Source organism: Gopherus evgoodei, unplaced genomic scaffold, assembly GCF_007399415.2.
Source record: "Gopherus evgoodei ecotype Sinaloan lineage unplaced genomic scaffold, rGopEvg1_v1.p scaffold_49_arrow_ctg1, whole genome shotgun sequence".
Classification (NCBI taxonomy): Eukaryota; Metazoa; Chordata; order Testudines; family Testudinidae; genus Gopherus; species Gopherus evgoodei.
In genome coordinates this window covers 1168271-1237677 of record NW_022060070.1, presented here as the reverse complement: position 1 = coordinate 1237677, position 69407 = coordinate 1168271, and the positions used below count along the sequence as shown (strand labels likewise).

At 47.5% G+C, this 69407-nt stretch overlaps 1 protein-coding gene and 1 pseudogene across 1 annotated transcript; one reads left to right on the top strand and one right to left on the bottom strand.

Annotated features, from left to right (window-relative positions):
- The first annotated feature begins 22086 nt into the window (after positions 1-22086).
- LOC115643018 (olfactory receptor 52E4-like) lies at positions 22087-23034 on the top strand. Its single transcript, XM_030546773.1, has one exon. It carries the CDS (start codon positions 22087-22089, stop codon positions 23032-23034), a length of 948 nt encoding a protein of 315 aa, XP_030402633.1.
- An 11478-nt stretch (positions 23035-34512) lies between these two features.
- LOC115643005 lies at positions 34513-35450 on the bottom strand (annotated as a pseudogene).
- Positions 35451-69407: the final 33957 nt, after the last annotated feature.

Below are 69407 nucleotides of genomic sequence, written 5' to 3'. Positions count from 1 at the left end.
GATTCCTAGGGAGGACACTTCCGTCTCAGGATTCCAGGTACCCATCTCTTGCTGAGAAGCTCACCTGATTGGCAAACCCTCTGAAACATGGGTGTGTTGGGATAAAGAGGATGTCTGTGGTCTTATCCACTCTGCACAACCATGACGCATGCCAAGGCCCTTGCCATAAGTAATAAGTTTGCTAAAGAATCACTGGCCAAAATGTCTCTCTTTTCTGTACATCCCTGCTCATTCCACCTTCTAGACTCCAGCCCGAGCCTGGTGCATTTCAGTGGCACAGTGAGTCCTTCAGAATGAAAAATGTTAGTAGATGTGTAGTAAAAGGCCAAATTCTGAGACTACGGCCCATGCTTTTCTCAGGCCCCAGTGAGGAAAGGGACTGTTATCTGACTTTTATCTGCTGCAAATCTTGGTGGTGCTGGGGTCCTCACTAGAACAATAATGAGAATTTTTCAACATGGGTAACATATACTTTCTTCTAGCTTAATTTGAGAACTCAGCTGATTTGTTAGGCCTGAAACTTTCAAATATAACAACTCTGCTTCATGCAGACACTCAGCATAAGAAAGTTCAGTCCAAACATCAACAATCTGGCAAATTTATAAGCAACTGGAAATGAGGTCTTCTAATGGAAGGTGTCAGCCTTAACTACAGGTTATGCCACCAGCACCACCTGCAATGGCCAATCCATTTGTCAATCCCATTCTTCTATGCTCTTCGCTCCAATAATGTTGGTAGCAAGGAGTTCTACAGGCCAAATAGGAATTATGGCAGCACTTACCTTTTCTCAAGGTTATATGTTCAGACTTTCAATTTAACTAAATGTTCCCTTGTTCATATTATGAGACACATTAAATATAAATGCCTGATCTACTTTCTTTAACAAAGCAGCAAAGAATCCTGTCAAGTATCAGAGGGTAGCCGTGTTAGTCTGGATCTGTAAAAGCAGCAAAGAATCCTGTGGCACCTTATAGACTAACAGACGTTTTGGAGCATGAGCTTTCGTGGGTGAATACCCACTTTCTTTGCTGCTTTTAAAGAATCCTGTGGCACCTTATAGACTAACAGACGTTTTGGAGCATGAGCTTTCGTGGGTGAATACCCACTTCGTCAGATGCATGTAGTCTACATGCATCTGACGAAGTGGATATTCACCCAAGAAAGCTCATGCTCCAAAACGTCTGTTAGTCTATAAGGTGCCACAGGATTCTTTGCTGCTTTTACAGATTCAGACGAACACGGCTACCCCTCTGATACTTTCTTTATCAATAGATCCATAGGGTTTAAGGTCAGAAGGGACCTTTTGATCATCCAGTCTGACCTCCTGTAAAACACAAGCCCATTCAATTTCAAGCAGTTACCTCTGGATTGGGCCAAAAGACGTGTGTATGACTAAGGCCGGGTCTACACTAGGATTTTACATCATAGAATGATAAAGCCACAGAGTTAATAAGGAATCGCAAAGGACGCTAGTCTATCCTCTGACAAGATACAGGATTCTTTTGTCTTAGTCATCTAAGACTGATGGCTATTCACACCTAGCCCACACTAGTAGAGACATACTATCATGTTGCATGTTATAATTCTGCTAATATAACAAAACATAGTATTTGCATTTTTTGAAACATTTTCCTAATGTCAAACCTAAACCACACTTGCTGCAATTTAAGTCCATTGTTTCTTGTCTTCTCTTCAGAGGCTAAGAAGAACATTTTTTCTCTCTCCTTGTAACAACCTTTTAGGTATTTGAAAACCGTTATCCTTTCCCCTGGCACTCTCTTATTCAGACTAAACAAACCTAGATCTTCCAGTCGTCCCTTATAGGTGGTATTTTCAAGACTCCTAATCATCCTTTTCTCCACTTTTTCCAGATCCGTTTGAATGTTTATCTGATTCTCCAAAGACTTGCCCCCTCCCAACTTAGAATCATCTGCAAATTTAACAAGTTTACACTCTATGCCATGATCTAAATCGTTAATGAAAATATTGAAAAGAACCGGACCCAGAACTGATCCCTGCAAAACCTCACTTGTTATGCCCTTTGAGCCTGACTGGGAGCATTCCTTTTCAACCAGTTATGCACACAACCTTATTGTAGCTCCATCTAGGTTGTATTCCCTAGTTTGTTAATGAGAAGTTCATGCGAGACTATATCGAAAGCTGTACTAATGTCTGGATATACCACAACTACTGTTTCCCTACATCCACAGGGCCTGTTACCCTGTCAGAGAAAGCTATCAGGTTGGTTTGACATGATTTGTTCTTGATGAATCATGCTGACTGTCACTCATCAGTTCATTATCTTCTATTTGTTTGCAAATTGATTCCATGATTATTTGTTCCATTATCTTACCTGGTACAGAAGTGAAGCTGACTGGTCTGTAATAGCCTGGATTTCCCTTATTTCTCTCTTTATAGACAGGCACTATATGTGCTCTTTTCCAGTCTTCCGGAATCTCCCCTGTCTTCCATCACTTTCAAAGACAGTAACTAATGGCTCAGATATCTCCTCAGTCAGTTCCCTCACAGTATTCTAGGATGCATTTTGTCAGGCTCTGGTGACTTGAAAACATCTAACTTGTCCAAGTGACTTTTAACTTGTTCTTTCCCTATTTTAGCAGATGAATCTACCCCATTTCACTGGCATTCTCTATTCCAGGTGTCCAAACATCACCCACCATCCTGGTGAAAACCGAAACAAACAATGGTTAACCACCCTCACTGCTAAATATTTGGCCCTAATTTTGAGCTGGAATTTGCCTGGCTTCAGCTTCCAGCCCTTTGGTCTTACTCAGCCTTTCTCTGGCAGATTACAGAGCACATTATTGCCCATGATTTTCTCCGAATTAAAGTCTCTGCTTGATCATCTTTTCGATAAGTTAAAGAGATATACACGTTCAAGTCTAATGATCCAGCCTTTTCTCTATCCTCCAATCATTTTTGTGGCTCTTTTCTGCACTGTCTCCAAGTTTTCAATTTCTTTTTTCAAATGTGGACCCCAGAACTGGATGCAGTTTATTTCTCCAATCCCATGTGCAGAGATAAAATCCTTCCCCTTCTCCAACTCACCAACTTAGTATTCTCCACTACTAAATCAAAGGCCTCTGAGAAACCAAGGTTCGTTGCACCAGCCTTGTTCCCTTGATCAAGCAATGTGTACTCTCATAAAGATTGAAATCAGGTTTATTTGACAAAATCTGTTTAAGTTGGTGACTGGCAGTACTTATATTTCTAGACTTTTTTTTTTGAACTAATCTCATACCAGCTTTTCCATTGTTTCTTAACCTTGTCAATTCTTTAATAAAAAAAACCCCTTTTTAATACTTTATATATAGCACAGGAAATGACATAAATCTTTTCTAGGATTTCATTTGTTCTTAATATAATTAATAACTTCCTTTTGTGATTCATAGCACTGCCACACATGGAGTTTCCCAGACATGTTAACATTCTTTATCAATTTTCTTAACTTCCGATTTCTATCTTGGCCAGCTATTTTCCCCTTTTCTTCCTCTTTGTTCATAGATTCATAGATTCATAGGACTCTAGGACTGGAAGGGACCTCGAGAGGTCATCGAGTCCAGTCCCCTGCCCTCATGGCAGGACTAAATATTGTCTAGACCATCCCTAATAGACATTTATCTAACCTACTCTTAAATATCTCCAGAGATGGAGATTCACAACTTCCTTAGGCAATCTATTTCCAGTGTTTAACTACCCTGACAGTTAGGAACTTTTTCCTAATGTCCACCTAATCTCCCTTGCTGCAGTTTAAGCCCATTGCTTCTTGTTCTATCATTGGAGGCTAAGGTGAACAAGTTTTCCTCCCTCCTCCTGATGACACCTTTTAGATACCTGAAAACTGCTATCATGTTCCCCTCTCAGTCTTCTCTTTTCCAAACTAAACAAACCCAATTCCTTCAGCCTTCCTTCATAGGTCATGTTCTCAAGACCTTTCATCATTCTTGTTGCTCTTCTCTGGACCCTCTCCAATTTCTCCACATCTTTCTTGAAATGCGGTGCCAAGAACTGGACACAACACTCCAGCTGAGGCCTGACCAGCACAGAGTAAAGCGGAAGAATGACTTCTCGTGTCTTGTTTACAACACACCTGTTAATGCATCCCAGAATCACGTTTACTTTTTTTGCAACAGTATCACACTGTTGACTCATATTAACTTGTGGTCTACTATGACCCCTAGATCTCTTTCTGCCATACTCCTTCCTAGACAGTCTCTTCCCATTCTGTATGTGTGAAACTGATTGTTCCTTCCTAAGTGGAGCACTTTGCATTATCTTTATTGATCATATTGCTTCCCTCCCCCTAATTACTGAATTCACTTTACCACTAAACTGAGTTTTTACCCAAAGTTGTTCACTTTGTTGACTGTGGAATCATGAGTTTTCCATTATTTAATGAGCTGTTATCAAAGAAATACCAATATCCATTCATATTTTTCTGTCTAAATTTTTTCTCCTAATTAATTTTGCTGACAATTTCCCTCATCTTTAGGGAATTAGTCCTCTTGGAGCACTAAGTGTCTATCGACAGTACTGGTTGAGAACTGTCCATTTGAATGTAAATCAGTTTCATTTTTTTTATTTTCCTCTCCTATAAAATATGTCCTCATCTTTGTCTCATAGTATCAGTTGGGCACTGTCCTATCTGAATATAAATCAGTTTCTTTTTTATTTCCTCTCCTATATCATGTGCGCTAATCTTTGTCCTTTATATAAACTAAAGAGTCCCAGACTTTTCTATCCTTAATAGAGACTGGGTGACCAAAACTGAGCACATTCCCAAACACGTTATGCTTCATCCCATATCTTGCGGATCTGAACATTGTTTTGTCTTGTCCACTGCTGCGAATGAGCAGGTGTTTCTCTTGAGCTGCTGTCAATGGCATCCAGGTCTTTCCCCTGAGGTATGTGCTAGCTGGGATGTTTCTCCTCAGCACATGCCCTTGTAAAAGTTCATTTTTTCCCCCTCTCAGATTTCGAGCAACTGGATGAATGGGGAATTCCCTTCAGTAAGGACTCCCCTATCCTGGCTCTCATTGCATTAAGCCACAAACGGTGGATAGCCACTGTCCAGACTTGTCCTTCCTGCTGGTGCCTCTTAAGGTTCCCCCTGCAAAAAACTGTAGGAATTATTAATTCAGGGAACACAAGAAAATATGGAATTGGATTTAGTAGGGTCATTGTTCACAGTTATTTTCTCTAAATAATGAAATGTCATTTTTCAGTGTGGGAAGAGAGTTCAATCTTCTTCTCCCATGAGAACAGCCTCCACTACTGCATGCAGTGTCTCATATTAACGTTATCTCTCCATTCAGGCATTTCTACTGCAACCATCATCCAAGGTCCTTGGAACATACAGAAATTCAGGAGACCATATGGTAAATGCAGGACACATCCTTATTCCTCAGAGTTGGGCACTTTCTCCCCTACACCATGTCAGATTCTAACACAACCGACTTCAGCAACCCCTCCACCTTCATCCTACTTGGCATTCCTGGCCTAGAGGCAGCCCATGTCTGGATCTCCATTCCCTTCTGTGCTATGTACGCCATAGCTGTGTTGGGGAACTTCACCATCCTGTTCATCGTGAAGAAGGAGCCGAGCCTCCATGGGCCCATGTTCTATTTCCTCTGCATGCTGGCCATCACCGACCTGGTCTTGTGCACATGCACCATTCCGAAAACACTGAGCATCTTCTGGTTCAATTCCAGGGAGGTAGATTTCAGTGCCTGCCTCATCCAGATGTACTTCGTTCACTGCTTCTCATCGATGGAGTCTGGAGTCCTCGTGGCCATGGCTTTTGATCGCTACGTGGCCATCTGCCATCCCCTGAGACATTCCACCATCCTGACAAACTCTGTTGTGGCCAAGATAGGCCTGGCTGTGGTGATGCGCAGTGGCATACTCGCATTGCCCTATCCCTTATTGGTCAGGTGGTGGCCAAATTGCAGAACCAACATAATCCCCCACTATTATTGTGGGCACATAGCTGTGGTGAAGCTGGCCTGCGCTGACATCCGCATCAGTAGTTACTATGGGCTGTTTCATCTTCTCTCTGTGATCGGAATGGATGTGTTTTTTATCACCGTGTCCTATGCTCAGATCCTCCGGGCCATCTTCCTGCCTCCCCACAAAGGATGCTCAGCTCAAAACTTTTGGGACCTGCATCTCTCATCTTTGTGCCATCTCAGCTTTACATCCCAGATTTATTCTCTTCTTTTATTCAGCGGTTTGGTCACAATGTGCCACTACATTTCCTCATTCTTATTACCAGTGTGTACCAGCTGGTGCCCCCCATTATACACCCCATCATTTATGGAGTGAGGACCAAGCATATCCGGGCAGGCTGCTCCAGCTCTTTACTCATAAAGAGACCTAAATTTTTCCTCCTTGTGCTCTGGCTTTCAGACTGAGCTCCATGTAGAGCTGGCTGGTGTATAATGCTGGGTCTTCTTCCCTGAATCATTTCCTGGACAGACAGAGAGACGTTAAGCCCTGTCCTGTCCTTACTGTGCCATGTTAATGTGATGAGCTGGGGCGTCAGTCTATGCACACTACACTGAGTTGCCACCTTTCTAATTGCTGGCAGATGGATCTCTGGAATTACAGTCTTGCCCCATCTCTTCTGTCAAGCCTCGACCCCGCTGTGTGTCTTCTCCCCAAGGTCCTGCCCCTGTCACTTGCTCCTGTCTTCCCCTCCCCTTCTCAGCTGCGACCCAGTCATCTCTAAAACCAATATATGCTCACATCTTGTGGCAACTCACTTAAGAGGGACTGGTTAGTTTTAACATTTCAATGTTTATTATTACTTTGTTACTAACTCTATGCAGAGATAGACTCCTGGGATCTATCTGAGATCTGGGAGGAGGGTGAGGTATTGTGGATTCCAACAGGAGGCAGATACATCTGAGCTCTAAAGAAGAAGATCAGAATTGCCATACTGAGTAAACCAATCATCCATGTAGCCCAGTAGCCTGTTCCTAACAGTGCCCAGTGCCAGGTGCTTCAGAGCAAATGAACAGAACACGGGAATCAGCCTGTGATTCATGTGGAGCAGCTTGGCAGAAGCAGGCAGAAGCCCTGAGCCAAGACTGCCTCAGCTTCATCTAGCAGGGTTCAAGCCTCCAACCATAGCAGAAGTCATCAGGGGGAAGGGAAGGGCCCTGGCTGCAGCAGCAGAAGAGCCCCAGTTCAGGCTGCCCCAAGCCCTAGACACAGTCACAGAGTGGAGGCAGGAGCTGTTGGGGGAATGTGGAGAGAAGCGCTACTCATTTTTGTCTTCTCCATCTTCCATACTGCTGCCGTCCAGGGGCTGATTCCTTTTTCCCTATCTTTGGACGAACCTCAGGGGGAGGTTTTTTTTGTGTCCCCTCCCTGACCCTTTAGGGGCTGCTCTCTTCCCTCCAGCTCCCTTTCCCTTTCTGCAGCACCACGGGTATCGTCGCCAAACCGGTGGTCTAATCTCTCTTTGCCCATCTCCATGGGCTGCAGGGTCATAACAGGGACCCAGCCAGAAAATCATCAGAAGTCCACAACACTGTCTCCCACTGTGCAGTGGATGTGCATGACAGTTTCTGGTGGACACGTGTGATTTCACGAGTAAGGTGAAATTCCTTCTACAGCACTGGGGAGACTTCTATCTCCTCTTTTCGGCCACAAGGTCTGTTTTGGAGGAGTGGAGGGGAACCGGAAGCTGGACGTCCTGGTCTACCAGTGGGCCCTCAACTTCTGTAACAAACTTTTCAGGTTGGTCAGCGATTGTTTCAAGGCCGGCTGGGGATTCTCCTGCCCACAAGGAGCTCCTCAGCCCTCAGAATGAAGCCAACCATCTTTCAACATTGAACCCCAGAGGCTCTAGGGTGGTTCTCCATGTTGCAAGGTGCTCTCCTTCCTTTGTGATGTAGGGTATTGTCAGGGTTCCCTCCTCACTCTGAACTCTGGGGTACAGATGTTGGGACCCACATGAAAGACCCCCTGAGCTTATATTCCACCATATTAGGTTAAAACTTCCCAAAGTGCAAATTCCTTTCCTTGACCTTGGATGGTATTGCTGCCACCACTAAGTGATTTAAACAAACATTCAGGGAGAGGCCACTTGCGGAACTACCAACTATGGTTTGTAACCTATCCTTTAAATCAGCTTCTGTATCCAATGACAAGAAGATAGGTAATGTGACACCAATATTTAAAAAGGCTCTAGAGGTGATCCCAGCAATTACAGATGTGTAAGTTTAACATCAGTACTAGGCAAATTAGTTGAAACAATAGTAAAAAATAACATTGTCAGACACATAGAAGAACATAAATTGTTCGGCAAAGGTCAACATGGTTTCTGTAAATGGAAATTGTGTCTTACTAATATATTAGAATTCTATCTATCATTAGCCTGAAAGATTGGCTGCCCTGCCAGGGTAGTTCCTAGTCTTATATCTTCCCAACAAACATTGTCATGAACCAGGACAACTCTCCTTGTTTCAATTTTTGTTCACACTGAAGCTGTGGGGGGTTCTAGTGATCAGAGTGTCTATTGGCTTCCTATCCCTATCCAAATATCGGGTGTTATTCCAGGAGCACCGAGTATAAATCGGCTAGGCTCACCAGGGGTGTTTAATTTCCCAAACATCGCGGTGAATTGCCCAATCTCACATGCATCCTCCCACGGACCCAGCAGGATTCGGTATGTCGGAACCCACATCCCTCCAACCAGCCCGTGCGCTTTGAAGCAGCACTGCGAGTGTCTGCATTTCTACCCTGAACCCTCCAATTATGTCTCCAAGGCCACAATTCAGATGGCATCCCTGAGGCATTTGTAAGGGCACTGGGCCAAGTCTGTTGCTCAAGATCACTCCGAATGGCCATCAGCTGGTCATTCAGGAAATCCTGAATCTCTGAGCAGGCCAAATCCCACTTCAATATCTTCCCTGCCTCAGTGATGTTAAATACAATCCTTGTTAGCAAATCCTGGGTTATGGAGCTGAGGGTGGAGATAATATGCAGTTTGCCAATTCCAGCCTGTACGTGTGCTCCAGTAATAATTCCCGTGTCTCTCTCCAGCTGCCCTAGTTTTTCCTCGTGCTGTTGGCCTTTGTAAAGAGTCCAAATTGCTGCTGCACTATTGGCATTCAAATCTCTTTTCCTTCTTGAGACAATCCATGCCCTTTGCTCTGCTAACCAAATGGCAGCCCCCTTGGAGCAATTTGGGTATACAGAGGTGACCTGAAAACTGGATAATGGCAGTGTGAATGTTACAATCCCTAGTGTGGCATTAACTAGTGTCCATCGATACCCTAGCACATCTCTCTTTGGTACAGTGTCATACCACCTTTCTTGGTTAACAATTCTCATATAGCTCTGAGAAGCTTCACCATTAAGGGCATCAGCAGGGGAATACTGCAGTATGGTGCAGGTTAAGTTACTGGTTATCGGGATTACTTCAGTACAGGTAAAATTGCCATCAGTGGAACACACTTTCTGAGTGTGAGTTTGATCATTTACTACTTGGGTAAGCAAATAACAATGAGGACCCCTTCCTTCCAGTATATTGCAGGCTCTGGGAACGGCCATCATGGCAACCCAGTTATAAAACCCACTAATCTCAATGATGGATTCTTGAAGCTGTTTGTAGTGATCTCATACACTTCTGTCTCTACTGACCCATCTGTTTTCCACTCAATCTTTCGCTTGTATGAGATATTCTGAATCTTAAAAAAATAAATTTTCCAAACAATATTTAAATAAATCACTAAGGTGAGAAGGCCTTGGCCTTTGAGTCCCATTTGAATATATGGGATTGCTGATATTTGGGTAAGTTACAGGGGTGGTAGTGGTTGTGGAGGAGCTGGTGGGGGCAGTGTCCATGGCAACAAGGTGGTTTTGGTAATCATCATCCGGAAGCCAGTTAGGCAGGGCAGTGCAGCCTGATGGTACTTGTCCATAAGTGCAGAGCCTAGTCCAGCCCACCACTCAACCCACACTCCCAATCACGGTCCCTCCAAATTCCTCCCTGCCAATCTATAATACTCCATCTCCTCCACCAGGGCCAATTCTTAATGTCTTTTGTAGTCAGGAATCCCTAGATCTCGGTAGTTTTGGCGGAGTGAGTGTTCCTTCTTCTTTCCTGGTTTAGTTGTAGTGTAGGATCATGCAGGGGAGAGGTTACTAGCATGTCAGCCTGTAGTGGTTTGGTACCTTTAACAGATACTGGCTATATGATGGTTCTGTTAGTGGACAAAGGAGAGGTTACTAGCACTTCACCTTGACTTTGTTTCTCACTGTCCAGGAGGGAAAGAGGTATCAGAAAGAGAGAGAGGTTGATTAGTAGTTAGAGCTGCATCGTCTTGAGGTGGTGGGTCCTTATTTCAGTGAGATGCGAGGGTCCAGGCAGTCAGGCCTTGACACTTCACAGCGGTGTTGGTAGTCAGCAAAATTTGAAAAGGGCCTTTCCAGTGCGGGGTTAGAGCGATCTTTCGTTGATGGACCCCCTGGTTCCAATGAATGGCAGGGCTGTCAGGAGGCTTAGGCAGTGTCTCTTTCACCTGTGAATAAGGAGACCAAACACATTTCATTAATGCCTGACAGTTAAGCATTGTCTCATCCATCAAATGAACATCCATTTGGGCAAAGGTCAGAGGAGGCACTGCTGGAAGTCGCATCGGCCTCCCTGTCAGGATTTCATGAGGACTAAGTCCAGTCTTTAGGTTGAGGGTGGCCCTCATGCTCATTAATGCTAACAGAAGGGCATCTGGCCATTTTAAGTTTGTTTCCAGACAGATCTTGGCAAGTTTATTTTTCAAAATCCCATTCTGACATTCTACTGTCCCCAGGGGCGGCTCTAGGCACCACATAAACAAGCAGGTTCCTAGGGCGACAAAATATACGAGACGGGACAATGCTGGGGCCCCAGCTCATACCTCAAGCAGCGTCCTGGGCTGGATATTGACCACCCTGGGGGGCAGTATCCAGCCTTTTTTTCTGCCGCCGGGTGTGACAGGGCAGGGAGCCAGCTAATAGGGGAGTGTGGCCCTGCCACTGTCCCGCGGTCAGTGTCCAGCCCCAACCCCTCAGGCGGGAGACCATAGCGCAGCCCTGCTCTGGCTGTGGAGGACGGGCCCCTCTTCCTTGGCTTGTCCCCCCCGCTGCAAGCCAAGGAGCAGCCTGTCCTCTGCAGCTGTAGCAGGGCCACGCTACCGGCTCCCGCCTCGGGGGTGGGGAGGTGGCCGCTGACCGCGAGAGAGCAACAGGAGCCGGTAGCACGGCCCTTCCCTGGCTGCAGAGGATGGGCCGCTCCTCCTTTGCTTGTCCCTGCCACTCTCCCATGGCCACCCCCCATCCCCCAGCAGCAGCCCCAACCCCTGGCCCTGGGAGCGGCGGTGACGGGAGCTGAATCCACCTCAAGCCAAGGGGTATGTGTTTGGGGGAGGGGGGCAGAGGGGGAATCTGGGAAAGGAATAGTGGGAGTACAGGAATGTCTCCTGACTGGTCACTTGGGAGAGGATGCCCAGGACAGAATGGCTGATTCAGCATCTGTGCATCCAGGCACTCGACCTGTGACTCAAGTTTGAGAGGGGATGTGTCTCTGGCCTCCTGAAGGGGAGCAGTCACACAACTGACCTTGGGGACAGAGAGAGGGGTGACAGAGGGTAACTCAATCCAGCTCCATGGGGTGCTTGTGAAAATGAGCTGTCTCTTTAGAAGCATAGAATCACAGAAAATTAGGATTCAAAGTGATCTCAGGAGGTCATCTAGTCCAATCCCCTGCTCAGAGCAGGACCAAACCAACTAAATCATCCCAGCCAGGAGTTTGTCAAGCCTGACCTTAAAAACCTCAAAGGATGGAAATTCTACCACCTCCCTAGGTAACCCATTCCAGTGCTTCACCACCCTTTTAGTGAAAGAGTGTTTCCTAATATCCACCCTAGCCCTCCCTCACTGCAACTTGAGACCATTACTCCTTGTTCTGTCATCTGCTACCACTGAGAACCAAGCTCCATCCTCTTTGGAACCCCCCTCCAAGTAATTGAAGGATGTTATCAAATCTCCCCTCAGTCTTCTCTTCTGCAGACTAAACAATCCCAGTTCCCTCAGCCTCTCCTCATAAGTCATGTGCCCCAGCCCCCTAATCATTTTTTGCTATCTGCTGGATTCTCTCCTATTTGTTTATATCCTTTCTGTAGAGGGGAGGCCCGAAACTGGACGCAATGCTCCAGATGTGGTCTCATCAGTGCCAATTAGAGGGGAATAATCACTCCCTTGATCACCGAGCAATGCTTCTAATAATGCAGCCCAATATGGCAGTTGCCTTCTTGCTACCAAGGGCACAGTGCTGACTCATATCTAGCTCCTCATTCACTGTAGTCCCCTGGTCCTTTTCTGCAGAAATACTGCTTAGTCAGCCTGTCCCCAGCCTGTAGCGGTGCATGGGAGTCTTCCATCCTAATTTCAGGACTCTGTTACCTTGTTGAACCACATCATATTTCTTTTGGCCCAATCTTCCAATTAGTCTAGGTCACTCTGGACCCTACCCCTACCCTCCTCCATATCTGCCTCTCCCCTCAGCTTTAAGACAGGATGTACAGCCCACTGAATAAACGGTTGTCTGTGAAAATGCTAATGATCCACCTTACAGAGAGAAGGAGGAAATTCTGGTAAGACACAGACAGCAGCGGTGAAAGAGGTGCTGGGAGAAGGCACAACACTTTGCTCAGAGAGCACAGATCACCATCAGAACCATCTAGGAAAAGTGTTTGGAGTGGGGATCACAAAGAAAGCCCAAGTGCTGGGTGAACTTATTCTATGGGCATAACCCTGGGTTGGGAAGCAGCTTCAGTGAACTCCAGCCAACATGCAAAGTGCTCTTACATCCTTACCTCATCGGAGCCTTGAATACCAAGTATCTCAGTAATGACCTTGAACTGAGATGCCCACTGAAAGGGACACTGAGGGGAAAGGAAAATCAGTAGCTAAATATATGTTAAGGTTCAAGATGTAGTTGAAAGCCAAAATGTATTTTCAATAACCAAACTGTCCAAGCAGAAGGTGTGGTGGAATAAATATATGTGAAAATGCCTTGATATTAATTTGGTATTAATGGTAAATCCTATGGAAACTTGTACCATTCATTAATTTTGGGAAAGGCTTTTGGACATAATGTGTGCTTGACATGAATACTTGTATTTCAAGTTGGCAGCCAAACCAAAAACTTAAGGTCGAAAACTACTAGAACTATATGTGCAAAAACAATCTTGTTATGTTGCAAGAAAAATATAGAGAATCAGTAGAAAAGGAAACAACACCAGCTGAACTGATATAAAATTATGTAAGAATTGGAGGAAATGACACACCTTGGCTCATGGCAGCCTGCCCTGGATTGTCTCATTGCAATTGTGTGTGTAAAAGTCGTAGGAAACAAAGGCAAAGAACCGATGACAAGACAGAATGGACTATAAATGGTTGCCTATGATTTCCACAAATCAGAGATGTTTATTGATCCACAGCCCCGTTTGGATATAGATGTGGTTTTTGCCAGCTCCTCACATCTAATTATCTTATGATCGAAAGGAATCTTGACTGACCCTCAGGATCATTCTGAACTATTGACTCTGGTATAATTTGGAGTGTGAATGTAAAGTGAGTAAAGTTTGTTTTGTAATCAATAAAGAGCACTTAGAGTATTATACACCAAGACTGTGTCCGGAATCTCCCTGCTCCCCATCCCATAAGGAGACCTCTATTGTGAGTCTAACACTAGGAGTAGTAAACAAGAAGCCCTATGGGATACTGCATCTCAGCTAATACCTGTAAACAGGCTCAAAGCTTATCACAGCAGGGAAACTATGATAAACCTGGTCATCTATATGCAATTGGAAACTGAGGCACATTGTCTCATGACTTGATAAATATCTCTATTGACATATCCCCATAACAATGTGCAAAGATACAAAGAGAGGTTTTTCTAGCAACCCAGAGAAGACACATTTTCAGACTTTTGAACACAGGGCTGATCTACAAAGTCTTAAAAGGTACACAGAACTTTACAAGAACACCTATAGGAAACACTACAATTATAATGTTTTGCAACACTCGGGACTCAAATGTTCAGAATCTAAAGATGGTCTTCAGTACTCTGCCTCCACATTAGTCAGTGACCAAAGTGAAGAAGGGGTAGATTATTTGCATGGCCATACCCTGGGGTTGGGAGGGAGCGCCACACGGGGCTAGTCAACACAGGAAGTCCCCTTACATCTTTATCTCTCCGGACCCTGGCATACCAAGACCTCAAGGACAATCTGAGACTGAGATCCCTATTGAAGGCCACACTGAGGGAAAGGAAAGGAAACCCAGTAGTTAAACACATGTTAAGGTTTAGGAAGCAGTTGAAAAACACAATGAGAATTGAACAAACCAAACTGTCCAAACACAAGACTTGGTACAATAAAAATAGTTGGAAATGCCTACCTGTGATAAAAGGTTTGGTGTTATTGTTAAATCTCAGAATGCAAAGTAAGTTCCTAATGGTAAATCTTAGGATAAAAAAATTGGTACTGATGGTAAACTTATGGAAAGATGTAGCATGCATGATTTTGGGGAAAACCGTTTGGACGTACATCTCTACCCCAATATAATGTTGTCCTCAGGAGCTAAAAAATCTTACCGCAGTATAGATGAAACCGCATTAGATAGAACTTGCTTTGATCTGCTGGAGTGCGCAGCCCAACTCCCCTGGAGCACTGCTTTACCATGTTATATCCGAATTCGTGTTATATCAGGTCGTGTTATATCAGGATAGAGGTGTACTAGGAGTAATCAACAACATGTCGCAGGTGGCTATTGCTTCTCAGCTAACACCTGTTCAAAGGCCCAAAGTTTATCACAGAAAGGAAATGGTAATAAATCTGGTCTGCAGTCTGGAGGGGGAAACTGAGGCACGGCACCTCATGGCATTGATGAATCCATGTATTGAGTTACCACTAGTTGGAAAAGCACAATGGCTAACAATGCTGCAGAGAAAGCACACTAGCTGACTTTTGAGATCACTAGGCTGATCTATAAAGTGTTGAAAGGTACACAGACGGTTGCAAGACCACCTGTGGATAACAATGTTTGCAACACTTGGGAGTTTTATGATCAAAGGGTAAAGGGAACCTTGAGCACACTGCTTCTGCATCAGTCAGTGACTAACACTCCTGCAGTGACCTCAGGAGGAAGGTGTGATTCTCTGTTCCCCAAAGCAACACCCCGGCAGCCTCATATTTACCATGGTGATATGATTATGATGTGATTTTTACAATGCATATAAAATATGTCATGTAAGACATCAGCGGAAAATTATGATTTGATGAATATGATTAACCTATTAGAATGCATATGTTATTTTTGTACATAATGTTCTGAAAGCATGGAAGGGCATGTGACCAGCTCCTGTGACTCTGGACTCCATGTGGTGCCTGTACTTTTCCACTAATTGTGCTGGGGGCTTTTGCTTGTAATAATGAAGCTCCCTCTACCTGGCAGAAGCTATAAAATGTGGAAGCGACATCATCACTTGGCCTCAGTCCCCAAACAACTCAACACGAAAGACATTAGAACCTGGGATTGAACTGAGGACGTGGTCCCAAGCTGAAGGGATTTCTAGCCTGTGTGTGGAAAATTGGTGGATTGTTTGTACCATCAGTGCGACACATTGATTCAAAGCCTGTCTAGTGTATAGAACTTAGTGTGTGATGTTGTTTATTTCCCAGATTTCAGCTTTGCTCTTTACATTATTAGTTACAATCACTTAAACAATTGATCTTTCTTTAACTAATAGATCTGGTTTATATTGTTTTCCTTAATACAGGATGTTGTTTGAAATGTAAAAGGGAAATCTGCTCAGGCTGGTGTATTGTCCTCTCCACATTGAGGGAGGGGCAGTCTGGGAAAGAAACTTATACTGGACAGGCTTTTGGCCAGGGCAAGATGGTACAGCTCTTGGGTCCTAGGCTGGGGAACTGGCTGGAGCCTCTCTATTGTAGTTTCATGGCTGACTAGTGAAATCATTCATGTAACTGCAGCTGGGTGTGTCCTTGTCTGTGTGTGGCTGTGTAAGTGCAAGACCTGCAGATGTTTACAGCTTGTCACAGCCTCACAGTGTGAGAGCAGCAGAGAGTCCTGTGGCACCTTATAGACTAACAGATGTATTGAAGCATGAGCTTTCGTGGGTGAATACCCACTTCGTCGGATGCTGTACATTCACCCATGAAAGCTCATGCTCCAATACACCTGTTAGTCTATAACAGGGGTCGGCAACCTACGATACGCGTGCGAAGGTGACGTGCGAGCCCATTTTTCATGGCACGTGGGGCAGGCTGAGCTCTGTGTTTTCCACCGCCAGCTCCTGCCAGCCGGGGTCCTGCCGCCGGTCCCACTCAGTGCCAGCTGCTGGCCTGGGGGAAGGAACCCCAGGTCGGCAGAGGGCTGAGACCCCAGCTGGCAAGGAGCTGGTGGTGGAAACCCCAGATCGGTGGTGGTCAGCCTGCCGCCGCTCTGGGGTTCCTGCTGCTGGCCCCTTGCCAGCCAGGGTCCCCCCTGCCACAGCCTCACTCAGTACCCGCTGCTGGCCTGGGGGAAGGAACCCCAGGCTGGCAGTGGGCTGAGACCCCAGCTGGAGGTAGTTTGGTTATATAGTATAGACTTATAGAGAGACCTTCTAAAAAACATTACAATGTATTACCGGCACATGAAGCCTTAAATTAGAGTGTATACGTGAAGGCTCGGCACACCACTGCTGAAAGGTTGCCGGCCCCTGGTCTATAAGGTGCCACAGGAGTGTTTGCTGCTTTTACAGATCCAGGCTAGCACAGCTACTCCTCTGATACTTGACAGTGTGAGAGGGGGCCCAGATTGGTTTGCCAGAGGGTTCGGCGGTCCCAAGCTCCATGTTGCAATCCATGGAATTCCTTTCACCCCGTCCCAGTGAACAGGCCCTGCAAGACCGTAAGGCCATTTCCCTGTTGTCATGTGATCACTTACTGAGAGAGGGACCATGGTTATGGAGGGGAAGTCAGGACACTTGGATTCTGTTAGCCCGTGTCTGTGTGAATTTGGAAAGTCATGTCTCCCTGTGCCTCAGTTTACTGCTCAGTGAAATGGGGATGGTTCATAGTGACTTTTCTTTGCTAGGTTTTTGAAGATTCGTCCATGAAAGGTGCTGCACGGTATAATGATAGTTACTAATGAGAAGTACTGATCTCTGATCCCTTAGCGACAGCCCCATCTGTTTGCTGTAAGTGCTTGTATCAGAGGGGTAGCCGTGTTAGTCTGGATCTGTAAAAGCAGCAAAGAATCCTGTGGCACCTCATGGACTAACAATCGTTTTGGAGCATGAGCGCCAAAAAGTCTGTTAGTCTATAAGGTGCCACAGGATTCCTTGCTGCTGTAAGTGCTTGTGTCTCTTCTTAGTCAACTTTCTCCAGATCTCTCTGTCTACTATCTACGCATCTATCCTGAGAGTTTACAGGACATCAGATCCTCTGGAGAGTTGAGCATTATCCCTAGTTTTTTTTTACTCATCAACTATAAGTTTTAAATATATGCACACAAACATACAGAGCAGCCAATTCCTCTCTGACTCAGCACAGAGCCCAGGAGTTCTCAACTCCCTTTGGGAAGGTTCCTTAATTACTGTTTACTTCTAAAGCTGGATAATTAGCACAGAAGCAGAGACAGGCTTGTCCACAGTCTGTTTACATTCAGATGCTCCCTTGTCCTTTAGAGTCTGATCAAACCCCCCCGGGATTACATAGAGCTATATTATAAACTGTGCAGACTGTGTGTTGGCTCTCGGCATCGGATGCTGCTGCAGATGCTGGATTTAGAGAGATGTCCGTCACAGATACCTGAGGGGGATTCCCAGGGAGGCCATTTCCATCTCGTAATTCACAGGTACCCATCTCTTGCTGAGGCACTCACCCAATCAACAATCCTTCTGCAAGGTGGGTGTGGTGGGATAGAGAGTAAGTCTGTGATCCTTTCCACTCTGCACAACCATGGACCATCCCAGGGCCCTTGCCATAAATGATGAATTTGCTAAAGAATCACTGGCCAAAATGTCACTCTTTTCTGTGCACCCCTGTTCATCCTCCCTGACAGACTCCAGCCCCAAGGTGGTGCATTTCAGTGGCACAGTGAATCCTTCAGGATGAAAGATGTTAGTAAATGTGCAATACAAGGCCAAATTCTGAGACCACGGCTCGTACTTTGCTCAGGCCTCAGGGAGGCAAAACTCCCCTTGGAGCAAGAACTGAGTACAGATGTCAGAGCCAACTGTGTGTTAATGCACAGACGCTGTCATCCCCTCCACTTGCATTTCATGAGTCTGTCTATTAATATGGCAGAGGGACAGGGGCTATTACCTGACTTTTATCTGCTGCAAATCTTGGCGGTGCTAGGGCTCCTCAGTAGAACAATAATGAAAAATTTTCAATATGAATAACACATATTTCTCCTAGCTTCATTCAAGAAGTCTGCTGAAATGTTATGCCTGAAACGAAAAAAAAGAAAAATGTCTTGAAGTAGACACCCAATGTGTGATATTTCAGAACAAACTCCAAAAATTTGGCAAATTTATAAGCAACTGAAAATGAGGTCTTCTAATGGAAGCTGTCAGGCAGCCTTAACTACAGGTTATGCCACCGACACCACCTGCAATGGCCAATACATTCGTGAATCCCATTCTTTTATGCTCTTCGCTCCAATAATGTTGGTAGCAAGAAGTTCTATAGACCAAATAGGAATTATGGTGGCAATTTTCTTTTCTCAATCTTATATGTTCAGACTTTCAATTTAACTAAATGTTCCCTTGTTCATGTTATGAAACATTAAATATAAATGCCAGATCTATTTTCTTTAACAATAGATCCATAGGGTTTAATATCAGAAGAGACCAGTTGACAATCCAGTCTGACCACCTGTAAAACACAGGCCCATTAAATTTCACTCAGTTACCTCTAAATTGAGCCGAAAGACGTGTGTGTGACTAAGGCCGGATCTACACTAGGATTTCACATCATAGAATGATAGAGCCATAGAGTTATAAGGGATCGCATAGGACAGCTAGTCTATCCCATGACAAGATACAGGATCGGTTTTGTGTTAGTCATCTAAGACTGTTAGCCATTCACACAACTTTGGAAAACCTCCACAGAAGGAGCTTCCATGACTTCCCTGGGAGTCTGTTCCATTGGCCTCCTGTACTTAAAGTTAGGAATATTTTCCTGAAATTTAATTTAAATCTGCTAGACTGGAATTTTAACCCATTGCCTCTTGTCCTGCCCCTCTGTGGTAAGACAGAATAACTTTCCTCCACCTTTTTATGGCAGCCTTTCTAGTATTTGAAGACCACTATGATGTCCCCCATTAATCTCCTCTTTTCCAAATAAACATACTGGTTCCTTTGGCTTGCTCATACAGCTTGCATTCCATCCCTTGTGTAACATTTGTTACTTGCCTGTGGATCCTTTCCAGGTTCTCTACAACCTTTCTGTTAATTGGACACATAACTCCAGCTGAGACCTAACCCACACCGACTTCTGCTAATATAACCCAACGTTGCATTTGCATTTTTTGAAACATTTTTCCTAATGTCCAACCTAAACCTCCCTTGCTGTAATGTAACTTCGCTGCTTCTTGTCTTCTCTCAGAGGTTAAGGTGAACACTTTTTCTCCCTCTTGTAAAAACTTTTTAGGTATTTGAAAACTGTTATTATTTCCCTCTCAGTCTTCTCCTTTCATGATCACTTTCCCCCAAGTTGCCTTCCACTTTCAAATTCTCAACCAGTTCCTCCTTATATGTCACAATCAAGTTTAGAACAACCTCTCTCTAAGTAGGTTTCTCCGGCATCTGGAACAAAAAAATCTCTCCAATACATTCCAAGAACTTACTGGATAATCTGTGTGCTGGTGTAGACAACATGAGATAAATTCTTCCATTGACCTAGCTACCACCTCTCCGGGATTACCTCTGCTGAGGGGAGAATCCTTCCATCTGTGTAAGTAATGTCTATATTGAAGCATTATGGCAGCACGACTGTTGCATTTTAAGTGTAAACAGCCCTTCAAGGAGATCTTCCAAAAAACAACATCCAGTCTGGATCTGCCAACATGGGGAATTGGAGAATCCAACACTTCCCTTCTCAGTGTGTCCCAATGGTTAATCACTATCAGTGCTAAATATTTGCCCCTAATTTCAAGCTGGAATTTACCTGGCTTCAGCTTCCAGCCCTTTGGTCTCGCTCAGCCTTTATCTGGTGATTACAGAGCCTGTTATTACCCATGATTTTCTCCCCATGAAAGTCTCTGCTTGATAATCTTTTTGATAAGTTAAGAGATCTATACCTTCAAGTCTAACAATCCATCATTTTCTCTATCCTCCAATCATTTTTGTGGCTCTTTTCTGCACCGTCTCCAAGTTTTCAACATCTTTTTTCAAATGTGGGCCCCAGAACTGGATGCAGTTTATTCCCCCAATCCCATGTGCAGAGGTTAAATCCTTTCCCTGCTCCAACTCACCAACTCAGTATTATCCACTATTAAATCAAAGGCCTCTGAGAAATCAAGGTTCGTTCAATCAGGGCTGTTTGCTTGATCCACCAAATGTGTACCCTTGATCAACCAATGTGTACTCTCATGAAAGGATGAAAACAGGTTTCTTTAACAAGATCTGTTCTGCATAAACCCTGTTAGCGACTGGCATTACTTACAGTTCTAGACTTTTTTTACCTAATCTTATACCCATTTTTCCATTGTTTCTTAACCTTGTCAATCTTTTTACATATAAAAAACCCCTATCCTTTCATATTTCAATATCTTACATTTAACATAATGTAAATTGACATAAACCCTTTCGAGAATTTCTCTTGTTCTCAATATACTTAGCAAACTCCGTTTTGTGATCCATAGCCCTGCAAACATGGAGTTTTCCCTGACGTCTTAACGTTCCTTATCAATTTTCCTAACTTCTGATTTCTATTGCTGGCCAGCTATTTTCCTTTTTTCCTCTTTCTTACATATTGCTTCCCTCCCTCTAATTGTTGCCTTCACTTTACCAAAAGTTGTTCACTTTGTTGATTCTGGAATTGTGATTTTTCTCATCTCTAATAAAATGTTATCAAAGAATTACCAATATTCATTCATATTTTTCTGTCTAAATTTTTCCTCCCAATCAGTTTTGCTGACAATTTTCTTCATCTTTAGGGAATTAGTCCTCTTGGAGCACTAAGTGTCTATCGACAGTACTGGTTGGGAACTGTCCATCTGAATATAAATCAGTTTCTTTTTCTATTTTCCTCTCCTATATCATATGCTCTCTTCTTTGTCCCCTGTATGAACTAAAGTGTCCCAGATTTTTCTATCCTTAATAGAGACTGGGTGACCAAAACTGAGCACATTCCCGAACATCTTATGCTTCATCCCATATCTTGGGGATCTGAACAGTTTTTTATTTTGTCCACTGCTGTGAATGAGCAGGTGTTTCTCTTGAGCTGCTGTCACTGGGGCCCAGGTCCTTCCCCTGAGGGATGTTCTAGCTGGGATGTTTCTCCCAGCACGTCTTCCTAAAAGGTTGTTTTTCCCCCCTCTCTGATTTCAAGCAACTGGTTGAATGAGGAACTCCCTTCAGTATGGACTCCCTATCCTGGCTTTCCTTGCATTAAGAAGCAATGATAGATAACCACTATCCACACTTGTGTTTCCTGCTGGTGCCTCTGAGGGTTCCCCCACCACAAAGTGTAGGAATTATTAATGCAGGGAGCACAGTACAAACATGGAATTGTATTTAGTAGGGTCATTGTACACAGTTATTCTCTCTGAATAATGAAAATGTCATTTTTCAGTGTGTGAAGAGCGATCAGTTTGCTTCTCCTATGAGAACAGCCTGTACTACTGCATGCAGTGTCTCATATTAACTTTGTCTCTCCATGCAGCATTTCTACTGTGACCATCTACTGGGAACAAACAGAAAGTCAGGGGAATGTATGGCAAATGCAGGAGACACCCTTATGCCTCAAAGCTGGACACAATCTCCCCTACGCCATGTCAGAATCTAACAAAACCGACTTCACCAACCCCTCCACCTTCATCCTACTTGGCATTCCTGGCCTAGAGGCAGCCCATATCTGGATCTCCATCCCATTCTGTGCCATGTACATCGTAGCCATGTTGGGGAACTTCACCATCCTGTTCATTGTGAAGAGGGAGCCGAGCCTCCATGTGCCCATGTTCTATTTTCTCTGCATGCTGGCTGTCATCGACCTGGTCATGTCCGCATTCACCCTACCAAAAATGCTGAGCATTTTCTGGTTCAATTCCAGGGAGATCAGTTTCAATGCCTGCCTCACCCAGATGTATTTTGTTCACTCCCTCTCAGGGATGGAGTCTGGAATGCTCGTGGCCATGGCTTTTGATCGCTACATGGCCATCTGCCATCCCCTGAGACATTCCACCATCCTGACAAACTCTGTTGTGGCCAAAATAGGCCTGGGCGTGGTGCTACGTAGTGGCATACTCGCATTGCCCTATCCCTTCCTGGTCAGGTGGTTGCCATATTGCAGAACCAACGTCATCCCACACTTTTATTGTCAGCATATAGCAGTGGTGAAACTGGCCTGTGCTGACATCCGCATCAGTAGTTACTATGGCCTGTTTGATCTTCTCTTTGTGATCGGAATGGACGGATGTTTTATCGCAATGTCCTATATTCAGATCCTCCGGGCCATCTTCCGCCTCCCCACAAAGGATACCTGGCTCAAAACTTTTGGGACCTGCATCTCTCATCTTTGTGCCATCTCAGCTTTGTACGTCACAGATTTATTCTCCTCCCTCATGTTCCGATTTGGCCACAATGTGCCACTGCATTTCCTCGTTCTCATTAGTGGTGTGTACCACATTGTGCCTCCTGTGCTACACCCCATCATTTACGGTCTGAGGTCCGAACAGTTCTGGGACAGGTTGCTCCAGCTCTTTACTCATAAAGAGACCTAAATGTTTTCTCCCTGTGCTCTGGCTCTCAGATTGAGCTCTGTGCAGAGCTGGCTGGTCCATGATGCTGGGTCCTCTTCCCTGAATCACTTCCTGGACAGACAGAAAGACATTAAACCCTGTCCTGTCCTTACTGTGCTGTGTCAATGTGATGAACTGAGGAATCAGTCTATGTACAATACACTGGGTGGCCACCTTTCTAATTGCTGGTAGATGGATCCCTGAAATTGCAATCTTGCCTCAGCTCTTCTGTCAATCCTGAACACTGCTGCGTGTCTTCTCCCCAAGGCCCTGCCCCATCTCTTGTTCCTCTCTTCCCCTCTCCTTGTCAGCTGCGATCCAGTCACTTCTAAAACCAATATGTTCTCATATCTTATGGCAAGTCATAAGAACATAAGAACGGACATAATGGGTCAGATCAAAGGTCCATCTAGCCCAGTATCCTGTCCATGTACAGTGGCCAATGCCAGGTGCCCCAGAGCGAGTGAACCTAACAGGTAATTGTTATGTAAAGCCTCTGCTCAAATGCAATTGTAAGATCTGTAATTTGTATCATTAAGTTCTGCAACCTTTTTCAGACTTGTAACTTCAGTTATTGCTAAGAGAGCCTTTGAAGTTTTGTAACCTTTGCAAGCTCCGTAACCTTTTCAAGTTACTACTTGTGTGAACTTACTAGCTTTGTCATATCCCATCTGGGAGGAGAGGAACTGCAAGGAGAAAGGAGCCCAGAGACAGGAGCCAGGTGTGTCTGATATAATCTGCCCTGGGAAGGAAATCACAAAATGCTGTAAAGAAAAGAAGAACTCATCTGGGAATGCTTCTCTGTGATGGACACAGAAGGCAAACTCAGTGTATGTTCCAGCAAAAGGAAGCAGCCATGGACACAAGCAGCTGCTGCTCCTTGACCTGCTCAGCAGCCTGGATTTGTGACCGCAGGCGGACACACCCTAGATCTAGCGCACTTCAGCTTGTCAGCCTCCATGCTGTCTCCAGTAACTCTCAGCCTGTGTAAGTGTGTGGGTACATGAGGGTACGAATGTGTGCATGTCTGAATAAGCTCCATCTCTTTTCTGTATGATCTAACAGCAGCATTGTAATAAAACTAACTACGAGTGTGACCCTGGGTTGGTTTTTAGGGAACCAGAGGTAACAGTAATGATCAAGTGACCTCTCTCCTGCCATCCCTCTCCATCCTCTGACAAACAGAGGCTGGAGACACCATTTCTTACCCATCCTGGCTAATAGCCATTAATGGACTTCACCACCATGAATTTATCTAGTTCTCTTTTAAACACTGTTAGAGTCCCAGCCTTCACAACCTCCTCGGGCAAAGAGTTCCACACGCTGACTGTGCGCTGTGTGAAGAAGAACTTCCTTTCGTTTGTTTTAAAGCTGCTGCCAATTAATTTCATTTGGTGGCCCCTAGTTCTTGTATTATGGGAACAAGTAAATAATGTTTCCTTATCCACTTTCTCCACATCACTCATAATTTTATATACCTCTATCATATCCCCCCTTAGTCTCCTCTTTTCCAAGCTGAAGAGTCCTAGCCTCTTTCATCTTTCCTCATATGGGATCCATTCCAAACCCCTAATCATTTTAGTTGCCCTTCTCTAAACCTTTTCTAGTGCTAGAATATCATTTTTGAGGTGAGGAGACCACATCTGTACACTGTATTCGAGATGTGGGCGAACCATGGATTTATACAGAGGCAATAATATATTCTCTGTCTTTTTCTCTATCCCCTTAAGTCACTTAAGAGAAACAAGTTAGTGTTAAATTTTAATGTTTATTCTTAATTTGTTACTAACTCTGTGGAGAGAGAGACCCCATCAGGACTCCTGGCTGACAAAGCCCTGGCTGGGATCATTTAGTTGGGGATTGGTTCTGCTTTGAGCAGGGGGTTGGACTAGATACCTCCGGCGGTCCCTTCTAGCCTTGATATTCTGTGATTCTATCATATCTGGGATCTACGTGAATTCTGGGAGGGGGGTGGGTATAGTGGGTTGCAACAGGCGGCAGAAACATCTGGGGTCCAAATGAGAAGATCAGAAGGGCCATTCCGGGCTCAGCAGAAGGGGTCAGAAGTCCTGAGTCTGGGCTGTCTCAGATTCATCTGGCAGGAGTTCAAGCCTCCAGCCCCAGTAGGAGCTGCCAGAGGAGGGGAGGAGCCCAGGCTGCCCTGGCTGGAACGGTAGAAGAATCTGTCAGTTCTGGTTTCCCTGAGCCCTAACCGCTGGCACAGAGTGGAGGAGGAGGATAGGAGAGATGCCCTACTCATTTCTGTCCCCTCCATCTTCCATACTGCTGCCAGCCAGGGGTTGTCTCATTTCCCCTGTCCTTAGACGAACCTCAGGGGGTGGGTTTTTTGTGTCCCCTCTCTGACCCTTTAGGGGCTGCTCACTTCCCTCCTCTCCCTCACCCGTTCTGGAGATATAGGCAGGTTCACGGCACCACTGGTACAGTCGCTGCACTGGTGGTCTGCTCCCTCTATGCTCATTTCTGTGGGCTATAGGATCATAACAGGGGCCCCACCAGAGGATCATCATAGGTCCACAACATCGTCCTACACTGTTCTGTAGGATGAACTTCACCGTTTTCTGGTGGACATATGCGTTTTCAAGGGTAGGGTGGGATCCCTCTCAAGCATTGGGGAGACGTCCATCTCATCTTCTGGGCCATGAAGGCTGTTTTGGAGGAGTGGAGGGGGATGGTGTAGAGAGGAGGGCTTTAGATTTATTAGGAACTGGGAAAACTTTTGAGATGGGGGAGCCTGTACAGGAAGGATGGACTCCACCTAAAATGAATCCACAAGTTCCATAGAATCTCTATGGATACAAATTCCATACTCTAATAAGAATATAACAGTAGGGATCTATTATCGACCACCAGACCAGGACAGTGCTAGTGACGATGAAATGCTGAGGGAGATTAGAGAGGCTGTCAAAATTAAGAACTCAGTAAGAGGGGGATTTCAATTATCCCCATATTGACTGGGTTCATGTCACCTCAGGGTGAAATGCAGAGACAAAATTTCTGGATACTTTAAATGACTGCTCCATGGAGCAGCTGGTACAGGAACCCACAAGGGAAGAGGCGTGTCTCAGTTTAGTCCTGAGTGGAGCGCAGGATTTGGTCCAACAGGTAACTATAACGGGACTGCTTGGAAATAGTGACCATAACATAATAACATTTAATATTGCTGTGTTGGGAAGAACATCTCAACAGGCCAACACTGTGGCGTTTAATTTCAAAAAGGGGATCTATGCAAAAATGAGGAGGTTAGTTAAGCAAAAATTAATAAGTACAGTACTAGAGTTAAATCCCTGCAAGCTGCATGGACACTTTTCAAAGACACCATAATAGAGGCCCAACTTAACTGTATATCCCAAATTAAAAAACACAGTAAAAAACTCTAAGAAGAGCCATCGTGGCCTAACAACCATATGAAAGAAGCAGTGAGAGATGAAAAGACATCTTTTAAAAAGTGGAAGTCAAATCCTAGTGAGGTAAATAGAAAGGAGCATAAACATTGTCAAATTAAGTGTAAAAAATTAATAAGAAAAGCCAACAAGGAGTTTGAAGAACAGCTAGCCAAAAACTCCAAAGGTAATAACAACATGTTTTTAAAGTATATCAGAACCAGTGAGGCCCGTGGACAATAAGGATACAAAAGGAGCACTTAAAGAGTGGAGAAACTAAATAAACTCTTTGCTTCAGTCTTTACAGCTGAGAATGTTAGGGAGATTCCCAAATCTGAGCCGTCCTTTATAGGTGACAAATCTGTCACAGATTGAAGTGTCACTAAAGGAGGTTTGGAATTAATTGATAAACATAATAGTAACAAGCCACTGGGACCAGATGGCATTCACCCAAGAGTTCTGAAAGAACTCAAATGTGAAGTTGCGGAGCTATTAACTAACGTTTGTAACCTGTCCTTTAAATCGGCTTCGGTACCCAATGACTGGAGGTTAGCTAATGTAATGCCAATATTTAAAAAGGGCTCTAGAGGTGATCCCAGCAATTACAGAACACTAAGTCTAACATCAGTACTGGGCAAATTAGTTGAAACAATAATAAAGAAAGCAGCAAAGAATCCTGTGGCACCTTATAGACTAACATGTTTTGGAGCATGAGCTTTCGTGAGTGAATACCCTCTTCATCAGATAATAAAGAAAAAAATTGTCAGACACATAGAAAAACATAAACTGTTGAGCAATAGTCAACATGGTTTCTGTAAAGGGAAATCATGTCTTACTAATCTATTAGAGTTCTTTGGAGGGGTCAACAAACAACAAGGGGGATTCAGTGGACATAGTGTACTTAGATTCCCAGAAAGCCTTTGACAAGCTCCCTCACCAAGGGCTCTTATGTAAATTATGTTGTCATGGTATAAGAGGGAAAATCCTTTCATGACTTGAGAACTAGATCAAAAACAGGGAACAAAGGGTAGGAATAAATGGTACATTTTCAGATTATCCAAAACTGCTCAAGATAGTTAAGACCAAAGCAGACTGTGAAGCACTTCAAAAAGATCTCACAAAACTAAGTGACTGGGCAACAAACTGGCAAATGAAATTTCATGTGGATAAATGTAAAGTAATGCACATTGGGAAAAGAATAACCCCAACTATACATACAATATAATAGGGCCTACTTTAGTTACTACTAATCTGGATAGAGATCTTGAAGTCATCGAGGATAGTTCTCTGAAGACGCCCAGACAGTGTGCAGCGTCAGTCAAAAAAGCAAACAGGATGTTAGGAATCATTTAAAAAGGAATAGAGAATAAGATGGAGAGTAGCTTATTGCCCTTATATAAATCCATGGTACGCCCACATATTGAATACTGCGTACAGATGTGGTCTCCTCTTCTCAAAAAAGATATACTGGCACTAGAAAAGGTTCAGAGAATGTCCCATATGAGGAAAGATTAAAGAGGCTAGGGCTTTTCAGCTTGGAAAAGAGGAGACTAAGGGTGGGATATGATAGAGGTATATAAAATCATGAGTGATGTGGAAAAATTAGATAAAGAAAAGTTATTTACTTATTCCCATAATACAAGAACTTGGGGTCACCAAATGAAATTAATGGGCAGCAATTTAAAAACAAATAAAAGGAAGTTCTTCTTCACACAGCACACAGTCAGCCTTGCCGGAAGAGGTTGCGAAGGCTAGAAATATAATAGGGTTTAAAAGAGGACTAGGTACATTCATGGAGGTTAAGTCCATTAATGGCTGTTAGTCAGGATGGGTAAGGAATGGTGTCCCTAGTCTCTGTTTGTCAAAGGGTGGAGATGGACGGCAGGAGATAGATCACTTGATTATTATCTGTTAGGTTTATTCCTTCTGTGGCACCTGGCATTGGCCACTGCCGGTTGACAGGATACTAGGCTGGATGGACCTTTGGTTTGACCCTGTATGGTCATTCTTATGTTCTTACGTTCTTATTAACCGGGAGGCAGGACATCGTAGTCTGCAGGTGGGCCAACAACTCTGTGAAAAGCCTTTCAGATTGGTCATTTGTTGTTGCAAAATGTTGGATGGGGATTTCCTGCCCACGAGGAGCCTCCTCAGCCCTCAGAATGAACCCAACCACCGTGCTTTGGGTGGCAAGCCACGGGGGGCGCTGCTTGCTCCACAGGGGTGGCAGGCAGGGTGCCTTCAGTGTGCCTGTGGGAGGTCAGCTGGTCCTGCAGCTTCGGTGGACCTCCCGCAGGCATGCCTGCAGAGGGTCCACTGGTCCCACAGCTTCTGGACCTCCCGCAGGCACAGCCTGCCTACCGTGCTTAGGGCGGCGAAATGCCTAGAACTGCCCCTGGCTGGAGTAGGGGGACCAGGTATATTTTAGACACCTCAGCACTCATTCTGCTTGAGTGACCCCTCTATTCTCCCCCAACCTACAGTTTGAGATGCTGGGAGTTGTGAGGTCATGCCAGGTCGTCTGCTGGCACACACCTGTCTACAATGCACAAGGTTGCAGCCCCTATTCCAACTCCTCCACAACTTTAACAGGAGGTTCTGGCTGCATTTTTCCCCAAACCTTTTCATATCTGCTACCTGCTTTAGCTCAACGTACAGGATGTGGCCTGCAGGTCCCTTGTGTTACAGGGGAAATATACTCTAATATTACTCTGTAAACTTATTAATAAAACAAATAATCCAACCCTAAGAAAATAAGAAATGTATAAGAAAAGATATATAGGGAAGCAAGTAGGCTACACTATAGGTTACCACAGCTGCAGGCTGCTAGTTTGTAAAGGCCAGGGACTTAGAAGTGACAGAGATGGAAAGACAGGTGTCTCCTTTTTGGGTCACATGGTCGCTAAACCAAACAGCCACAGGCCTTGCGAAAGGGGTTGTGTACACATGGCCAGAAAGAGTTAAGCAACTTGCAGGCTATTGACCCAGATTCACCCTTTAGAGACAGGTTAGAAAAGTATGTAAATGGTCCTTAGGTCCATTCCACCTTAAGTAGGCCAGAACTTTGATATGTAGACTTGTATTATTAAAGAACTGGAAGAAGTTAGTGACTCTAGTAGTCTACATTTACAGACAGCTTCTTAGAGATTAACACTGCAACCAAATGCTGCTTTTGATGTAATTTATAAAAAATCCTGTTAATTGCTGTGTCTTTTGCTGCTTGCTGTTCAGATCTTTTGAACTAAGTGCACAGGATTGTCAAGCCCCATTCAACTAGTATGAGTCGCACCCCGAAAAAATAATGAGATTGGATTAAAAATAATGGGATTTAAAAATACACTAATGTGAGGTTCGTTTTCATGTGTCTTTGGTTTCTCAGCCTTTTGGGGTGCAATTGATTCAGGGTTTCTAGCAACTCATTTTAAAAAAAAATCTTTGAAAAACTGAAAGCTGAGATTCCTGCACAGTGACTAGATTCCAGAAGTTGGGGCTCTAAGAAGAGAGGAACTAGTGTGAGAATCCCAGTAAAATCCCAGTTGCTGGCACTGATAGCTGTATCTCAAGCACAGCACCCACAGAAGGCCGGCACTGAGGTTTAGTTAGTGGATATTTCTCATCACACACTGACAGAGATGTACCGGGCTACAGAGTCCCATGCTGTAAGGAACCAGGTTATGCCACAGACAGCCAGACATAAGTCGAAGAGTCACTGGATCCTGAGGCACAGCTCATATGTTCTCTCCCATTATTCAGGCATGACACATGCACACACCCAGTAATCAAAGCCATGCACATTCCTAACAGAAAGGGGAGCGACCCAAGCCCAGCTCCAAGTGCTTGCTGCTAACTGCCTATTGGACCCCCAAAAACCACCCAGCTCCAGCGAACCCAAACTTTGTGGTGATGGAAATTGGGATGCCGGATTTGAGGTCTATCTCCAGAGCTAGAGCGGCTCTCATTGCTCATGGAGAGGGTGGGCCAGGATCAGCCCTAGGGGCATCGCAGCAGAGCTGTGTTGGGCCAGGCACTGCTCTCCAGATCCTTCACTCTCTGAGAGAACATCCTGACGCCCCCTCTTACTGCTGAGCTGCAGGAGGGGCCCAGAACTCCCTCGTCAAAGGGGATTGTGCTAATGACAGGTCTTATCACCAAGGGGTGTTGGGTAGAGTTCAGGTTCTCCACCCAGTGACCCAAATCATCCTTATGAGGCACACAGAGCTGAAATCTCTCTAAAGCTCTGAGCTCTGGCCCAATTATTGTAGTGTCCAAGCGCCTCACAATCAGTAACATATTGATCAGTACAACGCCCCATGCGGCAGGGCCATGCTACTAACTCCACTGGGCAGATCCCAAGGCCAGAAGGCACCACTGTGATCACCTAGTCTGACCCCCTGCACAGACAGACCAGAGACCTGCCCCACAATAACTCCTAGAGCAAAGTTAGAACAACCTCCTGCCTTAATTTAGCAATTCTCAGTGATGGAGAATCTGCCACGGCCCTTGGTAAATTGTTCCACTGGTTAATTACCCTCATTTTTAAAACAAGAATAATTTAATCATTCTCTGGGATCTTCTCTGAACCCCTCTCCAATTTATCAACATCCTTCTTGAACTGCAGACATCAGAACTGGACAAGTGGACAGACGATCCCAGCAGTGGTCGCACCAGTGATAAATACAAAGGGAAAATGACCTCTCTGTCCCCTACGTGAGATTCCCCTGGTTGTACATCCCAGACTGCACTAGCTTTTTCACTGGGCGCTCATGTTCAGCCAATTCTGACCCCCAAGTCTTTTCAGAGTCAGTGCTTCCCAGGATTGGGTCCCCCATCCGGTAAGGATGGCCTGCATCCCTTGCTCCTAGACGTAAACCTATATATTCAGCCATATTAAAACACGTGTTGCTGAAGCATGGAGGGACTAAGTGAGTTGCCCAAGGTCACAGAAGAAGTCTGTGGAAGAGCCTGGAACTGCAGCCAGTTCTTCTGAGTCCCAGGCCAGCACTTTAACCCTGAACCATCCTTCCTCTCTGGGGCTAGTGACCTGGGGAGGGGGCGGGGGCAGCTGAACTAGATGATCTAATGGCTCCATTTGGCCTCAAATTCTATAACTCTATGAATCATTATTTTGAGACGATCATTATCTTGGGTGCAACTTGAAGAAGTCACTACCCTGAATGCTGATAGGCACTAAACAATTACATCCGCTGGTGAAAAAGTATCAGGATTGTCACAGTTACACTGGATATATGGTCTCTTTACCCTCTAAACCAGGTTCTTTCCTGCTTTGGGGGGAATCTCACAATTGTCCCATTCTTTGACCTGAGAACACCCCATCTATTCTAAATGCTTATCACTGAGATGGTCCAGTTGGACACCTCAGTCTCTTCCCTTCAGGTGCTTGTGACTGGGGCTATACAGTCACCCCCAGCCTCCTTAAAACTAGTAGGTTTATTGGCAAACAGCAAAATGCATTGGGGAAAATTCTTTTAAAATACCAGGCAGCTGTCACACGTCTACACTCGTCTGTCTCACGTATCACTGCAAGCTAAGTTAGGCAGGCTTTACTGTGGAGATAGACAAACAAAACTGGCCCAACTTACATTCTTTTGGGAAGCCAAGGAGCTCTTGGGACCCAGCCTAGATTCCCTGTGTCTCTGAGAGCATCTTCCCATCTGTTTGTCATTTTCTTTTGGAATCAGACTTTGCTGAAACCTGTGTGAGCCTGGGCCCAGTCACCGTAGTGCTCTGCTGTGTCCACGTTGAAGGGCCAAGGTGTGAAGCTGGCCTTTGCCACAGTGCTTTCACTCAGGCAGATGTCTAAGATAACGCCCCTGTGTCTGTTATTCCCTTTGTTTGGCAGTTAGACCCATTCTGCCTCAATGGATCACAAACACGGGTCCAGTGGCTGTGCTGAGCCACTTGGTCTCCCCGTAACAGTCTAAAACTCCTCTCAGAAATCCAGTTCTTACCCTTCACTCTCACCCCCGAGCACCCCCACATCTGCCGCAGACACCAACACGCTGGAGTCATGGGGTTTCTCAAAAGCAGCTGTCACGGGAGGCTGTGGTAAGACGCCTTTTATAAGCAAATGTCAGAAGTGTTGCTCTGTTTAATCCCTCACATAGCCCCGATCTTACAGTCTTAGAGCATCTGAGCACCTTGTATGTATTTATCCTTCGGTCTCCACTGTGAGGCAGGGCAGGGCTATTATCCACCTGTGCAGAGGCTCAGAGACAGCCCATGGCTTGCCCACGGTCACACATGGCAAAGGAATCACACCCAGCTGTCCTGAGTCGCAGAGCAGTGCCCAGACAACAGGGCCAGGCTCCCAGCCATCTGGGTGGTGAGAAGTTCGGCTGGATTCTCTGCTGCGCCAGCAGAGCTCCCACCTTCGCTGCAGAGAGCAGGGACGGCAAGGAGCCAGTTACAGGGGTTTGATTCACTGGCCTGTTCTTCCCCTGCCCCTGTGGAGGTTAGAGCAGCCTGGGGGCTGAGCTAAACTCCACACAGTGATAACAGCTTTCCAGTGCACAGCTCACCCTGGCCAAGTCCCTGTGGATGGGGGCCATGCCAGAGTGCGCCCTTGTGGCCTGAGGTAGCCCTGCAGGTGCCCTGCCCTTCCCTCCAAGGTCCTTGCAATGACTTACTCTTTGCCTGGAGTACTTAGAAAAAGAGCCCCTGTCTGGGTTTGCATTAATTCAGTCTTCTCTAAAACACAAGGACTCCTACCCCATAGCCCCATCCTCCTCCTCTACTCAGCCCTCACCAAACTACTTTTGGGGCTGAGCATTGGTTCAGGCTTGCTGCAATCCCTGCTGCTTTTCCATGGAGACCCCGCCTCCATCCCATCTCTTCCCACTAGGCCCTTCCCCCTACACCTCCACTTCCCCTGATGCTCCACTCCTCCCCGGCCTGGGCACCAGCCGGGACATGGAAAGAGCTACCCCAGGAGCCCAGGCTGCTGTGAGGAGCCCAAGACTCTTCACCTTCCCTGGGGTGTGTCCTGGGGGCAGGGACACAGGGTGGAGGCTGCTCTTGGCCCCCCCAGCCTCCTGTCCAAGGCAGCTGGAGGATCTGGTGGTCCTCAAAGTGGCTCTAGCTCCTTGGACTCATTTCACCATGGCCCACCACTAGCTTCTGGCCTGGAGAGGGAGTGGAGGCTTGGGGGAAGAAGGGGAGCAGAAGGTGGGGCCTCACAGGGGGGAAGAAGAGGGGTGGAGCTCCTTCCTCTATCCCTATTTTGATTTTGAAAGGGTGGTCACTCTGCAGTGAATGGGATGCGCTGGGATTGGAGCTGGCTGTGCCTCTGTTGAGTAGCTGAGGTCCATTTCCACCCCTTTTCATTGCTGGGGCAGCACAAATGGAGGGGAGGAGGAGGGAACCTGCCCCTGAGTCACTCCCCAGGGCTGATGTGTGTCAGACCCTCACTGACATACGCAGCTCTGCTCTGCTCTCCTGAGGCTCCTGCATTAATCCTGTCTCTGACATGACTCAGTCACAAGCACCTGGCTGAGGGAGTGGGGGAAGGGTGGGTGTCCGTGCCCCTTGAATAGCCCCTGTCCATAGCTCCTGCAGCCCTCATGGATCACACAGCACCCAGAGCACTCAGGAAGGGCCAGGACTGTGACAGCAGAACAGTTCTGCACTGTTTTTTCATGGCCCGCGAATGTTTAACCGGAGACAGGACAGCATCAAGCCTGGGCAATGGGAAACAACATCCACTGCCCTTCTCTTTATTGACTGTATGGAGAGGAATTCTGTGGTCTGAGCAGGCACCGATATGGTTCTTTATGAACAAACATCCAATCTGGCTCTCACCGAACAAAGTCACTTTGTAAATGCTGCTGCCTGTCTTGGTCTTCTTCCCCCAGTGCCCTGCCCTCCCTCACCAGCCCCTCTACAATTGCTCCAGGCCTTAGACCCCATCTGAACCTATCTCTACATAGTGGAGATCGGTAGCGCATGTTGTCTTGGATTTAAGGGTCCAGGATGGAATAGGTGGCCAGTATATCTCGTCTCGCATGTCATCAGTGCTGGAGCAGGATGATGAACTGATCCTTCACCTGACGAACACCCTGAGTATCTTCGCACGAAGGTGTTTGCTTTTCACGCTGTACACAAGGGGATTAATCAAGGGAGGGACAAGCAGGGAAATGTAGCCCAGGAGAGTCTGACGCAAGGGAGAAGAACCCTCCCCAAATCTGTGTAACAGAGACAAGCCGATCATTGGTGTGTAGAAGAGAAGGACGGCGCAGAGGTGGGACACGCTGGTGTTCAGGGCCCTGAGACCCTCCGCTGGGACGTGATGCTCAGCACTGTTTTGAGGATCATCACATAAGAGAGGAAGATGAGCAGCGAGTCCAACCCCTCGGTCAAGAGAGTAATACACAAGCCATAGATGCTGCTTATTCTGATATCTGAACAAGCCATCTTCATGACGTCCTGGTTTATGCAGTAGCAATGGGAGAGGACATTGGATCGACAATGTTGGAACTGTTGCAGGAGAATAGGGAATGGGAGCATTACAGTCACCTCTCTGAGAACACACACCAGTCCCATCTTGCCTATTCTAGGCAGGGTTAAGATGGAAGCATATCTCAGTGGGTTACAGATTGCGATGAAATGGTCAAAGGCCATCAAGAACAGCACAGAGGATTCAATGCATTCAAACAAGTGGACAAAGAACAGCTGGGCAAAACAGGCATCGAGGCTGATCTCTCTAGAGTTAAACAAGAATATACCTAGTGTTGTCTGTATGGTGGATATCGATAAGCCAAGGTCTGTGACAGCCAACATGGAAAGGAAAATGTACATGGGCTCATAGAGGCTTGGATCTGTTTTTATAATGAACAGAATGACTGAATTTCCTACTATGGAAATAACATACATTAAGCAGAAAGGGATAGAGATCCAGAGATTTGGGACTTCTTCCTGCCTGGGTATCCCAGTGAGAAGGAACACTGCAGATGTGATTTTGGTGTAACTAACAGCTGACATTGTGTACTGTGCAGATCCAAGGCATTTTGAACTTTCCTTCTTGAAAGGAAAAAGAACAGAAAACTAGATTATATTTAACGAGACACCTTTCTGCTCTCAATACAAGTCTAAAGACTCCCAGGAGCTGATGAAAAATCAGCAAAAACAAAGCCTTGGATTTACACCACCGATAGCAAGATGGGCATTGCCAGACCGGATCAGACCTGCAGTTCATCTAGCCCAGTATCCACTGGCCAGTTCCACGTGCTTCAGAGAAAGGTGGAAGGATTCCTGGAATAAGTAGCTATGAGATAACCTGCTCCAAAAGTTTCCCCTGGCACCCACTAGTTACAGCTACTTTGTGGTGTAAATCAGGAAGGTTTAGAGCCGTTCCAAGAGTTTTTAAAACAGCCCTCACTTATGTAATTGAATTTTTGGTTACCTATGTAAACATCCAGTCCTTCTTTGAATTCTGCTAGGTTATTAGCCCCTTTGATAGCTTGTGGCTGGGAGTTCCGCAGCCTACTTGAGCAATGTGTGATTTTACAATTGTAACCTTCGCACAGACATCCTTTCTGACCCTCCACGTCTGAGTGCGGGCCATTGTATAAACTGCATGTGAAAATGGTGATTATATTTATCTTTGTTGCATTGAAGATAGTTACTAACATGATATTATTTTCAAATGCTCCCGGTGATACACTCTGACCCCCAAGAATCCCTCCAGGAGAAGGTGAAGTGCTTTGTCTGGCCAATATTGACTGAATACAGAAAGTTTGATCATCCTACAGGTTTCTCTTCATCCCCACAGGAACTGCTCCCTCTCTCCATGGAAGAGTCTGTAGCAATCTGCAAAGATAAAGCTTACATGGACAGTTACTTCATCTGGGCAGGGAAGCGGTTGGTACCACAAACAGTATCCTGGTCAGTGTGCAAGTTACATCAGGCATGCTCGTGTAACAGCTAATGATGAAAATTACATACAACCACTATTACCCTGCCCTTTCCAGCACCTCTGCTCCACTCTTTGCTGACAGATAGAGCAGCGGCCTTTTTCTCAGGACTCCTTGGAAAGTCTTGCCCAGGTATTGCAGAGGGATTGTGCTCAGGACCCTGATTAGAAACAGCTTCTTGTTAGTCACCAGGAGACAGTATCATATAAGTATTCAACGTCTTTATTAATGATCTGGATGATTGGATGGATGGCACCTTCAGCAAGTTCACACATTACACTAAGCTAGGGGGGAGAGAGAGATACACTAGAGGGTAAGGATAGGGTCCAGAGGGACCTAGACAAATTGGAGGATTAGGCCAAACGAAATCTGATGAGGTTCAACAGGAACAACTGCAGAGTCCTGCACTTAGGATGGAAGAATCCCATACACCGCTACAGGCTGGGGACTGACTGCCTAAGCAGCAGTTCTGCACAAAAGGACCTGGGGATTACTGTGGGTGAGATGCTGGATATGAGTCAGCAGTGTGACCTCATTGTCAAAAAGGCTAATGGCATATTGGTCTGCATTAGGAGGAGCATTGTGAGCAGATAAAGGGAAGTCATTATTTCTTTCTAGTCGGCAGTGCTGAGGGTACATCTGGAGTATTGGGTCCAGTTTTGGGTCCCCCACTACAGAAAGGATTTGGACAAATTGGAGAGAATCCAGCAGAGGGCAAAGAAAATGATCGGGGGCTGGGGCACATGACTTACGAGGAGAGGCTGAGGGAACTGGGATTGTTTAGTCTGCAAAACAGAAGGATGAGGCGGGATTTGATAGCTGCTTTCAACTACCTGAAAGGGGGTTCCAAAGAGGATGGATCTAGACTGTTCTCAGTGATGGCAGATGACAGAACAAGGAGTAATGGTCTCAAGTTGCAGTGGGGTAGATCTAGGTTGGATATTAGGAAACACTATTTCACTAGGAGGGTGATGAAGCACTGGAATGGGTTACCTGGGGAGGTGGTGGAATCTCCATCTATAGAGGTTTTTAAGGCCTGGCTTGACAAAGTCCTGGCTGGGATGATTTAGTTAGAATTGGTATTGCTCTGAGCAGGGGGTGGGACGATATGACCTCCTGAGGTCTCTTCCAGCCCTAATCTTCTATGACTATATGATTCTATGATTCTATGATTCACTGAACAAGGAGTTCATAGCATAAAACCTTTCCAAATAGTATGTGGAGAAATTTTAAATACTTTCTAAAGCAAAAGTCATTAAGCAGTTAAGTTAACACTACTCCTTCCTGTAGAGATTCTAACAACTCTGCTGATGGCTTTCAATATACAGGCATGGCATGAACGTTTCATGTGTAAAATTTGTATTACAGTTACAAGTTTTGGCATAACATTTACACATCTTTATTTTAGTACACATGTCAACCCATTCTTTCCCCTCTGATCTTCTCTCAGAGATGATTTCTCAGGTTAGAGTGGGACTTAAAATGTAGCGTCTGTCATCGGGATTTCTTCAGAACATGAAAAGTTCGCAGGGTCTCACCTCTCATTCAGTCACTTGACAACAAACAAAAGTCTATTAGCTCCCCTGTCCCTGGGTTAATAGCTGACTGGTTCTCCTCAGGGTCCATTCTGTCAGTCTGTAGCCTGTATCCGGAGTGGTAACAGGCACTGGGATCAATATAGAAAATATCCATTCCCTGAGCTCTCACTCTCTAGTTCATAATAAATGGATGCTGTTATTCAGCCAGGATGAGTTTGCAGGAAGTGGATTTGAAAGTCAATGCATGGGTATTCATAGAAATGGAACTTGTTTCCCACAGTAAGTAGTCTATTGCTCTCCCTCTCTCTCTCTGACAGACTCTGTCCTGTATTCCTAAAATCCTGAGAACAGCATTGGGACAGACGTGGAGCTGAGGTGCCGTAACAAATGTGTGTGTTAAAGACAGTTCTTGGGATGTTTGCTGTCTAGCTCTATTGGGCTAACTTTTGGGATGTTTATGTTATGCTATATTGGGTGAAACCAGTATGGTTCTTCTTAGTTCAAGAGCAGGCTGCTGGAAAACAAGCAGAATGGGAAGGCACAGATCAAGAAATGCCGTCTCTCAGTAAGCTTTTCAGGGAGGTTGAGAGACAACGCTGGAGCTACAAGCTGGGAAGAGGCCACTTCCAGACTCCAGCCACATTACACAAGTTTTTTTCTAGTGCTGGGAGCCTGTCCAGAGATGGGACAGCTGTTGCTGATAAGCTTCTCAGACTGCAAAGACAGACACCACTGGGGAAATCTGGAGGCCCTGGGCCTGCCTGTGTCTGCATCAGTTTGGGAGGACTTCAGGTCAGAGAGGTGTACAGACTGTTCCTGGAAAACCCTCTTATTCTCCTGTGTCATACTTTATTCCTGCTGTTCAGATTAAACAGTAGTTTGGTTCAAGAAGGCTGGTCAGTCATCTCAGCATTAGTCAAATGCTGACAAAGGGAAGAACCACAGGCGTCAAACCCACTGGGACCTGCTCGATAAGTACAGTCCCCCCGCAGGGTGCTGTAGCCCAGGGCCCAGTCTGAGGGTGGGAGGATCCCGGGATTCCACCCCATGAGAGGGGAGGTTACGAGGTCTGACATCTGGTACTCAGAGAGCAGAGACATGCAGGTCGCCCTGTAACTCGGAGGGATATCTACAGGGCAGACATGCTAGAGCCCTCAGCCAGTCAGGAAACAGAAATATGCCCTACAGGACCTGTTACCACAGACCAACACAGCTCTGAATTCCTGCCTTCACAATCGAGCCAGAGAATAAAACCTTTGAAAATGCATTTGCTGGTTCAGTTTCCAGGAGCAAATAGATCTGAGGTGATTGGGAACTAGTCACAGATATTCTGTGGGGTCTCCTCTCACTCAGCCCCTGGCAGGATGGGGCCCAGAGCACACAGGATCTCTAGTGATGGAACCCCTGGAGAACTCCTGACTCAGGGCATTGGGGTTTTAACACTCCTAGCTCGCTTTGATGTCACTTTTCTGTGTAGCTTGAACAACGGGCCGTGGAGCATGGGCAGAGGTAGGGGAGGGGTTCCCAAGCTACCTAGCGCTGCCTGTCCTCCAGCCCTGTCACTGAGCCACCCCGATAGCCCAGCTGAGTCCTCTGCTGCTGCACAGAACATCTGCAAATGGAAACAGCTTGCAGCCTTTACACATCACTTTGCATTGTAAAGAGAGTGAAACCTGCCAACGTCCCCAATTCCTGCTGGAAGGGGAGCCGCTGACGCCAGAGGTCTTCACCCTTAAGGACAAGGAGTCATCGCGATGTTGAATGGGCAGCAGGCAGCATCTGTTCAGACAAGGAGGCAACTGTCTTTAGGAAGCATGTTCGCACATTCCCGTGGGGGCCACTTGGCCATCAGGGAAAAGACGGTTACTCACCTTTGTAACTGTTGTTCTTCGAGATGTGTTGCTCACATCCATTCCAGTTAGGTGTGCGCGCCGCGCGTGCACGTTCGTCGGAAACTTTTTACCCTAGCAACTCCAGTGGGCCGGCAGGTCGCCCCCTGGAGTGGCGCCGCCATGGCGCCCAATATATATCCCTGCCGGCCCGCCCGCTCCTCAGTTCCTTCTTGCCGGCTACTCCGACAGTGGGGAAGGAGGGCGGGTGTGGAATGGATGTGAGCAACACATCTCGAAGAACAACAGTTACAAAGGTGAGTAACCGTCTTTTCTTCTTCGAGTGATTGCTCACATCCATTCCAGTTAGGTGACTCCCAAGCCATACCTAGGCGGTGGGGTCGGAGTGAGAAGTCGCGGCATGGAGCACTGCAGTTCCGAAGGCCGCATCCTCTCTCGACTGCTGTACCAGGGCGTAGTGGGAAGCAAAGGTGTGGACCGATGACCAGGTCGCTGCCCGACAGATTTCCTGGATGGGCACACGGGCCAGGAAAGCCAGCGACGACGCCTGCGCCCTGGTAGAATGCGCAGTCACACGGCCCGTAGGGACATGGGCCAAGTCATAACAGGTCCTGATACAGGGCGTAACCCACGAGGATAACCTCTGGGAGGAGATAGGAAGCCCTTTCATACGGTCCGCTACCGCCACGAAAAGCTGGGGGGATTTGCGGAAGGGTTTGGTCCTCTCTATGTAGAACGCGAGAGCTCTACGGACATCCAGCGAGTGGAGCTGCTGCTCCCTGCCTGAGGAGTGAGGTTTTGGGAAAAAAACCGGGAGGAAAATGTCTTGGTTGACGTGGAAGGCTGAGACCACCTTGGGTAGAAAGGCAGGGTGTGGTCTAAGCTGCACCTTGTCTTTGTGGAAGACCGTGTATGGGGGGTCCACCACAAGGGCTCGGAGTTCCGACACCCGTCTAGCTGAGGTGATAGCTACTAGAAAGGCAGCCTTCCAAGAGAGGTAAAGCAGGGAGCAAGTAGCTAACGGCTCAAAGGGGGGCCCCATGAGCCGGGACAACACCAGGTTAAGATCCCAGGTTGGAGCAGGGGGACGGACGTTAGGGAATAACCGTTCCAGCCCCTTAAGGAATCTCGACACCGTCGGGTGAGAAAAAACGGAGCGACCGTCCGCACCCGGGTGAAAGGTGGAGATAGCTGCCAGATGGACTCGCAACGACGATAAGGCCAGACCATGTTCTTTGAGGGACCAAACATAATCTAAGATTTCGGATACCGAAACGTCCATAGGGCGGAGATTTCTCTCTACGCACCAACAGGAGAAGCGTTTCCATTTTGCCGAATATGTGGCTCTTGTGGATGGTTTCCTGCTGCTCAAGAGCACCTCTCTCACAGGCGTGGAGCAGCGCAGCTCGGAACCAGTTAGCCACGCAGGAGCCACGCCGCTAGGTGCAGCGACTGCAGGTCTGGGTGACAGAGGGACCCGTGGTCCTGGGTAATCAGGTCCGGATGAAGGGGCAGGGGAACTGGGTCGGCTACGGCCAAGTCTAGCAGCATGGTGTACCAGTGCTGTCTGGGCCATGCCGGGGCCACCATGATAACACGAGCCCTGTCTCTGCGCACCTTCAGGAGGACCTTGTGAACCAGAGGGAACGGAGGAAACGCATAGTACAGGTGGGTCGACCACTGGATGAGGAAGGCATCCGCTATCGACCCCGGCTCCCTGCCCTGAAAGGAGCAGAACGCTTGGCACTTCCTGTTCCCCTTGGACGCAAAGAGGTCCACCCGGGGATAACCCCACCTCCGGAAAATGGAGAGAGCGACGTCCGGTCGAAGGGACCACTCGTGTGACAGGAAGGATCTGCTCAATCGATCCGCCAGCGTGTTCCGTACTCCGGGAAGGAAGGAAGCCTTGAGGTGAATGGAGTGGGCTACGCAAAAGTCCCAGAGTCGTATCGCCTCGAGGCACAGGGAGGAGGACCTGGTGCCGCCCTGCTTGTTGATATAATACATGGTCGTCGTGTTGTCCGTGAACACGGCTACACAACGACCCTGAAGCTGATGACAAAACGTTTGGCAAGCAAGGCGGACCGCTCTCAACTCCCTCATGTTGATATGTAGCCCCACCTCCTCCTGGGACCATAGGCCCTGCGTCCGCAGGGTCCCTAGGTGGGCCCCCCAGCCTAGATCTGAGGCATCCGTTGTCAGGGATACCGAGGGCTGAGACGGGTGAAAGGGAAGACCCGCACACAATACGGACTGGTCCCCCCACCAGCCGAGGGAATCTAAGACCTTCTGGGGGACTGTGATTAACATGTCTAGCGGTTGCCTTGGTCTGTAATGACTGATAAGCCACAGCTGGAGAGGCCTCATGCGGAGCCGAGCGTAGTCGGTCACAAAGGTGCACGCCGCCATGTGGCCTAACAGGGTTAGATATGTCCTCACTGACGTCAACGGGGCTGACCGCAAGCGTTGAACGATCGCCACCATGGTCTGGAACCGCTGCCGAGGCAGCGAGGCCCTGCCCACAGTGGCGTCCAGGACGGCCCCGATAAATTCCACCTTCTGAGTGGGCCTCAGGGTGGACTTGTCTGTGTTTATCAAGAGGCCCAGACTCGCAAACATGCCGGTGATCACGCGGACATGGCTGTACACCTGCTGTTCCGACGTGCCCCGAATCAACCAATCGTCCAGATAAGGGAACACGTGGACACGGTTGCGCCGAAGATGCGCCACGACAACTGCCATGCATTTTGTAAACACCCTCGGGGCCGTGGACAGGCCAAACGGGAGGACCGCAAATTGATAATGACGAGCCCCCACAACGAAGCGGAGGAAGCGTCTGTGGCGTGGCCAAATGGCAACGTGGAAATACGCGTCCTGCATGTCGAGGGCGGCGTACCAGTCTCCCGGATCCAGGGATGGAATAATGGTCCCCAGGGATACCATGCGGAACTTCAACTTCACGAGGTATTTGTTGAGTTCTCGCAGGTCGAGGATAGGCCTGAGGCCCCCCTTGGCCTTGGGGATCAGAAAATAGCGGGAATAAAACCCCTTGCCTTTCTCGTTTTCGGGAACCGCCTCTATAGCTCCTTTGCTGAGGAGCGTCTGCACCTCCTGCCGAAGGAATTGCTCGTGAGAGGGGTCCCTGAAGAGGGACGAGGAAGGAGGGCGGGAAGGAGGGAACGAAACAAACTGCAGGCGGTACCCCGTCTGCACCACGCTCAAGACCCAGCGGTCCGATGTTATTTGGGACCACGCCGGGAGGAAAAACGAAAGGCGGTTGGAAAACGGAGGGGAAGGATCCGTAGGGGAAACTGTTACTGCGCCCTCGAGCGCACCTTCAAAATGAAGGCTTAGGACCAGGCGGGGGTTTTGAAGAGCCTTGGTTCTGCCCCCCTTGGTTCCCCGACTGCCTGCGCCTCCCGTTCCTGCCGCGGCGCCTGTAAGGGTCCTGCCGCTGGCGGAACTGGGAAAACGGCCGACGGTGCTGCTGTTGTTGCGGCCTAAAGGGTCTACGCTGTGTCACGGGGGTGTGCATCCCGAGGGACCGCGCAATGACCCGGTTGTCCTTTAAACTCTTAAGTCTGGGGTCTGTCTTATCGGAAAACAGGCCCTGGCCTTCGAAAGGAAGGTCCTGTATCGTGTGCTGGAGCTCTGGCGGAAGGCCGGAAACCTGCAGCCAGGAGATGCGACGCATCGTAACTCCTGACGCGAGGGTACGGGCAGCCGAGTCCGCAGCGTCCAAGGAGGCTTGCAAGGCCGTGCGCGCGACCTTCTTGCCTTCGTCCAAGATGGCCGTGAACTCTTGGCGAGCATCCTGTGGCAGCAGCTCCTTAAATTTGTCCACTGCCACCCAGGAGTTAAAGGCGTATCTGCTCAGCAGGGCCTGTTGGTTAGAGACCCTGAGCTGCAGCGCCCCAGCCGAATACACCTTACGGCCAAGGAGGTCCATCCGCCTGGCTTCTCTGGATTTGGGGGCCGGAGCCTCCTGGCCGTGACGCTCCCTATCGTTCACCGATTGCACTACCAGTGAACCGGGAGTCGGGTGAACATGTAAATATTCGTACCCCTTAGAAGGCGCCATGTACTTCCTCTCGACTCCTTTCGCTGTCGGAGGGATGGAGGCCGGGGACTGCCAGATAGTATTGGCATTGGCCTGAATGGTCCGTATAAACGGCAGGGCGACCCTGGTGGGAGCATCGGAAGAGAGGATGGTGACAATGGGGTCCTCTATCTCCGAGACCTCCTCTGCCTGCAGACTCAGGTTTTGAGCCAATCGCCTGAGGAGGTCCTGGTGCGCCCTGAGATCCAGCGGGGGGGGACTGTTGGAGGAGGTACCCGCCACCGCCTCATCCGGGGAGGAGGATGATGAGACCCCAGGCACAATAGTGTCCAACTGAGGGTCTTCCTCAGCCCTCGCCTCTGTCTCCGGAGCCCCAGCAGAGTCCTGCTGTTTGGACCCTTCGTCCCCTTCCGGGGAGGGAGGGGGGCGAGACAAGGAGGCTTCAGGGGCCCTACGCTCCGCAGTCGCCGGCCTAGCAGGGAGCTGCTGGGGGCCCTGGGCCTGATGGTACGCCCAGGGTGTCCAGAATCCCCACTGTGGGGGGCCTTGGTCCTGCAGCGGCAGATCAGCAAACAGCGCCGCCTGCCGGTCGGTGCCCAGCGCATAGCCGCTGTCCGTCTGGGAGGACACGGACGGCTGCCTGGAGGGCCACGGCGGGGCCGACCCTGGATGGTACGGGTCTGCGCGGGCCGGCACGGAGGATCGTCTCGGTGCCGGGGACCGGTGCCGGGAGTCATAACGGTGCCGGGATCGGGACCGGGATCTGTCACGGTGCCGGGCGCTGCTTCGGGACCGGGATCTGTCACGGTGCCGGGCGCTGCTTCGGGACCGGGATCTGTCACGGTGCCGGGCGCCGCTTCGGGACCGGGATCTGTCACGGTGCCAGGCGCCGCTTCGGTGCCGGGACCTACTACCAGCTCGGTGCCGGGAGATCGACCGGGACCGGGACCTGCCACCAGCTCGGTGCCGGGAGGTCGAGCGAGATCGGGACCGGGACCTGCCACCAGCTCGGTGCCGGGAGGTCGACCGGTGCGGCGAGTAGCGTCGGGACCTGCTCCTGGAGTCGCGGTGCCGGTGTCGACTGGAGCCTGACCGCGACCGTCTCGATGCCGACCGGTGCCGCGAGTGCGACCGGTACCGCTGAGGGGAGCGGTGCCGGGACTGCGAGCGGCGTCGGGATCTGGAGCGCCCAAGACGTCGGGGCCTGGATGGCGAACGACTGTCCGTGGGCGGTGCCGACATCATGGGCTTGCCTCTGGACGTGACCCGCACCGGAGGAACCGGGGGTGGCAGCCGAGTAGGCTCCGTCAGGGCAATAAGGTCCCGAGCCGAGGCGAAGGTCTCCGGTGTGGATGGGACCATTATCTCAACCCCAGATCTCATGGGGGAGCTCGGCGGCACCGGACTCAACAGACCCGCCGGGCCCGGAGTCAACGGTGCTGACGGTGCCGGCGGCGCCGCGGCCGATGTCGAGGCCGGGCGTTCAAGCCGGGTCTGCCTGGCCGGAGTATTAGACTTCGACGGCCTAGGCTCTGATTCCGGTGCCGGAGAAGGTCGGTGCCGAGGAGTCTTCTCGGTGCCGGAGCGATCCGGTGCCGGTGCCGAAACCACGGTCTGCGAAGTCGACGGGTCAAGTGCCGCCTCCATTAGGAGAGTTCGGAGCCTCTGATCCCTCTCCTTTTTTGTCCTCGGCTTAAAAGCCTTACAGATGCGGCACTTGTCAGATCTGTGCGATTCCCCGAGGCACTTCAGGCACGCTTCGTGGGGATCGCTGGTAGGCATGGGCTTCTTGCAGGCCGCACACTGCTTGAAGCCTGGCGAAACAGGCATGAGCCTGGCGCCCGGTGCCGGGAAGGGCTAAGCCCCCGGCAAGAAACTACTTAACAGCTATTTACTAAACTATCTACTTAACAATACTAATTAACAACTATATATAGAACTAGAGATAAGCGATAAACAAGCGATAGAAACTAGGAGAGCTAGGGACGTGGAGGACAGCTATGCCGCGCTCCACAGTTCCAACGACCGACACGGCGGTAAGAAGGAACTGAGGAGCGGGCGGGCCGGCAGGGATATATATTGGGCGCCATGGCGGCGCCACTCCAGGGGGCGACCTGCCGGCCCACTGGAGTTGCTAGGGTAAAAAGTTTCCGACGAACGTGCACGCGCGGCGCGCACACCTAACTGGAATGGATGTGAGCAATCACTCGAAGAAGAACCTCAGCTGCTTGGCTCGGTGTGCACCAGCTTTAACCCCCGTCACGGCCAATGGCAAACTGCAGGCAGCCAAAGCACAGGGAACGTGCAGTGAGGCTACACAACTGGGCTGCAGCAGTGTCATAACCTAGTCCCAGATTTGGACCTTAGCGTCCAAAATATGGGGGTTAGCATGAAAACCTCCAAGCTTAGTTACCAGCTTGGACCTGGTAAAGCTGCCACCACCCAAAAAATTAGAGTGTTTTGGGGCACTCTGGTCCCCCCAAAAACCTTCCCTGGGGACCCCAAGACCCAAATTCCTTGAGTCTTATAACAAAGGGAAATAAACCTTTTCCCTTCCCCCCTCCAGGTGTTTCTGGAGAGATACACAGAAGCAAGCTCCGTGAATCTAAACAGAGGGACTCCACCCTCCCCGTTCCCAGTCCTGGAAAACAGAATTACTTCCCTCTTCACCCAGAGGGTATGCAAAGTCAGGCTAGTAAATCTAACACACACAGATTTCCCCCTGACTTCTTCCTCTCACCAATTCCCTGGTGAGCACAGACTCAATTCCCTGGAGTTCCCCACTAAAGAAAAACTCCAACAGGTCTTAAAGAGAAAGCTTTATGTAAAAAGAAAAAAAAATACATAAAAATGGTCTCTCTGTATCAAGGTGACAAATATAGGGTCATTTGCTTAAAAGAAATATGAATAAACAGCCTTATTCAAAAAGAATACAAATCAAAATATTCCAGCAACTACACACATGTAAAATACAAAAAAAATATAAATCACTATCTGATCTTTTGTACTTACAACTGGGAAACAGAAGATTAGAAAGCAAGAGACAGAAATCCTCCCATAGCCGAGAGAGAGGCAGGCACAAGACAAAGAACTCAGACACAAACTTCTCTCCACCCAAACCTGAAAAAGTCTGGTTTCCTGATTGGTCCTCTGGTCAGGTGTTTCAGATTACTTCTTTTCAGGTGTAAGAGATATTAACCCTTAGCTATCTGTTTCTGACACGCCCCCCAAATTGCAGACAGTGGGGAAGCTCACTGGCGGCGATTTCCTTCTAGAACTTGAAAATAAACAGATTAATACAACACATGCACCTTTACATATACCACTAAGTATATAACTAACAGACTTCTACATTTTAAGAACTCTTTTTAACTACTGGATTCTAGGAAACTCTCACGGGAGAGTGCATCAGTTACTTTGTTAGAAGCTCCTGAAATGTGCTGAATTTCAAAATCAAAATCTTGGAGAGCTAAACTCCAACGAAGAAGTTTCTTGTTGTTCCCCTTGGCAGTATGAAGCCACTTTAGTGCAGCATGGTCAGTTTGTAGCTGGAACCGCCGTCCCCAAACATATGGGCGTAGCTTTTCCAGGGCGTACACAATGGCATAGCATTCCTTTTCACTGACTGACCAGTGACTTTCCCTCTCAGACAGTTTCTTGCTGAGAAACACGACAGGATGGAAGTTGTGATCCGTTGCTTCCTGCATGAGAACTGCTCCTATACCACGCTCAGATGCATCCGTGGTTACTAGGAATGGTTTGTCAAAATCCGGGGCCCTGAGCACAGAGTCAGACATGAGCATCGCCTTAAGTTGGGTAAAGGCCTTTTGACACTCATCAGTCCAGTTAACTGCTTTTGGCTGGGTCTTTTTGGTCAGGTCGGTCAGTGGGGCAGCGATTTGGCTGTAGTGTGGTACAAATCGCCTGTAGTACCCGGCCAAGCCTAAGAAGGATTGGACCTGCTTCTTGGACCGTGGGACAGGCCACTTTTGGATAGCATCCACCTTGGCCTGTAGGGGGTTTATGGTTCCTCGACCCACCTGGTGCCCCAGGTAAGTCACTCTGTTTTGGCCTATTTGACACTTTTTGGCCTTAACAGTTAGTCCGGCCTGCCTGATGCGCTCAAAGACCTTTTCTAGGTGTAGCAGGTGTTCGGGCCAGGAGTCTGAAAAAATGGCCACATCATCGAGGTAGGCAACTGCATATTGTCCCAGTCCTGCTAGTAGACCATCTACCAGCCTCTGGAAGGTGGTGGGTGCATTTCGAAGCCTGAAAGGAAGGACATTAAATTCATACACCTCCGCATGGGTGACGAATGCTGATCTCTCCTTGGCAGGTTCATCTAGCGGTACTTGCCAGTACCCCTTGGTTAAGTCTATTGTAGAGATGAACTGGGCACGTCCCAACTTCTCCAATAGCTCATCGGTGCGAGGCATTGGATAGTTGTCTGGACGAGTTACCACATTTAGCTTACGGTAGTCCACGCAAAAGCGTATTTCCCCATCTGGTTTGGGTACTAGAACCACTGGAGATGCCCATGCACTGGTAGATGAGCGGATTATACCCATCTGTAGCATGTTCTCGATCTATAGCAGCTTGGGCATGAGGAGACACCCGGTAGGGTGGGGTTCTGATTGGGTGAGCATTACCTGTGTCAATGGAGTGGTATGCCTGTTCAGTCCGTCCTGGGGTGGCTGAGAACAATGGGGCGAAGCTAGTGCACAGCTCCTTGATTTGTCGCCGCTGCAGATGTTCCAGGGTGGTTGAGAGGTTCACCTCTTCCACGCCACCGTCTTTTTTCCCTTCATAGTAGACACCGTCAGGCCACTCAGCATCATCTCCCTGGACTATAAACTGACAAACCTGTAAATCTCTGGAATAGAAAGGCTTGAGAGAATTAACATGGTACACTCTGGGCTTTAGTGAGGAATTGGGAAATGCTATGAGGTAGTTCACAGTTCTCAGGCACTCTTGGACCGTGAATGGCCCTTCCCATGATGCTTCCATCTTATGGGCCTGTTGCGCCTTCAAGACCATAACCTGGTCTCCTACCTTGAAGGAACGTTCTCTGGTATGTCTGTCATACCAGGCCTTTTGCTCTTCCTGAGCATCCTTTAGATTCTCTTTAGCAAGGGCTAAGGAGTGTCGGAGGGTGCTTTGTAGGTTGCTTACAAAGTCCAGAATGTTAGTTCATGGAGAAGGCGTAAAACCCTCCCATTGCTGCTTCACCAACTGTAAGGGCCCCTTAACCTCGTGACCATACACAAGTTCAAATGGTGAAAACCCTAAACTGGGATGTGGTACAGCCCTGTAGGCAAACAGCAACTGCTGCAACACTAGATCCCAATTATTGGAGAATTCGTTGATGAATTTTCGTATCATGGCCCCCAAAGTTCCATTAAACCTTTCCACCAGGCCATTGGTTTGATGGTGGTACAGGGTGGCAACCAAGTGGTTCACCCCATGCGTTTCCCACAGTTTTTGCATGGTCCCTGCCAGGAAATTAGATCCTGAATCAGTAAGGATGTCGGAGGGCCAAGCTACCCTGGCAAAAATGTCTGTTAGGGCCAGGCACACAGTGTTAGCCCTGGTGTTGCCTAGAGCTACTGCTTCCGGCCATCGGGTAGCAAAGTCCACGAAAGTCAGTACGTACTGCTTTCCTCTGGGCGTCTTTTTTGGGAAAGGACCCAGAATATCCACAGCTACTCGCTGAAATGGGACCTCAATTATGGGGAGTGGCTGGAGAGGGGCCTTGACCTGGTCTTGGGGCTTTCCCACTCTTTGGCATACCTCACAAAACCAGACATACTTGGCAACGTCCTTGCCCATCCCCTCCCAGTGGAAGGACTTCCCCAACCGGTCCTTGGTTCTGTTCACCCCAGCATGGCCACTGGGATGATCATGGGCTAAGCTTAAGAGCTTCCCCCGGTATTTAGTTGGAACCACCAACTGTTTTTGCGGCTGCCATTCTTCCCGGTGTCCACCAGAAAGAATTTCCTTGTATAAAAGTCCTTGGTCTATAACAAACCGGGATCGATTAGAAGAGCTGAGAGGCGGTGGGGTGCTCCGTGCCGCCGCCCACGCTTTCTGAAGGCTGTCATCTGCTTCCTGCTCAGTCTGGAACTGTTCCCTTGAGGCTGGGGTCACCAGTTCTTCCTCAGACTGTGGACTTGGGCTTGGTCCCTCTGGAAGCGATGTAGGTGATGGGGTTGTTTCCGTTGCTGGTGAACCGCTCTCCGCTGGTGCACCTGAGGGTATTTCAGGCTCTGGCTGAGCCTTTTGGGTATGGCTGTCTGTTGCTTCTGCCAGTTTTGGCTCGCTGGCGCCCACTGGCGTTGAGTTTGAAGATGTGGTTGCATAATAATAATTAATAATATAAGACCTAATTTTTCCCCAGCAGCCCCCTTTCCTGCGTTCCAAAGCTAGGGTGCAGGCCAGGAAAGGGAGATTCCACAAGGCTCCGTATATGGGAATTTCCACCAGATCATTGCAGGAGTCAAGGTCACTTCCCTTCTCCCTGAGGAATGAAGGGCAGTACCCAGGATCTAGGGATTCCCAAAGTTATGCACAGATCTCAGTGATCCACTGGTTGATAGGCCCCTCCCTCACAATTTCTGTGCCTTCACAATTGCTTTAGGACCCTCTCCAGCTCCCTGCTAGCACAGGTTCATCAGAGATGTGCTACCAAGGCCTATCACAGTAGCCACTGCCCACAGGATCTCCTAAAGGGGCATAGTACAGGGTGAAGGGGGCTGCACAGAGATGGGAAGGCTGGTTAGAGTAGCTGATGGACACAATACCCCAGCCATAGACTGGTCAAGAGGTTTCAAACTTTCTATACCCAGAGTGCAACCATAGACTTCCTCAGTGCCACCTTCATTGATGTTGCATGGAAGCAACAGATGAAAAGCCTCCAACTTCTGTTGTGGAGCCAAGAAGCTGCAGCTGGGCAATATCATGGCAGCTGAGCTTTCAAGAAAAATGAACTGCTTTGTATGAAAGCTCCTCTTAAAATATGGATGAAAAGGAAACAGTTCATTTCCGGTCAAAAATTTAAATGTGGGGAAAATCTCTTTGTTATTCAGCCCAGATCTAGCCCCTGTCAGCACTAGACCCCATCAACATCCCACACTGAATAGCCCCGGGACGTCGGCTAGAGTGGCTATGCCAGCTCCGTAACATGGACAGCCCCTGGAAATGGCCGGTCTGTAGCAGCCCATTGATCAGTGGAACAATTTAAGAAGATAAGAACAATCTTATTGGGTCATACCTATGGTCCATCTAGCCCATTGTCCTGTCTTCTGGCAGTGGTTAGCGCCGATAGTTCAGAGGGAACTAAGAGATGAGTGAAATTATCTAGTGATCCATCCCTGGCATCTGTTCCCAGCTTCTGACTGTCAGAGGTTTGGAGACACCCAGAGCATGGAGCTTTATCACTGATCATCTTGGCTAATAGCTACTAATGGATATATCCTTAGTCAATTTATCTAGTTCTGTATTGGACCAGTTATTCTTTTCGCTTTCAGAAGATCCCCTGGCAATGATTTCCACGGCTGACTGTACTTTGTGCAAAAAGTACTTTATTTTGTTTGGTTTAAACCTGCTGCCTACTATCTTCCTTGGGTGACCCCTGCTTCTTATGAAGGAGTAAATAACATTTCCTGATTCACTTTCTCCACAGCACTCATGATTTTATAGACCTCTATTTTATCCCCGGTTAGTCTTCTCTTTTTCCAAGCTGAAATATTTCAGACTTTTTAATGTCTCCTCATATGGAAGCTGTTCCATAGCCCTAAACATTTGTATCACCCTTCTCTGTACTTTTTCCAATTCTAATATACCTTTTTTGAGATGGGATGAACAGAACGACCAAAAAAACAGTAATCAAGGTGTGGGTATAACACGGATTTATATAGAGGCATCATAATATTTTCTGTCTTATTCTCTGTCACTTTCCTTATAATTTCAAACATAAGCACTGCTTCTGCCCCACCGCCACAGCCGGAGTGTCGACACTCTTCCCCCCACTGCTCCCGGAGAAGCCCAGAGCTTCCACAGACCCCATGGCTGGAGCATATTTTAAATACAGATTCATAGTTACTATTCATAACTTCAGGTACAGAAATGATACATGCGCCCAAATAAGATAATCATAATCTGCTAATCGTAACTTTTCCAGTGACACCTCTCAGGACATATCTTGTACCACATCACCGTAATTATCTCGTAATCATACCACTAGGATGGATATGGGGTCCAGCACCACAACCTCCTCTACTGACATCTCAGTGTGGGGAGTTCCTCAGATTTGTCACCTGAAAAGAACGGCTCAGGTGTGGGAATCTCCCTCTCATCCTCTGCACGGAAGGCTAAGACAAAACACTCATTTATCCTCTGCACATCAGCCTCATCTTTCTTGAGTGCTCCTTTAGCACCTCAATTTTCCACCAAAAATTATGAGATTAGTTTATAAATAATGAGATTTAAATAGACACTAATGGGGAGTTCATTTTCACTTGGCTTTGGTTTCTGAGCCATTGGGGTCACCTGCTTCAGGTTTTCTAGCTTTTCTTCAGGTCGCTTGTTTAAATAAACTTCTTAAAGAAAACCAAAAGCTCAGAATCCTGCACAGTCCATATCCTCAGTGGAGCACCCAATAACAAAGGTACTGAGAGCTGGTTAATTGACATTTCTTCTCCCACAGTCCATCAGTGGCACAGACGGTGTGTCCCTCTGCACTGGACTACAGAGCCCCCAGTTATAAGGAACAGGGTTATGCCACAGAAAGCAATACATAACAGTGACAGGCTCACAGACTCACTGGGTACCCGAGACACAGCTCAGAGGTAAGCTAGGCCAATCAGATTCTTCATAGATACGGTCGTGACCCAAACACAGCTACAAATTTCAGCTGCTAACTCTCTATTGGACACCAAAAGCCCTGACCTAACTACCTCCAAACCTGGTGATGATGGAAATTTGTGGGGTCTACCTCCAGGTCTCATTGCTCACAGAACAGACGGGGGTCAGGATCAGACTCAGGGGCAGCCGAACAGGGCTCAGTTTTGCCAGGCAACTCTGTACAGATCCTTTGCTTTCTGATAGCACATCCTGATTCCCCCCTCTACAGCCAAGCTGCAGGGGTAGCCCAGAACTTCAACGTCAAAGTGTGCTGTGCTAATGGCTGACCTCATCACGAAGGGCTGTTGGGAAGAGTTCAGGTTCTCCATCCAGTACCTGAAATCATCCTTCAGAGACAAACAGAGCTGAAATCTCTGTGATGAAGACAAGCTATGCACAGGCATGTCATTGGGCTCAATACGGGGATAACTGAGTGAAATTCTACAGGAGGTCAGACTAGATGATCTAATCGTCTCTTACAGCCTTAAATTCTATTAATCTATTAATCGTTGTCTTGAGTGGATCGTTACCTTGGATACAGCTTGAACAAGTCTCTCCTCCGAATGCTGATAGCCTCTCAATAATAGCTACTGGCCAAGAAGAATTGAGATTATCACAATAAAACCATGTATATGGTCTTTTTACCCTCTAAACCAGGTCCTCTCTTGTCTTGGGGGGAATATCAGAATTGTACCACTCTTCCAGCTGGCAACAATACCCCATCTATGCTAAATGGTTATAACCAAGCAGGTCTGACTGAACACCTCAGTCTCTTCCCTTCGGGTGATTGTGACCAAAGCCATATAGTCACCCCCAGCCTCTGTATAACTAGTAGAGTTATTAGCAAACAGCACAAAGCATTAGAGAAAATGGTTTTAAAATATCAGGCAGTGGTCACACGTCTAACTCATTTATCTGACATCTCACTACAAGCTAAGTTAGACAGGGTTTGCTTAGGAGATAGAGGAACAGAACTGGCCCAACTTACATTCGTTTGGGAAGCCAAGGAGCTCTTGAGACCCAGCCTAGTTTCCCTGTGTCTCTGAGAGCATCTTCCCGTCTGTTTGCCCCTTTCTTGAGGAAGTAGCCTGTGTTGAAACCTGTGTGAGCCTGGGCCCAGACATCACAGTGCTCAGCCGTGTCCATGTTACAGGACCAAGATGTGGAGCTGACCTTTGCCCTCAGACTGATTTCTCCCAGCCAGACAGTCTAAGATGAGACCCCTGTGGCCATTGCTCCATTGCTTGTCTTTAGACCCATTCAGCCTCAAGGGCTCGCAAAACAACGGTCCAGCGACTGTGCTGAAACTCCCACCATAACTGGGACACTCCAACACTTCGCTCAGAAATCCACCACCTACCCCTCACTGTCACCCCCAAGCAGCCCCAGCTCTGCCACAGACACCACCGTGCTGGAGTCACAGGGCTTCCCAGAAGCGGCTGTCACAGGAGGCTGTGGTAAGAAGCCTTTTATAGACAAATGTCAGAGCTATTGCTCTGTGGAACCCTGACAGCCCTGAGCTTAGGGTCTCAGAGAATCTTATTACATTGAACGTCTTTATCACCCCCCCACCAATGTGAGGCAGGGCAGAGCTATTATCCATCTGTGCAGAGGCTCAGAGATAGACAATGTCTTGCTCACAGTCATACACAGCAAGGGAATCAAACTCAGTCATCCTGAGTCATAGAGCAGTGACAGACCACAGGCCCAGCCTTCCAGCCCTCTGAGCAGTGACAGGCCTGGCTCAGATCTCTGCTGTGCCACAAAAGCTTCCACCTGCGCTGCAGAGAGCGGGGAGGAATAGGAGCGTGTTACAGTGGGTTGATTCACTGGCTTGTTCTTCCACTGCCACAGTGGAGTTTAGAGCAGCCTGGGGACTGAGCTGATATACGCCTGGTGGTAATGGCTTGCAAGAGCACAGCCCATGCTGGCCAAGACCCAGTGGACAGGGGCCACCCAGAGTGCCCCTCTGGGGTCTGAGGTAGAATAGCAGGCAACCTGCCCTTCCCTCTAAGGTCCTTGCAATGATTTACTCTCAGCCTGGGATACTTAAAACAAGAACCTCTTTTGTGAAGTCACATTAATTCCACCTTCTCCAAAACACAGGCTCTCCTAGTCTCCAGCCCCATCCTCCTCCTTTTCTCAGGAGCCCCCCACTACCCTGCTTGCTGAGGTCAGTCTTGTTTCAGGCTTGCTGCAGCCTCACTGGCTTCTCCCCTGCTGGTACCCCTGATAGACTTTAGACTTTAGGGTCAGAAGGGACCAATATGATCATCTAGTCTGACCTCCTGTACAAAGCAGGCCACAGAATCCTACCCATCCACTTCTATAAAAAAAACCCCTAACCTATGTCTGAGTTATTGAAGTCCTCAAATTGTGGTTTGAGGATCTCAAGCTGCAGAGAGTCCACCAGCAAGTGACCCAGGCCCCACGCTGCAGGGAAAGGTGAAAAACCTCCAGGGCCTCTACCAATCTGCCCCGGAGGAAAATTCCTTCCCGACCCCAAATATGGCGATCAGCTAAACCCTGAGCATGTGGGCAAGACTCATCAGCCAGCACTCAGAAAAGAATTCTCTGCAGTAACTCAGATCCCATCCCATCTAACATCCCATCACAGACCACTGGGCATACTTACCTGCTGATAATCAAAGATCAATTGCCAAAATTAAGCTATCCCATCATACGATCCCTTCCATAAACTTATCAAGCTTAATCTTAAAGCCAGATATGTCTTTTGCCCCCACTACTCCCCTTCGAAGGCTGTTCCAGAACTTCACTCCTCTAATGGTTAGAAACCTTCGTCTAATTTCAAGTCTAAACTTCCTAGTGTCCAGTTTATACCCATTTGTTCTTGTGTCTACATTGGTACTAAGCTTAAATAATTCCTCTCCCTCCCTAATATTACAAGCCATCTTCATAACCTCTTGGTGCACACAATAAGAATGGGAGAGGACATTCACTCGACAGTATTGGAACCGTTTCAGGAGAAAGGGGAGTGGGAGCATTACAGCCACTCCTCTTAAAACACACACCAGTCCCATTTTGGCTATTCTCGGTAGGGTTAAGATGGAAGAATATCTCAGTGGGTCACAGATTGCGATGAAGTGGTCAAAGGCCATCAACAAGAGCACGGAGGATTCAATGCAATGAAGTGACTGGATAAAGAATAATTGGCCAAAACAGGCATCAAAGCTGATCTCCCTAGACTTGAACAAGAATATGCCCAGTATCCTCGGTAAGGTGGCTATTGATAAGCCAAGGTCTGTGACGGCCAACATGGAAAGGAAAATATACATGGGCTCATGGAGGTTTGGATCTGTTTTTATACTGAACAGAATGACTGAATTTCCTAATATTGAAATAATATACCGAAGGGAAGAGAGATCCAGAGATTTTGGACGTGTTCCTGCCCAGGTATCCCAGTGAGAAGGAACACTGAAGATTTGAATTTGGTGTCATTGACACCTGATATAATGTATTAGGCAGTTCCAAGGAGTTTTGAACTTTCCTTCCTGAAAGAAAAAAGAATAGGAAATTAGATGATATTTAAGGAGACATCTTTCTGCTCTCAGTGCAAGTCTAGAGACTCCAAGGAGCTAAAGAAAAAAACAGCAAAAAAAAGTCTTGGATTTACACCACCGATAGCAAGATAGATACTCCCAGACTGGATCAGACCTCTACTCCACCGAGCCCAGCATAAACTGGCCAGTTCCACCTTCTTCAGAGGAAGGAGCCCTGCAATAGGCGGTTATGAGATTACCTGCTCTCAAAATTTCCCCGACACACACTGGCAAGAGATATTTTGTGGTGTAAATGAGGACGGTTTAGAGCCATTCCAACAGTTATTAAAACAGTCCTCAGTTGTGTAATTGGAATTTCTGGCTTCCCATATAAAGATCCTGTCCCTCTTTGAATCCTGCTAAGTTCTTTGCCCCATTCATATCCTGTGGCTGGGAGTTCTGCAGCCTACTTGAGCACTGTGTGATTTTACAGTTGTGACCTTCCCACAGACACCCTTTCTGGAACTCCACTTCTGAGTGTGGCCCATTGTATCATGATGAGTACAAACACATGGCAAGTGCATGGTGAAAACAGTCACGATATTTATCCGTGCTGCTTTGAAGATATTTATAAATGTGAGAGTCCAAATTATGTCACTGCCTCTCTTCAGCACATGGAAAAAATTCCCAAGTCCACATTCTGAATTCACTAACATTTACTTCAGCTATGTCACTCCAAATTTACATGTGTAAAATCAGTAAGAACCAGGCTCTATCCATTTTCCCTAAACAAATGTTCCCAGTGATACACTCTGACCCCCAAGAATGCTTCCAGGAGAAGCTGAACTGCTTTGCCTGGCCAACATTGACTGAATCCAGAATGTCTGACCATCCTACAGGCTTCTCTTCATCCTCACAGGAACTGCTCCCTCTCCCCATGGAAGGGTCTGTAGCTATCTGCAAAGATACAAGCTGACACAGACAGTTACTTCATCTGGGTGGGGAAACAGTTGGCATCACAAATGAATGGACAGTTCAAACAGTAGGTTTACACTAATATTCTTTTCAGCGTGCAAGTTACTTCAGCCATGCTCGTGTAAGGTGAAAATTGCATAGAAACACTCCCCTTTCCTGCACCTCTGCTCCACTCTTTGCTGACAGACAGAGCAGGGGTCTTTTTCTCAGGACTTTTTGGAAACTCTTGCACAGGTATTGCAGAGGGATTGTGCTCATGGCCGTGATTAGAAACAGCTTCTTGTTAGTTAGCAGGAGACAGCATCAAACAACTGTTCAACGCCTTTATTAATGGTCTGGATGATGGATGGATTGCACCTTCAGATGACACTAATCAGGGGGGAGAACTAGATATGCTGGAGGGTAGGGATCAGATCAAGAGAGACCTAGACAAATTGGAGGATTGGGCCAAAAGAAATCTGAGAAGGTTCAGCAAGGACAAGGACGGAGTCCTACACTTAAGGACTGAAGATTCCCATGCACTGCTACAGACTAGGGACCGACTGGCTAAGCAGCAGTTCTGCAGAAAAGGACTCGGGGATTACAGGGGATGAGAAGCTGGATATGAGTCAGCAGCGTGCCCTTGTTGCCAAAAAGGCGAAGGGCTTATTGGGCTGCATTAGCAGGAGCATTGCCAGCCGATCAAGGGAAGTGATTATTCCCTTCTATTCAGTACTGGTGAGGGTACATCTGGAGTATTGTGTCCACTTTTGGGCCACCCACTGTAGAAAGGATGTGAACAAATCAGAGAGAATCCAGCATAGGGCAACGGAAACGGTCAGTGGGCTGGGGCACATGACTTTTGAGGAGAGGCTGAGGGAATAGAGGTTATTTAGTCTGCGGAAGAGAACAGTGAGGGGGGATTTGATAGCAGCCTTCAACAACCACCTGAAGGGGGTTTCCAAAGAGGATGGAGTTCGGCTGTTCTCAGTGGTGGCGGATGAGACAACAAGAAGCAATGGTCTCAAGTTGCAGTGGGGAAGGTTTAGGTCGAATATTAGGAAACACTATTTCACTAGGAGGCTGGTGAAGCACTGGAATGGGTTCCCTAGGGAGGTGGTGGAATTGCCATCCTTAGAGGTTTTAAGGCCAGGCTTGACAAGGCCCTGGCTGGGATGATTTAGTTGTTGTTGGTCCTCCTTTGAGCAGGGAATTGGACTAGATGACCTCCTGAGGTCTCCCAACCCTAATCTTCAATGATTCTATGATTCACTGATCAAGGAGTTCATAGCATAAAACCTTTCCAAATAGTTTGTGGAGTATTTCTGAAATACTTTCTAAAGCAAAAACCATTAAGCAGTAAAGTTTCCACTGCTGCTTCCTGTAGCGATTCTAACAATTCTGCTGAGGGCTTTCAATATACCTTCATGTCATGAAAGTTTGATGTGTAAAATTTGTATTACGATTAAAAATTTTGACATAACATTTACACATCTTTATTTTAGTACACACATGTCAACCCATTCTTTCCCCTCTGATCTTCTCTCAGAGATGATTTCTCAGGTTAGAGTGGGACTTAAAATGTAGCGTCTGTCATCGGGATTTGTTCAGAGCCAGAGAAGATCCCAGCGTCTCACCCCTCATTCAGTTGCTTGTCAGCAAATAAAAGTCTATTAGCTCCTCTGTCCCTGGGTTAATAGTTGACTGATTCACATTAGGTTCTGTTCTGTCAGTTGATATAACTATATTGGGTTAACTTTTGGGTTGTTTATGTTATGGCTTTATTGGGTGTAACCAGTGTGGCTTTTCTTAGTTCAACAGCAGGCTGCTGGAGAACAAACAGGATGGGAAGTCACAGATCCAGAAAAGCCATCACTCATTCAGCACTTCAGGGAGTTTGAGAATCAACACCGGAGCTACAGGTTGGGAAAAGCCTATTTCTGGACTCCAGCCACGTTACACAGCTTGTTTTGCCAGTTCTGTGAGTCTGTGCAGAGGTGGGACAGCTGTTGCTGAGAAACTCTTCAGACTGACAGGCACAGACATCGCTGAGGAAGTCTCAAGGCCCTGGGCCTGCCTGGGTCCCAGTCAGAGTGGGAGGAGTTGGGGTCAGAGACTTGTACAGGCTGTTGTTTGAAAACCCTCTTATTCTCCCATGTTACACTTTATTCCTGCTGTTCAGATTAAACAGTGTTTTGGTTCAAGAAGGCTGGCTGGTCGCTCGTTACACAGACTCCCAAAGGGAAGAACCACAGGTGCCGAACCCACTGGGACCTGCTGGGCAAGCACAGTCCCCTCACAGAGTGCAGTAGCCCAGGGCCCAGTCTGCGGGTGGGAGGATCCCGGGATTCCGCCCCATGAGAGGGAAGGTTACGAGGCCTGACATCTGGCATTTGGATACCAGAGAGGGGTATGTATGAAAACTCCCCCTAAAATATGGATGAAAAGGAAACATTTTATTTTGGGTCAAAATTTAAATGTGGGGAAAATCTCTTTCCTCTACCCTCTTTCAGCACTAGGCTCCATCAGCATCCCACACTTAACAACCCCTGGACGTCGGCTAGGGTGGACATGCCAGCTCTATAATACAGGCACCCCTGGAACAATTTTAGAACATAAGAATGGCCTTACTGGGTCACATCAATGGCCCATCTAGCCCAGTGTCCTGTCTTCTGACAATGGTTAGTGCCGATAGTTCAGAGGGAACTAAGAAATGAGTGCAACTATCAAGTGATCCATCCCTGGCATCTGCTCCCGGCTTCTGACTGTCAGAGGTTTAGAGACACCCAGAGCATGGAGCTTCATCCCTGATCACATTGGCTAACAGCCGTTGATGGACATGTCCTCAGTCAACTTAGCTGGTTCTATATTGGACCAGATATTCATTTGGCTTCCAGAAGATCCTCTGGCAATAAGTTCCACAGCTGACTGCACATTGTGTAAAAAGTACTTTCTTTTGTTTATTTTAAACCTGCTGCCTATTAACTTCCTTGGGTGACCCCTGGTTCTCATGGAGAGGTAAACAACACTTCCTGATTCACTTTCTCCACAGCACTCATGATTTTATAGAACTCTTATTATATCATAGACTCATAGACTCATAGGTCAGAAGGGACCAATCTGATCATCTAGTCTGACCTCCTGCACAAGGCAGGCCACAGAACCCCACCCATCCAATTTCATAACAACCCCTATCCCAGGACCGAGTTATTGAAATCCTCAAAATTGGTTTGAAGACCTCAAGCTGCAGAGAAACCACCAGCAAGTGACCCGTGCCCCACGCTGCAGGGGAAGGCGAAAAACCTCCAATGGTTCAAAAAGTATAAGGCAAATCAAAAGAATCCCCCAGATAATTATAAAATCTCATGATTTGGGAGGCCTGACTTGTGATGTTTGAATGTATTGGGTCGGCAGTACTTGCCGATATGTGGGGGGTATGGATGTACTTATCTTTACAGCCAAGCAAATAATTCATGGGGAATAATTTAGGCCGTGAATCCATCCCATTTCCTCTTCATACATTCTCCGTAAGAAGCCTACAGGGCACTCAAATTTATCCCTATTTCAAAAATAATCCCAGGGTGAGTTCAATGAATAATTCTTCTTCAGGAATCAGTTTGCTCGTTAAAACTCACAGTGTGTGGATTGGGCACTCGGGTCATATGACTTGACTTCTGTTCCCTGATTGGATGAGCAGAACTCCAAGAAATCTGATTGCTAGCGTGAATGCTCTCCTTTCCTTATTCAGAATTTATTTTCGGGGAATATAATGTACTACCAAGGAGGCAGTGTGTTCCAATGGGCAGAGCACTGGCTGGGCAGTCAGGAAACCTCAGTGCAGTTGCACCTCTGCCACTGACCTGTTGCATGAGCCTCGATGAGTTGTCTCTCTATATCTCAGGTTCCTCATGTGTTTAATAGTCTACTAACCCATACTGCCCTTTGAAAGGCGCTTTCATAGATTCCAAGGCCGGAATGCTGTATCACATAGGCCAGAAAACTTCCCCAAAATAATTCCTAGAGCACATCTTTCAGAAAAACATCCAGTCTTGATTTAAAAGTTGTCAGTGATGAAGAATCCACCACAACCTTTGGTAAATTGTCCCAGTGATTAATCACTCTCACCAATATAAATGTATGCTTTGTTTCACACAGGTTCTGTTAAAGATGGTTTCTCTCAGCCATAGTCTCCCAGCAAAATGGTGGCTGGCTCTCCCCTAGCTCAGGGGCCCAAAGGTGCTGGTGTTTTTGTTTTCTTAGGTGAAAGAATGTGGGGCTGTCTGCCCCTTTCTTTTCTAGTCCATTGAGTCTTGGAAGTTGATTCTTCTAAAGCAGTGGTTGTCAACCGGGGCATGGGGTACACAGAGGTCTTCTAGGGAGCACATCAATTTCTGTCGATATTTGCCTAGTTTTACAGCAGGCTACATAACAAGCACTAGCGAAATAAGTACAAACTAAAATTTCATACAGACAAAAGGAGAAAGTCATCAGTTTGTCAGTAAGAGTGTGCTGTGACACATCTATATTTTATATCTGATTTTGTAAACAAGTAGTTTCTAAGTGAGGTGAAACTTGGAGGTACACAAGACAAATCAGACTCCTGAAAGGGGCACAGTAGACTGAAAAGGTTGAGAGCCAATGTTATAAAGGATCCCCTCAAAGCAAAGTTTATCCAAGCTGTGAGGAGGGCGACCTGAAGTCTGGTGGTGAAGGCTCCGTGTGTAATCCACACACCTCCTGGGTGTGGTGTCCTGTCCCATCAAGTGACACCAAGACCACTTAAGGAGAGAGAACTAAAATGAGTCTGTGGTGTGGCCTTTTAGCTCATGCGGTAGAGCCTCATGCGGTAAATTCCAGAGGCCCTAAGTTCAATCCCTCTCGCCACCAACCGGGGTCTGTCAGTGTTACAAGTGGGGGCTCGTCTGGGATTTCAACCAGGAAGTCTCTGAGCTCGGGATGTGCTTCCTCAGCGAGGGGAAGTATGTAACCCACACTCCTCCTGAGTGTGGTGTTCTGTCCTATCTAGTGGCACCGAGACCATTGAGAGACAGTGAAATGAGTCTGCTCTACAGCCCTAGCTAACTGCCAACTGGCTTATAGCTCATGCAGTAAGCCCCAGAAGTACTAGGCTTGATCCTGCCTGCCAGCCAGCAACCAGGGTCTGTCAACATTACACCTGCTCTTCTCCCTCCCCCGCCCCCCACTTGTGTTTGCTGAATTGTAAATTGCTCTGTTCACTATCATCTCCTTCCCCTGCTGTCTTGATGACCTTGTTTGCTGCTTATATAACCCCCATTCCTTTGTTTGGGACAGACCTCTTTAACAGCGTTTGCCTAGGAGGGGCTGTCGGGTTTTCACAAGTAATGTCGTACAGGGGGAACTCATAACTATCTATGTAATGTTGTATCGTGATCTTATTGACCAGAGAGTTGTTAGTTTTCAAATGATACCTCTCAAGGCATATTTCGTACAAAGACTATTACCATTGCATGTAGGGTGTGACTAGAGGGCTGGTTTGGGTCACACATGCTCATTAGGGCATCTGCAAGGGTGGAAGGCCAATTCCACTCCCAAATTTGAAAAAAAGGGGATGCAGTGCATGCTTTCAATGCATAGGATTAGTGCCCCATGTACTTTTCAGGACTGAAGAAATCTGTATGTTAGATACTGTTATTTTTCTTTGACCGTATGTGCTGTATTGCTGTAATGATAAGAGCATGTTTCGATTTATGAGGCATCTCAGTTAACCCACAGATTGTCGTCTTATCAACTTACAGATTTCTTTGTTTAGTCTGAGCAGCTTTACTATACTGTGGTGTCTTTCCTCCACATCGGAGCAACTCAGGGTACTGGCATCCCCAACTGTCCCAATTTGCATATTTGTGTTGTTCTCCACAGGGGGGAGTTCCACTGTCAGAACAGACTAAACCTTCTCACTATCCCTGCAATACAATGCAATTATTACGGGTACGGGTGTAACCGAAGTTTGGTGGGTTACACTCAGGCCAGGCCCTTGTCTCCGGCTCTTTAACGGAGCCCTGACTCTGCTCTCCCAGGAGCCCCTCTCTGCCTGAACGCGGGTTGCTCTTAGAGGCCCAGCTCACTAGGTGACATCTGCCCTGTCTTTCCATCCAGACTCCAAGGAGGACTGGAGAACTGAGCAGGGTTATGACATGACAGGTATCAAGCAGGCTGAACAGCTGTAACATAAGAATGGCCACACCCATAGGCGGCAGGTTATATACATTGGCGGTGCCCGAGCACCAGGAATATTCAGGGCTGGGGGCCCTGCTCCAGCAATATTTGGAGCTGGGTCTCTCCCACGGCCCTGCCTGGATCGGGCCCTGGCCCCGCGGGTCTCCCCCGTGCTGCCGCGTCTCTGCCTGGAGCGGGTCCTGGGCTCCGCCTGCCACCCTCCCCCTGTGTGTCCCCCCTGCCGGGCGCGTCCCTGCCTGCTCGTGCTGCCGGAGTGGAACGGCTCCCGGCAGAACTGCTGGCTGCTGCCCCGGGGTCCTTGTGCTGCCATCCACTAATGGCAGGGCAGGCTGCCCTTCCCCTGCACTTCTGCCCTAGCCCTGAGCCCTTCCAACGCGCCAAAGCCTCATCCCCAGCCACAGCCCTCATCCCCCGGCACCCTGATCCTCTGCCTCAGCCCTGAGCCCCCCACGCAGCATGAACCCCTCATCCTCAGCCCCAATCCTCATCCCCTGGCACCCTGATCCTCTGCCCCAGCCCTGAGCCCACCCTGGAGCATGAACCCCTCATCCTCATCCCCAACCCTCATCCCCCGGCACCCTAATCCTCTGCCTCAGCCCTCATCCCCCGGCACCCTGATCCTCTGCCCCAGCCCTGAGCCCCCCTGCAGCATGAACCCCTCATCCTCAGCCCCAACCCTAATCCCTTCACATCATGATCCTCTGCCCCAGCTCTGATCGCCCCTGCAGCATGAAGCCTTCAAACCCAGCCACAGCCCTCATTCCTCCACACCCTGATCCTCTGCCCCAGCCCTGAACCTGCCCCCCTGTGGCATGAACCCCTCAAACCCAGCCCCAACCCTCATCCCTTCACACCATGATCCTCTGCCCCAGCCCTGAGCCCCCCCGCAGCATGAACCCCTCATCCTCAGCCCCACAGCCCTCACCCAACAGCCCAACCCTCTTCCCTAGCCCTGAGCCCCCCCACATCATGAACCCCTCATCCTCAGCCACAGCCCTCATCCCTTCACACCATGATCCTCTGCCCCAGCCCTGACCCTGCCCCCCCGCAGCATGAACCCCTCATCCTCAGCCCCACAGCCCTCACCCAACAGCCCAACCCTCTTCCCTAGCCCTGAGCCCCCCACATCATGAAACCTTCATCCTCAGCCCCACAACCTTCACCCTTGCACTCCTTCCTATCCCCAAACTCCCTCCTAGAGCGTGCACCACCTCCCCCTTTCTACACCTCCACCCCCAGCTCAGAGCCTGCACCCAAACTCCGTCCCAAAGCCTGCACTCCTCACCCCCTTCTGCACACCCACCCCCTGCCCCAGCCCGGAGCCAGCACTCAGCACCCAAACTGCCTCCCAGAGCCTGCACCCCTCACCTCTTCCTACACCCCCACCCCCAGCCCGGAGCCTGCACCCAAACTCTGTCCCAAAGCCTGCACCCCTCACCCCCTCCTGAACACCCACCCCCTGCCCCAGCCCAGACCCTGCATCCAGCACCCAAACTCCATCTCAAACCTTGCACCCCTCCTGCACCCTAATCCCCAATGCAGAACCTGAACCCCAGACCTCCCCCCCCGAAACCCCACCCAGAGCCTTAGGCAAGTGGGGGTGGAGTTGGGGGGCGGGTGCTGAGCACCACCAAAATTTCTACAAACTTGCCACCCATGGCCACACTGGGTCAGACCAAAGGTTCATCTAGCCCAGTATCCGGTCTTCTGACAATGGCCAATGCCGGGTGTTTCAGAGGGAATGAACAGAACAGGGAATCATCAAGTGATCCATCCCCTGTCATCCATTTCCAGTTTCTGGTAAACAGAGCCTACGGACACTCAGAGCACCGTGTGGCATCCCTGCTCATCTTGGCTAATAGCCATTGATGGATCTATCTTTCATGAAATTATCTAGTTCTTTTTTGAACCCTCTTATACTCTCAGCCTTCCCAACATCCTCTGGCAAGGAAGTCCATCGGTTGACTGTGCGTCGTGTGAAGAAATACTTCTTTTATTTCTTTTTGTCCTGCTGCCCATTCATTTCATGTGGTGACCCCTAGTTCTTTTGTTCTGAGAAGGAGTAAATAACACTTCCTTATTTACTTTTTCCACACAAATCATGATTTTACAGACCTCTATCATATCCCCTGTAGTTGTCTTTTCTAAGATGAAAAGTCCCAGTCTTATTAATCTCTCCTCCTATGCAAGTTGTTCCACACCCCTAATCATTTTTATTGCCCTTTTCTGAACCTTTTCCAATTCCAAGATCTCTTTTTGGAGATGGGGAGACCACATCTCCATGCAGTATTCCTACACTTTGTTTGCTATGGTTCAGCCAGTTACTGATCCATGAGAGGACCCTTCCTCTTATCCCATGACAGCTTACTTTGCTTAAGAGCCTTTGCTGAGGGACCTTCTCAAAGGCTTTCTGAAAATCCCAGTATGTCAGTGCACTGCAAGGCCATCAATGGCTTTTAAACTTTCCTATGGGGACACTGGAGACATGGGCCAGTGAACTTGTGTTCAGGCCTAACAAGAACTCAGATGCAACCTGCTATGAGAAACTCGTTTTAACATGGAAGCCCCTGTGCCAGCACAGGCCACAGGTCAAAATGTGTAACTTCAATAACATTGGTATTGGAAGAGCCCAAAAGATCCACTACAGGAATGTATTGACTCTGACCCCTTCCTTCCAATGCACTGTGGCCTAGTGGATAGAGCACTAGATGGAACTCAGAAGACTTAAGTGCTAGTCCTGACTCTGCTACTGTCGTGCTGGGTGACCTTGGGCAAATCACTGCGCTTCTCCGTGCCTCAGTTTCCCATCTGGAAAAGGGGGCTAATGCTACAGACCTCCTTTGTAAAGTGCCTTGAGGTCTATTGATTGAACATGTTAGACAAGAGGTAGGGCTCTTGCTTATCTTATGATATAGGGTGCTTTTCTTAAGGCGCCCACTGCTGGAGTCAAGTGATTTATTTGAGAATCTCTGCTCTTTATTTCATTTTATTTGTTACCCAATTTGAAGCCCTCGTAGTTGCAAAGAGAAGCTGGAGAACGTGAATTGAGTGCAACTTAGCGGCTCAGACACCAGAAGGTAAATGAAAAGTTCCCCAGATGAATGTTTTTTGAAGATCTCATTATTTTGAAGCCAATCTCATGATTTTGGTGGGACCCAGCTCATGTTGTTGGAATGCTTGGGCTGGCAATACCATGAAAGTTTTTCTGAACTGGTAGCACTAGATAATCAGGCCAGGGCTGCTTCTCACTTCAGGCTGGGAGATTCTGCATCAGTCACAGGGGTTTTAGGAGTTCCCACAAGTAGGGAAAAAATGTCCCTTGCCTAAGGGCTTGAGAGTCAGAGCTCAGAAAAGACCCAGGGTTTTCCTGGGAAACCTGATGCCCTCTCTCCTACTTTATTCTGAACTCAGCTGCTCAGCCCACTTGGGCGGTTGCCTCATCCCATCTCCTGATCTAAGTACAGTATTGACACCTCACAGACTAGAGGGAGATTGCAGGAGGTCAGCCCCATTGTGACCTAGACATCACATCAGCACCTGCCTGTTGCCAGAGCAGCAACCTGCCCTCAGGTGTAGCCTGGGTACTTGTTGCTGGTTTGAGAGTGTCTGTGTTGAGAGTGTCTTAGTGCTTGAGCCCGGGGAAATGAGTTCATTCCTCCCCTATCTCAACTCTGCCTCCTGCCTAGAGATCCTGGAATTCATGCTGCTCTTTTTGGTCTGTTATGCTGTGATAAGGCTCGCCAGATCTGAGGTAAGTGAGACTCTCAGAGAGATGGAAAGGCTGGATTGATGCCAGCTGAATGCAGGAACCAAATATAAATATTTTTAAATCAGCAGGCTCGGATCATCTCCACCCAAGAGTCCTCAAAGAGCTAGATCAGGAGGTTATTGGCCCACTGATGTTAATTTTGTAACCAATTTAGGATTCCTGAGGGAATTCCAGAAGGCTGGAAGTGTGCTAATGTTTTGTCAATATTCAAAAAGGTACGGGAGGTTGACCCAGCTTCTTATAGGCCAGTTAGCCTGAAATAATGGACAAACTGTTATCGGAATCAATCAATAAAGAATTAAAGGAAAGGAATATATTTAAAGCAGGTTAACAATGTTTTATGGAAAATGGGCCATGTCAAACATAGATGTGACAAACTTAGAGTTTTGTAAGGTTTTGTTTTTCATAGATTCCAAGGCAAGATGGGCCCATTGTGATCTTCTAGTCTGACCCTCCTGTCTAACACAGGCCAAAGAACTTCCACACAATAATGCCTAGTGTATACCTTTTATTAAAATGTCCAATCTTGATTTTAAAAATTGCCATGATGGAGAATCTATCCACCATGACCTTGGTAAATTGTTCGAATGGTTAGTTCCTCTCACTGTTAAAAATGGAAGCCTGATTTGCTGTCTGAATTTGTCTAGTTTCAACTTCCAGCCATTGGACCATGTTAGACCTTTCTCTGCTACATTGAAGAGCCCATTTGTAATTATTTCTTCCCCATGTAGGGATTTATAGACTTTTCCTCAAACCACCCTTAATCTCTTTTAGCGACATTGACTGAGCTCCCAAGTCTATCACTACAAGGCATGTTTTCTAATCCTTTCATCATTCCTATGGCTCTTCTCTGAACCCTCTGCAATTTATCAGCATCCTTCCTGAATGTTAGACACCAGAACTGGACACAGGATTCCAGCAGTTGTTGCACCAGTGCCAAATACAGAGGTAAAATAACCTCTCTTCTCCAACTTGAGATTCCCCTGTTTATGCATCCAAGTACCACAGGACATTTGGATTAAAAATTAGCACTGCACAAAATATCAATGGAGCACAAGTTAAACGGATTGGGAACAGGCTAATGGCGAACTGACAGATCTCAAAAAGTAATTGTCAAAAGGCTAATCGAATGTGGGTGTTTCTAATGAGGCTCTGCAGGGATCAGTACTAGGTCTGATGCTAGTCAATATTTTTTCAATGACTTGGAAGTAAATACAAAATTGCTGCTGTTAAAAATGTGCTGATGACACAAAGCTTGGCAGAATGGTAAATAACGATGAGGACAGGGCAGTCATACAGAGAGTTCTGGACAGTTTATTTGGCAAATGGGGCTCATTCAAACAAAATGCATTTTCACACAGCCCAGCACAGAGTGATACATCTGGGAACAAGGAGGGCATATTCAGCTTTGGATTTAACCATCTTTAGTTTTGTATCATCTGCAAATCTGGCCACTACTCTGTTTCCTCCCTTTTCTAGATCATTTATGAATATGTTGAACTACTCTGGTCCCAGGACAGATCCCTGCGGGACCTTGCTATTTATCTCTCTTCATAAACTCACCATTTATTCCTACCTTTTGTTTCCTATCTTTAAACCAGTTATTGGTCCATGTGAAGACCTTCCTTTTTATCCCATGACAACTTACTTTGCTTAAGAACCTTTCATGAGGGATCTTGTTAAAGGTTTTCTGAAAGTTCAGGTGCACTATATCCACTCGATCGCCCTTGTCCACATGCCTCTTCACCCCTGTGACATTATGCCCCATATTCTTCATAGAAATATTGTTCTATGAATATGGCATAACTAAGCTATGTTTTATGCAAGATGGGTCATGTGACATATTATTGGAAAGGTTATGATGAACGAATGGGATTATCCTATTTGTATGGATGTATCATTTCTGTATCTGAAGTTAGGAATATGGGCTCTGTATCAATTACAAAAGTGGTTGCACCAGGGGAATGCCCCCAAACAGTAGGCAATCAGCCTGACGGACTATTAGGGAGGACAAGAGGACTTTGAAGATACTAATCTTCCTCCTTCCTGAGAAGTTTCCTGGGATGCTGTTTTGACACTGCAGGGTCATATGATCATGTCACCTCACAGAATCATAGAATCCATAGAATCTCAGGGTTGGAAGGGACCTCAGGAGGTCATCTAGTCCAAGCCCCTGCTCAAAGGAGGACCAATTCCCAACTAAATCATCCCAGCCAGAGCTTTGTCAAGCCTGCCCT

Bases quoted from the DNA above. Each gene is read 5' to 3' on its own strand.
- LOC115643018 (XM_030546773.1), top strand. From the start codon at position 22,087: ATGTCAGAATCTAACAAAACCGACTTCACCAACCCCTCCACCTTCATC.